Genomic DNA, 72,089 nt, shown 5'->3' on the forward strand with positions numbered 1-72,089 from the left:
ACAATACAAATAGGAAATTATACAATGCAAATGGAAAGTGTAGAACGCAAATAAAATATAAAAACAATTCGAATGATTTTTTTTACAATACAAATGGAAAATATAGAATACAAATAAAAAAAATGATACAATTCAGATAGAAAATGATAAAGTACAAAAGAAAAATTATAGAATAAAAGTAAATATTATAAAATACAAATAATAAATTATACAATACAAATGAAAATTATTTTGTAATGTTTAATTGACTTTTGAGCTCGAATACTGTTCGTTATCTCCACACATTGCATACAAAACAAATGGAAAATTATTGAATACAAATAAAGATTATACAATGCAAATGGAAAATTTTACAATGCAAATAAAAAAGATTGAATATTGCAGCGTCTGACAAGCCATAAATTTCTAATGAAAACTAGAAAAGAAAGAAATGAAAAAAATAATTTATTCACAGGAGTTATTACTAAGCATATATTCACATTATACAAAATAATGAAAAGAAAATGAAAAAGTGCAACAAACAACAAAACTGAATAAGTAAATAAAAAGTGCAAGAGACAAATTTGGATGGAAAGATACAAAAAATACAATTAGATAAATAAGAGAGTGGAGGAAACAACATACCTGAATAGGTAAATAAAGAAAGTGCAAAAAACAAATTTGCAAGGAAAATACAACATAAGTATAGTATCAAAATATTAAGAAATTTAATAACTCAAAAATGAAATACTCGTAAATCTCTTTGAAAACTTAATAAACAATTGGACTGCTTCAAATATTGAACGATTAGTTATATTTGGTAATTGCCTGTCACCAAACGGCAATATGTGCAAAATTTGGTCTTGAGAGAGGGTTTCTAATTCTATTATACTCTGAAGACTTTCAAAAAATACCATTCTCTGATTATTATAGGCAGGGCATCTTGAGAAAAAATGATAGTTATATCCTCGCTTTGATATCCGCACCTAGTACAAGATTCTATTTCACTTAAGTACTGATTAAACATGTCAGCATTTAAATTTCTAGATTCATTTCTTAGTTGACAATGTATAATGTTTTCCTTGCGATTTCCATAATTAAAGATCTTGACATTCTTTGTTCTATCTACAGTAGATCTCTGTGGGATATTCTTAAAACTTGAATAGAAATCAATACATTTTGTTTGTAAAGGTAAATTGTTCTATAACTATATAAAAGTAAAAGGCAGAATATTGTTGAAATATGAGACTGTTCTTGATTGAGGTACGACAGAATTAAAGTTACCAATATTTCTAAGATTGTAATCATGCTTTGGTCGTTGGTGGCATAAAAGGTTCAACAATTTCTTTCCAGTAGAGAGAAGCTACATGTATACCATAGAATTTTGTCCAATAACAAAAGTTTCTGTCTTTCCCTTCTCTTATTTAATGGTTCCCAACCTAAATCTAAATACAGAGTCATTTTGGATGAATTTTTCCTAAGTCCTGTTATTATTCGGGCTGCTTCTACTTGTATATTTTCTACATGTAAAAGGTTTGAAAGTTCTTGTGAGGAATAATCCCAGACATTACCATATTCTAAAATGGGTCGAATAAAAGCAAAATTAATGCACTCCTATCTAGCAAAAGTTTCAACATTCTTAAAAGATTAAACCGAGTACAAACTGTTTTACATAAACTTTTTATATGAGATGACCATTTGGCATCATTTTGGAAAAGATTCACTAATAATACTACCATTGAAACCAAAACGGACTTGGTGATGGTCATTTAAAATTCTTGAAAAATTTATATTACAGGTTTTGCTACGATTAAAATCCAAAGCCCATTTATTAATTTTGTCTATGTCAGATGTAGGTGATATTTCTGCTGTATTAAGGTATATATATATCGAGAACAGGGAAGTATCATCTGCAAATAGTCTTGTATTGTTTACTAGATGATTATCATTTATTTCATTTAATATACAGGAGGCATAGGAAAGGACCTGAAACAGAACCTAAGGAACACCTACAGATATAGGTTTAGAATTTGAATAGAAATCATTTAAAGCCACTCTTTGATCTTTATGATCTAAATAATTTTCAATCTATTTTAATTATGTACCTTGAATCCCATAAAATTCTAATTTTAGAAAAAGACCTTAAATATGCCAAACTTTATGAAAAGCCTTTGAAATATCACAGAAGATAAATCTGACATCTTTGCCTTTGTCTACATTAGGTTAGATAAAATCGTATTATAAATTTCCACTAACTGGTTGATATAGGTGAGTAATTTGGGTTGAAATCCTGACTGGTATTTTGTTAAGGTATCGTTTTTTAATATTAAATTGTATAAGTATTTAAAAAATTTTCCCCCAATCTTGCAAACTGTACTAGTTAGTGAAATTGGTCTATAGTTATTAACTAAGTCAGGACTACCTTTACCCTTGAAAACTGGGGTAATATTAGCTTGCTTCCATATATTTGGTAAACGTTTTAATTCAAGCGACTTATTAAAAAGTTTAATACTAGTAATTTACAAATGAGGAGGATAATTGTTAAAGTATCTTTTGGGTTATTCCATCTGGACCAGGGGGTTTTTTCCATCTGGACCAGGGGGTTTGCTTACATTTAAATTACTCAATTGATCTACCACATCTTGTTTAGTGACGGATATGTTTTCAATGGTTACTAGGGGAGGACGAGGACCATGGTCAGGCAAGGCTTTACTTTCATCAACACTAGAAATGCTTGAGTAAATTTATTTAATGCTTCTGCTTTTTCTAATGGATGAAGTAGAATTTGACCATTTGATTTTGAAGGAGACGTAGGCTTTTGTGTGTTTAAAAGTTTTGCAATCAATTTTGTTATTCGCCACCATTTCACTGTTTAAAAAGTCATAAATTAATATCTTATTATTCTAATGATCCATTTCTAATTATTCTAGATGGATTGATAAACAAAGTATATATCACAACAAGGAAAACTATATCATGTATTTTTAGACATATTATGTGACTATAAGTCAAACTACAATGACTTTATATATTGTTACATGTATGTTAATATTAATATGTTATATTTTAAACATTTCATCTTTGATTACAGTTATATTTTGTATTTTGAAAAAAAAAAAAAAAACATTGTATTTTGTCAAATAAACATTTATTTATATATTTATTGACCGGGTTCGAGGGCAACATGTGTTTTGTCCAAGAACACATTCAAGTGTTTTGTTATACTTTTTACTTTTTTAAAAATATCTTGCGTTGGGTTCCATGTTTTCGATCATTGCTACGATATAGCTGATCCCGCCTACAGAGTGACAGTAAAAAAACGTCACTTCAAAAATTATAATGAATCTTTGACCTTTTTTTTCCAAAGATTTAGATACTATACTTTCCGGTATATGATATTATATACTGTCCAGTAGAAAGCTCTCATTCTGTTCTCTGCAATGCAACAAAAAGACATTTAGTTTAGATGTAAAGGTAAAGTTTTGTTTGTTTGTTTGTTGTTTAATGTCCTTTTCGAGAATTTTTCACTCGTATGGAGACGCCATCACTTGCTGGTGGAGGGCTGAAAATTTATACCTCAGGACCATGGAGCAACGAGGGATCTTTTTCTTGCCAACATCTACTGCGACACAGGACCTCGGTTTATACGGTCTCATCCGAAGAACCGCGGTCTCCACGTCCCGTATTGGATTCAAACCCGCGACGTAAGGATCAGCTCCATACTCCACGACTCTAAAGCAGACGCTCTAACAAGTGCGCGAATGTAAAGGTAAAGAGTTACATTTATACAACATCATTTCATTGGTAACGGTCACTTGATCATGGCCAAACTGAAAATGTATACATAGGAAAAATCTTTAAAGAACAGCAAAGCATTGATTGGTCATATTTATGTGGTAGCATCCTCAAGTAGTGTAGCCCTGTGTAGGTTCAAATTTGTTCAAATCATGACCTCCGGGGGTAGGGTGGGGCCAAAATGAGCAATCAAAGTTTTACATATCTGTTCAATACATAGGAATTTTTTTAAAAGATTTTCTTCTCAAGAACAGCAAAGCCAATTTTGGTCAAATTTATACTGAAGCATCCTCAGGTAGTGTAGATTCAATTTTGTTCAAACCATGACACCCGGGGGTAGGGTGGGGCCAAAATGGGCAATCAAAGTTTTACATAGGAAAAATCTTTAAAGATCTTCTCAAAACCGCAAACTTAAGTTATAATTATATAGAAGCATCCTTAGGTAGGGAAGACTCAAGTTTGTTCAAATCATGACCCTCGATGGTAGGATATGGTCACAATGAGTGATCAAAGTTTTATACATAGCAATATATAGGAAATATCCTTAAGTGTCTTTTCTCAAGAACAGGAAAGTCATGATGACTCGTATTCATATAGGAGCATCATCGGGTAGTGTAGATTTAAGTTTGTTAAAATTATGACCTCCGGGGGTAGGGAGGGGCCACAACCGAGGATCAAATTTATACATAGGATTATATAGGAAAGATCATTAAAAATCGTTTTCTTAAGAACAGCAAAACCATGATTAGTCATATTAATACAGAAGCATCCTCAATTACTTTAGATTCAAGATTAATTGTTCAAATCATGCAATCAATGACCCTGGGGGTAGGGAGGGGCCACAATTGAAGATAAAGCTTGAAGGAAAATAATCATAAATAGTTTAAATTTAAAATATAAAGTCATGGGTTAATCAAAGAAATATGGTCCAAGCATTCTCAGTTAGTATAGATTCAAGTTTGAAAAATCATGCACCCCCCTTTTTTATAGGTTGGGACTTTTTATATATTTAAACTTTTCAATGCTAAACTGATTTCTGCTTTTTCCTAGTTAAAAGTGCTCAGGTGAGCGATATGGCCCATGGGCCTCTTGTTATAATACATAAGGGCCTATCAAAAATTTAAAAGCATTTTTGCTATAAATACCAAACAAGGCCTCTGTTATGATATGTAACTTTTTAGACAGTTGTAAAGCTTTTGACACATTTGGAGACGTCCATTATTATCCTTATAATGTTCTACTGTATCAGAATTTTATTAGTATAAAAATGTAAAAATGTTTATTGAAAGGGCGGTTAACACCCCCCCCCCCCAATTTTTTGTGAATAATAAGAATAATAAAGTCAACTTGTCCCTTGTTGATGTATGCCTTTTTTGTTTTGTTTTGTTTTTGGGGGGGGGGGTTTGGTTTGTTTGTTTGTTTTTTTTTTAATTTTTATTTTCTGTGTGTGTGTGTGTGTGTTTGGTGTTGTTTGTTTTTTGTTTGTTTGTTTGTTTTTGAAAAAGTTGGAATCTAGCTAGCTCATCGAAGTCTTATGACCCTGGAGCCTGATTTTCTGAGATTTTACGTGGAAAAAATAAATAAACCCATACCCCTTCCTAGAAGTAAACATAAAGAAGAAAAGAAAAATATACCCAAAAAGGTTTCTCGAAATGAAATAAAATAGTGCAGCCCCGGCCTTTTTTTTTTTGCATGTCAAAAAAACTTCTGAGTAAGGTAATGCGCGGATCCAGAATTTTTTCCCAGAGGATGGGTCAATACCAATCAAGAGAAATTTTTTTTAAAAAATTGAGTCATGAAAAAAAGGTAAACAACTTGCTCTAATCTGAAAAACATGTCGTAAGAGTTGGGGGGGGGGGGGTATTTAAGTCACTTTTCTTGTCTTTTATCTTCAGATATGTGACTTTCCTTACCATTTTACAAGGAGACATGGGGTCTGTTTTTTCTGGGGAGGTGGGGGTCCGAGGTCATTTTGCCGTTCTTTTACATAGAAATTTTATAACTGAAAATCCGGGGTCTGATCCCCCCCCCCCCCCCCCCCCGCCAAACTCGCTCCGCGCATGAAGATTTCGGACACCCTCGGAAAATTTCTTCGTTCCGCCCTTGACCCATATAATAACAAGTTTACAAGGAAAGTGTTCAAATATAATTTTCTCTTTTCAAAAACAAATCTAAATCGAGTCATATTATATCTCCGGGAAAAATCTAACAACACTTGAATGGTTCTGGCATTTACAAAAATCTCGGAATGCATCGGAAGTGTTCCAAATAGAGCTGTAAACAAAGTAATGGAGGGAAACATCTTCGCGTCTACGGAGACTGTTGAGTGTCCCTTGTGTTCGCAGAGTTTCCAGCCCTCAGTAATCAACAGACATGTGAACAATTGTTTAAACAGGAATGACAGCAATTCTTCAACAGGCAGCGCCAATCAGGCTAAAAAGCGAAAAAGCAGTGAAGGTCCAGGCACATCCCCTCAGAAATCTGCCTGGGGTAGCCTGAAACCACAGAAAGGAACAGCAGCAGGTCCTAGTTCGAAAAAGGCCAAAACAAGCTCGCCGAAGAAAGCTCAGTCGAAGAAAAACCAAAATCACAATTATGCTCAACGTGACGATCATAGTCAGGATACCGAAAATACCCCATTTGTTGAAAAGAAACAGTTGAAGTCTAACAACATTCCAGTTTTTGGCATGGTACCGAGAAACGAACATTCTGACAGTGTTAGTGGTTCCGTGCCTCTTGCAGAGAAGTTACGACCACTTGTTTTAGATGACTTTGTAGGTCAAGAAAAAGCAGTTGGCAAGAAAAGTATGCTTCGAAATTTAATGAAAAGTAATGATATTCCATCCATGATTTTATGGGGCCCTCCAGGTTGTGGAAAGGTAATTTATCTGTTGCACATACTTATAGACTAAATAAGACGTTGGGAATATTCTGTTAATGTTAAATGGGAACATTATATAAATTTTCTTCCAATTTTGTAAAAATTAAGAAAGCCCTCAGGCCTGAAACATGTATGATATACATGTATCAAACACATTAATAATAATTTCTGTATCCTGTACAGTTACCATCATTAGAACAGACAGAGACATCAACTTTCAGATTCACTTGCCCTTCGGACAAGTTATCTCAAACTTTGACTTGTCCGAACAGTCAGGGGTGAGACTGAAATCTGTCATTTTCAAAATGACGATTTCTACTTCTAGTCATAAAATAAAAGGATGATGTGACATAACTCCTATCTGGGGCTCCTTTTTCTACGACAAATTCTATTTAATCTACAACGATTTTGATAGTTCTCAAACATGAGTGAATAAATACAACGCCTTTTGAATAGTTTCAATAGTTCTAACACATTTTAATTATAAAGATTACTGCATTATCTATGATTTTTTAGACCCTATGACAGCAAAATTTGGCCTGGTTTGTGACAATATGTTCTTTTATGAAAGGAGAATAGGCGGGTTTTAGTACAATAGAGGGGTATGCATGTCCGAGGAATCTACCTTATATGGTTATTGTTATTATTTCGCACATAGTCGCTTACCGAGATTCCGAGAACAATTGTCCAATCCGATGACAGAACGACAAAACATGCTGGTTTACTACATGTTGACATTCTATCACGGGCACGTCAATTTACACGATATCTCTACTACATTTCAAACTTTTAATGGTCAGCCAAGGGTATTTATACATAATAATACGCATGGAACCTCAGTGTTTACCGTTTTGGGTCAAGAAATAAACAAGAAACTTTTATTCACTGATTCTCGAGAATACGTGTAGACCTTGAGGATTGCCCACAAAACGCTTTACAAAACTTTGAACTTTGTATATTTATAAATCAATTGCTTGTAAATGTGAGCTGGGAAATTGTATATCCATGTCTAATCTGTGACTCAAATGCATAAAAAATTATTTATCTGAAAGCAGGTAAAAAAACCCCTTTTTTTCCAAGCATAAAATGTCATTAGTATTTTTAAGGTACTCACTAGTAATGCAACTCATTTAGCTGATTGGTCAGTTAGAAAGTATCACCACTGTCTCGATTAGCATATGAATTTATTCTTACGTCAGAAATATAGTTTTGTCGATCTGTTCATAATGGGAAAGGCCAGGTAGATTTTACATTTTTTTAAAAACAACAGTTAGCGCAGTTAGGTACATTTTTCTCCTTTCACATATAGGTTGATTTCAATAAAATATAGTGACCAGCCAAAGGAGAAAAATGTACCTACTTGCGCTCGTATATTTGAAGGGCTTCAAAGAGTGGGGCGGGGCCAAAGTTCAATGAAAACTGGATGTAAACATGGTACCCCTACTCAAAATAAACACATATATCTTCCAAATTATGTTTCTATTTTCGATAAAAGTAGTATTTTATGAGGGTATACATATCAGTGATTAAGTGCATGCAAAAATTAGAGTAAAATTTAGATATTTAATTTTTTGTCAATTTACCGGGGGGTCGTATGTCACTTTATCCTTTTTATTATGACTAAAACTCATAATTTTTAAGAAAATGACAAAAAACAGTCATATAAATTTGAGCTACAAGAAAAAAAAATGATGCTATGTTTGTACATTAATGTTTACCACCTTCCTTGTCAATTTAAGCTGAAAACACACACTGTCATGCAGCATTAGCATCCTTATCAAGTTAACCTGTAAACGCTCACTGCCATGCAGCAGTACCCCCCTCCCCCCTTTCATTTATAAAAAAAGAAATTTAAAATTATTTTCTATAGGATCGTTAACAGAATTTTGATTTTCGAGATAAATGTGAAGCAATGCTATAGGAAGACAGCTGCTACAAAACATACAAATCTTGATCATGCAGGATATGTTGTGTTGCCTAAATTCTGTGAGTGAAGAAATAATTTAATTTCCTAATGAGTAGGTAACAAAGTTGTTAGACTTAAAAGGGTAAATTACCACAAAAAAAAAAAAACAAAACAGAATAACAAAACCAGTATTTTTGAATGAACAGTATAATCTCGAGAGATATTCCAAATGCAGAAGCAATATCAGTCATGTACCTGACAGAAATCAAGTGTTCAATTGATTGTTTTATTAATAATGTAATGTAAACTAGATATTAATATACACTTGCCCGAGCAAGTGTAATCATAGTGTTGTCATGATGATTGATTTATAATCGATCATCGATTGGAAAGCTCATCGATTTTAGACAATCAGAGATTTAGTAATCGATTATAATCAGTATAATACAACACTTATCTTTTTATTAGGTCAGGTAAAATTAATCTTGAGATTCTTCTGCCCGCCTGCCCCTCTCAAAGTGCCCCGTCCCGTTGTTTTTTATTTTGGTTTTGGGGTATCAAAAGTACCAGGTATTTTACATGTATTTTTACTCTGCACAAATCAGGGTCAAAAGTTAAGAGTTATCTCCAGTCTTTATTGAAGAATGAAGAAAAATTGGCAATTAAAGCAGCTTAAATATGTAGGAATAGGATAATTTGCCAGTATAGAGAAGGCAGAAAAGCAAAAAAATGACATAAATTCACTGGCATGAGCAAGTTTTTAAAGAAATTTTAACCAAGTATAAAAACAGACGAAGAAAATGACATCTGGTCAAGTTATAACGATTGTCAGTTGTATGTGATTTTGTATTTTAAAAAAAAAGATCGTTGGCAGACTTTAGAGGGTAATAGTGCTAAGGAAAGGTAAATCTTAAAACTGTTCAGCATAGGTTTTTCAGTAGAATATTTTACATCCTGTTTTGCAAAAATGACATATTTTAATGTCCAACATGTCAAGTCTCAAGAACGAAAGTATGAGGACAGTGGAAATCTGTGATATTTCACACAATTCAAAAGGAGTTGTTGGTAAAACTAAAAGGTATTTGGAGAAAGACCGATGAGAAGTCGTGAGTACCACATACAGCATATGCAATTTATTGGGATCTGCACCCCATTTTGAGTGGCGTGTGCCGTATCTGTGTACTTGAAAATTCATTCATAAAAACTATAAATATTTAATTTTCTATAAACAAGAATCTTCGGTAGATATTTAAAAGAATAAACAATAAAATCTATTCATATTGGCATTAACATAATGTGAAGAATTTGTGTAAGAAGAGTGTTATGTAGATATTTTCAATACTAAAAAATAAAATCCGCCCACCTGCCCCAAATTTTTAGCAAATTAGGATGAGAATCTAAATCTTAAATTTATGTTGCCTTATTTTCACACTTTCATTTCAAGTAAAAAAAAAGGTTTTGTTATGATTTCTATATAAATCTTCCATAAATATCATCCCAGTGTTGTTATTTACCATTTAAAGCCACTCACGGTTAGGGTTGGATACCGTTAAGGATGAAACGATACGAATCCATACCGGTATTTTTGAAATGATACGGTATTTTTAACGATCCGGTACTATGCATTGATGAATAAGAATGAGGGTTAATTTTATAACAAATGTGCTTTTACCATTCACTAACCTTTCAATGATATAATCTAAAATGAGCTTATAAACTTTGTTCCATGCTTTTAAGATATAAAAATAGATATTCCTAATATTCAAATTACAAACATTTCATTTCAACCTTTTAATAATGATCAACAAAACAAATCAATCGAATCCCAAACAAATTAATTTGCACAAATCGGCTGACTGCTACACCTGGTTGCCAGGACCCCGTTTGTTTGGTCGCACTAAATGACGAAACATTAGATAATGGATAGATCACATTTTTTACGACATTTTGCCTTTTTAATTTACATTTATTATCAGTTTTTATTTGTAAAATTAAAATAAGATTCATGTGAATGTATTTTGATTTTTAAAAAAAAAATATATACGTATTGATTTACCTCGAATATCGGCAGTCGAAAGTAAGTATCGTTCTAAGAATCCATTTTGTTACATATAGTTAGCTTACCCTTTCAGTGAGCGGAGAATTCAATTTAAGCAAGTTTGGAATGGTTTTTTTTTTTTTTTTTTTAATCAAATTGAATGTATTAAAATGTGTTAAAGATTAAGTACCGTTATTAGTACCGGTATTAAATGAATCGGTATTTTACCGGTATTTTTGAAGTAACTATTCGGTACGGTATTGGTACCGTGTACCGGTATCCAACCCTACTCACGGTAGTTCGGTCGTTAGAGCGCTCGCTCCTTGATTGGGAGGTCATGAGTTCGAATCTCAGCCTTGACTGACCTAAGTTGATAAAAAATGGGTAGCAACTGTTCCATCGCCAGGTGCTCGGCACTTTGAAGTGAAAGTTGAGGGTCCTTAAGATGAGACTTTAAAAACCGAGGCCCAGTGTCATGGCGGTGTTGGCACGATAAAGAACCCTCCCTGCCCAAATGGTCCTGAGTGCCGAGTGAAGGTCAAAATTTGAAGCCCTTCACCGGTATATGGTGATGTCTCTATATGAGTGAAAAATCCTTGAATGGGATGTAAAACAACATATTACAATTAATCAATCAATCATATTTACCATTTTAACATACTGAAAATCTCGTTTCATACAATAAGCTGGGTTTTTTTACATGAATAAGTACAACTGTAAAGTAATGCTTGAAATTCTAAAAATAGATTATAATGATATTTCTAAACCAAAGAAACTGAAATGCTTGTATATTGTGTAGATAAATAATATGGCTTATCAGGTTTTTGGGGAAAAATTGCTTTTCATTTAAATAGAATCACATGGATCATGTGGATAATGTGGATTTGCTATATTAATTGTCTGATAAACAGTAAAAAATTTAATTCCACATTCAAGGTGAACATGTTGATTCAATCTCTGTTAGTACTTGATTTTTTAAAGTAAATCTTAATCATGTGTATTACTGAAATAGTTAATCAAACTACATTCTGTATTTAGAGTTATAAGTTGTGTAATACACATATACTTAATACGTCTATGTTGTATATAAAATTTAGTGCCTATTTAATACGAATGGTTACTGATTTAATTATTGGCTGATTATCAGTTGATTAGTAAGAGTCAACCGATGCTGCCGATTAATTGACTCTCATTTTCAACCAATTTGACAACACTACTGATAGCTAGGAGAAGTACGTTGCCAGTTTTACATCCCGAACTGAAAATTTACTTGTCTCAGGCAATCGGACAACTCTTATTGTTGATCCCTGTAGAACTACATGTATCAATTAATTTACGTTTTTTAAATTAAAATATAGGGTGAATTCACCATGCATCGGACACCCTCGCACTTCAACAAGTTCTAGCGATATCGCTACCGACCGAATATTATCAAAATGGAACTTAACGTGTAGTATGTGGTTAAATTATAAATTTTTGACACAATCGTGCCCTATTTATTGAGAAAATACCATTAAAAACCGATTTTTTCGAAATAAGTCAGAATTCACCATGGATCGGACAATATTCACCATGCATTGGACATATATATTTAAACCAGAAAAATATCGTACCTTGATCTCGGTGCTTTAAAATTAGTGATATCGAAACATTTTTATCTTTCATTTAAAAATTAACCTTCTAATTAAATTTGAATGACTATTTCGATCCACAAATGTGAAGAGATTTTAGTTGCATCACATCGCCTTAGAAAAGATTTACAATGCTAGTAAAATGGCAACTCATTACTCGCGCCTTTGTCGCATGGGTTATCATCATCTACTTTAAAGAAGTAAATTGAGTCCACTTCTAGTCGTCATATATCGATAATTTGTATTTACACTGAAAATTTAGAGTTTCTATTTTCTATTTCTGTAAAAAACAGCTGTCATTTGGGTTTTATATGAAAATGGAAGTAATTACCCATGCATCGGAAAGTGTCCGTGATTAATTAGTGTCCGATGTACAGTGAAATAAACATACTAGTTAAAAACAACTCTAAAAAATATTATACATACATTTCAGTAAAATTTAAGTTTAAAAGTTAGCTAGCAATGGGCATGTCTCTATATATTGACTTACATCAGTTTTTAATTTGGCACCTAAGAAAAATTTGCCTGGCCACTAAAAATTTTCAATGGTGACTAAATATTTTTGATAAGGAGCCAGTTGGCGCCTATATTTTAGAAGGCACATATAGGCCTGCTGAACTTATTTTTGGTCTTAGTCATAAATTCTTTTGTAAAACAGGCCCCTGGTTTTCTTTTACCTTGATAGAAATTCCACTGATATTAATTTTCCATTTTCCCTGTCAGTGAGTGAAATTGCTAATAATTCAACTGTGATGATGAACAGACATGGGCCTTGAGGATATCCTTTTCTGCTACCCCTCTCCAGATTAAAAAGAATCTGATAGTTTACCATTATTTTTTTGTTTACAAGTAATATTTGAGGAATAAAATGTTAGAACCATGTAATCAATGAATCACCAACATTGAATGTCTATGTGCTTTGACAATGAAATTCCACTCTAACAAATAAAGTAGAGGTCCAAACTGGTTTTTCTCTCTCAAGTAGTCAAGAAGGTCATGGTTTGATATGGCACTTGAATCCTGGTTTTGCACTTATCCTCAAAAGAAAATCAAAAGCAGGGCTCTATGTTTTTAGATATTATAAAAAGGATCTGAAATAAATTCACATTGGTACCTTGTTTTCTTTGTTGTAGACAACTTTAGCCAAGATCATAGCCAACAGCTGTAAAACAAAGAGCAAATACAAATTTACCACAATGTCGGCCACTTCTGCAGGGGTCAGTGATGTCAAGGAAGCAGTTAAGGTTGCCAAAAATGACCAGAAAAATCTGGGCAGGAGAACAATTTTGTTTCTAGATGAAATTCATAGGTTTAATAAATTACAACAGGTAACTTCACTGCTGATTTTCAGCACTATAGCAGCTCTGTCAGATAAACTTTATACAGTTGAGCCTCGTTAATCTGGACACTTGTGTTCAAGCAAATCATCTGGATTAATAAAGCATCTAGTTTACTAAAATGTATCTTTGATGATAATTATTGGTAGATATAAAGGTTAATTTTATCCTCCACGAATTTCCTGATTACCAAGGTTTGACTGTATGTAGTATGTTTATAAATTGTGATTGTTCAGATATCAGAGACTCTCTTCTCTCTCTCTCTCTCTCTCTATATATATATATTATATATACAGTTAAACTTCAGTATCTCAAACATTGATATCTCGAATACCATGGATATGTCAAAGTGATCTGGAAGTCCCCACCCCTTATTCTTTAAGTATTTTACCCTGGATTATCTCGAATCCTCAAATTTTTAAAAGTTTTTTCTTGGTCCCATTGAATTTGAGGTATTGAGGTTTGACTGTGTATACAACAGGCACATGTATATTAATTAAGCTTAAAAACTTTCTTGAAAGCATGAATCATAATTAAGGAAGCTCTAAACACTGCACACTAAAGAGTTCTAATTGTAGGGTAATTTTATACAGTTAGAGTGATCTGCCTTTAGAAGTGAGATACAAAGAATGGTTATTTATAGTTAATTACACAATTTGTAATAGATTAAAATATTCGTAACATTATATTAGACCAAGAATAAGTAATTGAATTCATTATTTCCATTAATTTTCCCAATGTTGGTAAACAATAGTAATTTCTGTTCACGCATAGTCCATTGTCTTTGAACATTTTTCTTGCAGGAATAAGGCAGGTACCCTATGTTGAAAATGAATTAAATAGTCTCAATATGCACACCTTTATATGATATATTATTCTCCAAGTCCAAAAAGCACTTTTTGTTAACTAACTAGTGTTTAGAGCTTCCTTAATGTGCCAGTTCCTTTAGGAAAGTTTGCATAAAAGATTAAGCCTAAAAGTAAAGTGGATATAAAAAAAGTGGAATGAATAAGTATGTACTGGATTGTACATTAGATGAATAGTTTGATTACTGAAGGATTATTTTCTTATACATCTTTTTGAGATTCAGCAGTGAAATCATATTGTAATTTTACCTGTGAACATAATTTAGATAACACATCTGTTAATAGGATGCCTTGTTGCCCCATGTTGAGGATGGAACCATAGTCCTGATTGGAGCAACGACAGAAAATCCATCCTTTCAAGTAAACAGTGCTCTTTTAAGTAGATGTAAGCTGATTGTACTTGAGAAACTGGAGGTCAGCCATATTGAGAAGATCTTAAAAAGAGCATGTGAACATATCTCAGCTCAGATCTTTAGGAAGGATGAGGAAATTGAGGAAAATGATGAGTATGTTTACTTATGTTCTTGACAAATATTGTTCTTTCAAAGATAATCTTGTTATCTGGTTTTAAAATCAAAATATGGTTAAAAGTTGTCTTCAAGTGTTTTGAAGTGAGATGGGATTGAAAAAAATATTCAATGAAATTGGATATTGACTAAATTCCTTAATATATAAATCAATGTTTTATAAAGAGAAGAGGCTAAAATTTCTTGTAAAAAATAGAAGATTTATTGAACTTATATGATATTGGGAATTTATTTGTTTTAGGGTTGCTGCATGGATAGAGAAGGATGCCATCAAAAGTTTAGCAAACTTGTGTGATGGTGATGCCAGGTGTGCCTTAAACAGTCTACAAATGGCCATACAGTCACAGCAGACGGAGCAGGGTGGCATGGTGGTGGTTACTGTAGACGACATCAGGGAGGTCCTGCAAAGGGCCCATGTTCTTTATGATAGAGCAGGTAAATGCCTCCAGGGAGGTCCTACAAAAGGCCCATGTTCTCTTTCATACTTAGAATTGGACGCTAGCACGTGGTATCTGTATCTTACTGAGTTGTTGTTTCAAAAACCCAGTAAAATAATATTTCATTTAATACAGTATCCATATCAGTATTTAATCCTTTTTTTCTATATATATATATTTTATGCATTCAAGTAACTGCATCCAAGTAAATTAAACAAACCTGAATTGTTTAAAAAAAATGCATACAAGTACTTTGTAAGATTAGCTAATTAACAAAATGAGGCATCCTGGGCGTAGCTTTTTGGGTTGGTTATCTTTAGAATAAATAATTGACGGGTACACATTTCAATAATGTTTTTATTGACACTGCAGCTTATTCTGTTTTTTTCTTATAAATGATTACAGATTGCATAATCAAATTCCAGAATGCTAAACAATGAAACTGATCACTAGACTCTCTGTCGAGTCATGTTTTAGTGTCACCTTCAAAAGTATAGGTCTTAGGCTCTTAGCAAAGTCAAAAAGCAGTTTATATCAAACTCGTAAAAATTGTATAATTTATGTCATTCTATTATATTTACCAGTTTATTTCCTAAAATTTGTTTGTTGTTTTGTCTTAGACATTTCAAGGAAACCAGAAGTTATAAAGTCATTATATATATATAAAAATTATGTCCAAAAAACCATGTTCAATAAAATAAAATATAGAAAGATCATGGTATCCTTAAAAAATACCACATTATTTAAAAAATACCTGTATGGTATCATACTGTTTCATCCTTAACGGTATCCATCCCAGATCATAGGGTAGGCAAATGTCATCAGGGAGGTCCTACAAAGGGCCCATGTTCTCCATGATAGAGCAGGTAAATGTCTCCTGGGAGGTTCTGCAATGAGCCCACATTCTCTATTGAAGGGGAAGGTTCTATAAATGTCATTAGGGAGATCCTACAAAGGGCCCATGTTCTTTATGATAAAGCAGGTAAATGTCTTCAGGGAGGTCCAACAAAGGCCCCATGTTCTCTATGATAATGCAGGTAAATGTCTCCAGGAAGGTACAACAAAGGCCCCATGTTCTCTATCATAGGGTAGGGCAGGTAAATCTAATCAGGGAGGTCCTACAAAGGCCCCATGTTCTCTATCATAGGGTAGGGCAGGTAAATATAATCAGGGAGGTCCTACAAAGGCCCCATGTTCTCTATCATAGGGCAGGTAAATGTCATCAGGAGGTCCTACAAAGGCCCCATGTTCTGTATCATATGGCAGGTATTTTGTGGAAGGGAGGGGGTTCTTCTGAAGGGGTCAGCATTGTACTTTTATGAATGGTAAAAAAATTCGTCATGGAAGACCTAGGTAGGTTCATGGTAGGGCAGAAAAATGTGCTCAGGGAGGTTCTATATAGGGGATTATGTTATATATGGTAGGGAAAATATATGTACATGCAATTGTCTGTTTTTTTAAAAAAAAAAAAAAAGCTTGTCTAAAGGGAAATTATTTTATGTAAAGAATGTTTCAGTCATAAGATGAAATTTTATTTTTACATGTTTAGTAAACAGGCTTATTTTAGACATTAAAAGGCCTCCAATTTAAATTGGGCTTATAATATCCATCATGTATGTTATATCCAGTGGCCACTGTGGGTATATCACTGGGCATTAAAGTAAAATTGACTTAATACAGACTGTATATACGGAGTAATTTATTACTCCATGAGCACTATTCCATGTGAAATACATTTAACTGAATACAGTGTAGGTGCTTACACTAATTAACATTGCTCAAAAAGTAGGGTCATTGGATACAAGCAACAGTTTTTAATTAAGATGTATCAACAGAAGAAAATGTTTTGATTTTTTGGACAAGATATGATGTATTCATATACACAAAAACCTGAGTCTGTCAAGGCCATGTGTATATACGTAGTAAATGTGTTGGCAGTGATTTTTTTTGGGTCAAAATGCCACCGATATTCGGCTGTTTCCCCTCACAAAAATTAGCTATTTTTTCCCAATTATTAGTATATTTTTCCCAATTTCAAACATACGAAAATTGTGTTTTAATTTTGAACAAAAGTCGCTAAATTTGCTGACAGAGTAAATATGTTTTTATTCTTCAAATCCATGCAAATGCAGCCGATTTTTTTTAATGAATGTGTAAAACAATGCAGATATCTATATAAGCAGATAAGTAGCTTATAATATTCTCAATGAATTGGTAAATAGTTCCCAGATACAAGTCATGTTGCATGTTCATTTTGACATAATGATTTTGGTTTGACCACCATTATAACATAGAGGGTCAGGCTAATAACAGGAAATGGACAACACATAGGGTTTCGCTAAAATCAGGAAAAAAAACAGACAGTAAAGACTGTAAACTTGATTATCAATATAAGACAGTATACTAGATTATGAGTCTAAATGCTGGTTATTTTTTTTTTTATGAAATTAGACAAAGCAATTCCAAGAAAATAGAAGCTACAAGATGTGACTAATATAAGCCATGTTCACATTCAATAAAATATTGATGTTAATTTTTTTAAATGATTATTTTATGAATTTAAATCAAATTCAAAGTTAAAATCAAACAAAATCTGTTGTTGTTACTTAGTTTGATTATTTTATGTATTTTTTAGCATTCTTATTTACTATAAATGATTTTTCCCAATTTGAGGAAAATGTCGCTAATTTTTCCCAATTCAAAAGGAGGGGGTGGTGGTTTAAAAAACAAAAAAAATCACTGGTTGGTAACATGCAGGTAAAAGGGGTAGTGCTTTTGTCAGAGTAACACCAATATTGATGATAATTTTGTTTGACATTTCATTTTTACTGCTACTGTTACCTATTAAGATGATTCATTGTAGTTGAAGCATTTAGATGATTCAATGTGGCATCTAGATCTATTTAAAGGTAGTCCTAGAAGCCAATCAGTTTAAATGTCTTTGAAGTTCTGCTATTCTGCAAATTACAATAAAACTTGAAGTGCTGGGCTTTGAAAGGTTAGCTGTCATTATAAATCAGTTAATTCTCAGATGTCATAGCTACTTTTACATATAGACCTCAATGTAAAGATCATTGTTGCAAGACACAAGTAGACCTCATTGTAAAGGTCGTCGTATATAAACCAGTGTTGCATGTATTCTGATTTGTAGCTGTTTATCCAATGTATATATGTATTGTACATTTTTTTTAGGATTTTTGATCAAAAAGGACCAAAAAATGATAAAATTGTATTCCCTGCTAAACAGTTGCTAATAAATGCAATTTCTGGTTGTATCTAAGTGGTTAGATAGTGTATTTTAGATTTATTAGTTAATGTTTATAGCAGAATTAATTTTAAAAAAATACTCAAGGTCAAGCACACAAATATCAGTACTGATTATAATATGAAATATACTACATGTATCTAGAAATTGTATCATGGCTGTGGTGTTTTTCTTTTGAAGTAAAGTGTACAATAATGGGAGATACACCGATGGGCGGATCCATCAAAAACTGTAGGGTGTAAATATATTATTGAACACCAAGCCAATTTCAACATTTTAAATTACTTGTATATTGAATAGAAATTACAGAATTAAATGGGCTTTGTTATATACAAATACAAAATAAAGGTCTTTCACATAATTTCACATGTATCCCAAAATACGAAAATGTTTACAGAACTCTGCAAATATTCGATCCACCACAACGAGAATTCAAGTTCTTGACATGAACTCCACATATAAATATCTTGAAATATCACACCTATTGTAATAGAGCATTTTAGCAGGATATACCATCTTTGCTGCATTCTTTGCTTAACTTAAATAAAGTTCAGGTGCACTGCATCCATAGATGAAGGGTTATTGACCCTGACAGTATTTTTTTCATGCGACAGCTCTTGAATATGTCAAATGAACAACGTGTATCTTTTTTCTTGATTTTTGATTAACGCCTGAATTTCCCTTCTTCAACTTCGAATTTTTCATCCCTGATATCCAAAGGTTTTCTTATGAATTTCATTAACAATCTGTGTTTATATTAAGTTGGAAAGCTGCAATCCGACGTCCTTTCTCATGAACACATGCACACATAAAATGCAGGTGTGTAAAAAAAAAAATACTGGCAGGAAGAAGAGATTATCCATGCTGTCACCTGACAAAAACTATACATGTATTTTTAGCTCTTCTGAGCCAAAGGCTCAAAGAGCTAATGCTATGGTCATTTGTGCGGTGTGCGTAAACTTTTTAGAATATGGGCCATAACTCAAGAACCCCTTGGCCAATTATTGTCAAATTTGTCACAGGGTATCCTTGGCCCAAGGGCTCCCATTTATACTAAAACTAGGGTTGTGACCCTTAAACAAGGGGAGATAATTAGGAAAATAGAAACAAAAGTACTGGTTGCTAAAAAATCTTCTTCTCAAGAACCACTGGGCAGATTATCACCAAACTTACACAAGAGGATGAGGATATGTTGTAGATTAAAATTTGCACGGGGATTTACCCTGGGGCAAAGGGCGTGGTCTCAAGGTCACTTCAAAGTTGACCAAAAATTACATTTTATTAAAATGTTGATATTTTGGTTACTATAAGGACTAGGATCATCAAATCTTGTCAGTTGATGCATCTAAGGACCTCATATCATGTTGACTCAAAAGTAGGTCACGGTGACCTACTTTTTAAATTTTGCGGCCATTCTTTTTCAAAATGATTTAGAGGCATATTTTGAACAATATAAGGCCTATGATCATCAAACTTTGTCAGTTGATGTATATTGGGTCCTCAAAGTATGTCAACCAAAAAGTAGGTCACCTTGACCTACTTTTTGAATTTTATGGCTTATCTCTTTCAAAACAATTAAGGCCATTAATTCGAATACTGAGAGGTTTAGAATCATTAAATCTTGTAAGATGATGCATCTTATGGCCATAAAACATACTTATTAAAAAGTAGGTCACAGTGACCTACTTTTTGAACTTTGCAGGCATTTGATTTCAAAGCGTTTTAGAGGCATAATTTAGACATTTTGAGGCCAATGATCATAAAACTTTGTAAGTTGATGCATCTTGGGTCCTCAAAAAACATCAACTGAAAAGTAGGTCACCGTGACCTACTTTTCAATTTATACGACTATAATTGAATATTTCAGGTACTAATTGGCTTAGAATCATCAAACTTTGTCAGTTGATGCATCTTGGGTCTTTGGAGTAGGTCAACTGAAAAGTAGGTCACCGTGACCTACTTTTGAAAATTTATGGCTTTAATTAAATATTTCAGGTACTTATTGGCTTAGAATCATCAAACTTTGTCAGTTGATGCACTTTGGGTCTTCAGAGTAGGTCGACTGAAAGGTAGGTCACCTTGACCTACTTTTGAAAAATTATGACTTTAATTAAATATTTTGGGTACTAATTGGCTTAGAATCATCAAACTTTGTCAATTGATGCATCTTGGGTCTTTGGAGTAGGTCAACTGAAAAGTAGGTCACTGTGACCTACTTTTGAAAATTTATGGCTTTAATTAAATATTTCAGGTACTTATTGGCTTAGAATCATCAAACTTTGTCAGTTGATGCATTTAGGGTCTTAGGAGTAGGTCGACTGAAAAGTAGGTCACCTTGACCTAATTTTGAAAATTTATGACTTTAATTAAATATTTTGGGTACTAATTGGCTTAGAATCATCAAACTTTGTCAGTTGATGCATCTTGGGTCTTTGGAGTAAGTCAACTGAAAAGTAGGTCACCATGACCTACTTTTGAAAATTTTTGGCTTTTATTAAATGTTTCAGGTACTAATTGGCTTAGAATCATCAAACTTTGTCAGTTGGTGCATCTTGGGTCCTTGGAGTACAACAACTGAAAAGTAGGTCACTTTGACCTACTTATAGAATTTTATGGTTATAATTTAAAAAAAAAACATTTTAGGTACTAATTGGCTTAGAATCATCAAACTTAGTTGATGGGTCCTCAGAGAATGACAAGTGATAAGTAGGTCACCATGACCAACTCTCAGGTACTAATTGGCTTAGATTCATCTTGGGTTCTCAGAGTGTGAATTGGAATTTCAAGGGTTTATCTAAATATACAGGATACTTAGAGGCTTCAAATAGAAGTGATAGGTTGTACAGTTTATCAGAAGAGCGATTCAAGGCCCTTGGGCCTCTTGTTTATTGGTGTAATTAAAAATCATGCTTGAAAATTTGTGACATGACAATTATTGACGTTTTGACTGGCCATGATACAAGAAAGTTATTGAATATTTATTATGTTGTATCCTGATTTATTTGGACAAAGGGGCGGAGACTTTACACTCATCAACACCCTTCGTCCAAATAAATCAGGATACACCATAATAAATATACAATAACTATAACTTTATAGATATTATTGATTTCTTTGCCCTCATTTCTAGAAATATTTTGTGACATTTACAGTAGTTAAATCAGAAGCTCTTTCTTCCCTTTTGATGAAACTTACATTCCCTTGAGTGTATGTGATTTACTTCAAAAAAAGTCTGATAAATGGCAGATGATGTGTATGAGACATCGGTGATATCATTCAGAGGAGTTGTTTATTTTGTATCTGTTTGAGTTAAGACATAATTTTGTATAACAACCCCGAATACATGGGGTTTTTTCTTTAGCTCTTCTGACCCAAAGTCTCAAAGAGCTAATGCTATGGCCATTGTGTGGTGTGCATCAACTTTTTGGAATGTGGGCCACATCTCAAGAACTCATGGCCAATATTTGTCACATTGTATCCTTGGACCAAGGGCTCTCATTTATACTAAAAATAGGATGTGACCCTTAAACAATGGGAGATAATTATGGAAATAAAAAAAAGTAGTGGTTGCTTGGAATTTCATGGCTAGAAATGAATATTTAAGATTATAAGAGGCTAAGAATCATCAAACTTTGTCAGTTGATACATTTTGAGTTCTCAGAGTATGTTAACCAAAATGTAAGTCATGATGACCTACTTTTGGAATTTCAAGGCTTTATTAGGTCAATTGAGTCACTCAGGTGACCTATTGTTATCTGTTTTCGTCCGTCGTCGTCTGTCGTGTGTTAACATTTGAACATTTTCAGCTTCTTCTCTGAAACCGCTGAACCAATTTCAGCCAATTTTTGCATATGGCATCTATGTGTGAAGGGGAACAAAATTTGTGAATTTCATGGTCCCTGCCCCCCTGGGGCCTGAGGGGTGGGGCTAAAACCATCAAAATTAATGCAATCTTTAAAAATCTTCTTTTTTACTCCTGGACATCAAGCAGTCAAACTGTTGACATGATTGTAATAAGCATTGAGCCCTCTACCAAAATTGTGAAATTCATGGCCCCAGGGTCAGGGATTCTGGTGCTAGGGCGGGGCTATATAGATCATATAGTGAAAGTGCATTATTTCTTTGAAAATCTTCTTCTCTACTCCTGGGTATTATTGAAACAAATTGAATACATAGTTATGATAAGCAAGAGTGACTCTACCAAAATTGTGAAATTCATGGCCCCAGGGTCAGGGGTTTGGGTGCTAGGGTGAGGCTATATAGATCGTATGGTGAAAGTGCATTATTTCTTTGAAAATCTTCTTCTGTACTCCTGGGTATTATTTAAACAAATTAGATACAGAGTTATGATCAGCAAGGGTGACTCTACCAAAATTGTGAAATTCATGGCCCAAGGGTCAGGGGTTCTGGTGCTGAGGGGGGTATATAGATCATATAGTGAAAGTGCATTATTTCTTTAAAAAACAAATTAAAAACATAGTTATGATAAGCAAGAGTGACTCTACCAAAATTGTGAAATTCATAGCCCCAGGGTCAGGGGTTCTGGTGCTGGGGGGGGGGGGGGGTATATAGATCATATAGTGAAAGTGCATTATTTCTTTGAAAATCTTCTTCTCTACTCCTGGGTATTATTTAAACAAATTAAATACATAGTTATGATAAGCAAGAGTAACTCTACCAAAATTGTGAATTTCATGGCCCCTGGGTCAGGGGTTCTGATGTTAGGGCGGGGCTCTATTTATTATATAGTGAAAATGCATTAATGCTTTAAAAATCTTCTTCTCTGCTTCTGGGTATTATTTAACAAACTAAGTACATTGTTATGATAAGCAAGGACACCTCTTCCAAAATTGTGAAATTCATGGCCCCAGGGACAGGGGTTCTTGTGCTAGGGTGGGGCTATATAGCTCCTACAGTGAAGGTGAATTATTTCTTTGAAAATCTTCTCTGCCCCTGGGTACTATTTAAACAAACTAAGTGCATTGTTATGATATGCAAGGATGCCTCTTCTGAAATTGATAATTTCATGGCCCCAGGGTCAAGGGTTCTAGTCAAAAGGTGGGGGGGGGGGGGGGCTCTATTGATTATATAGTGAAAAATCAAAATTTCTTTGAAAATATTCTTTTCTGCTTCTGGTTAAAAAGCAAAGAAGCTAAGTATATATTTATGATGAGCAAGAGTACTTCTTCCAGAGTAGTGAATTGCATGACCCCTGGGTCAGATGTGCTGGTATAAGGGTGGGGCTGTTGATAATGTAGTGAAAATGCATTAATTCTATTAAATAATCCTGTCTGCTCCTTAATGTTAAGCAGTTAAACAAAGTGATTACTTATGATGAGCAAACTTGAAACTTCTGGTCCCAGGGTGAGAGGCTCTGGTGTTTTTCGGTGGTGAAGGGGATGGGTGGGGTGGGGAGGGGCTCTTGATAATATTGTGAATCTGTAGTGAAAATGCATTATTTCTTTAAAAATCTTCTCTGCACTTGGGCATATCAGAGACAAAAAGTGTAAAAGTTGTAATAAGGAAGGGTATTTTTACCAGATTTTTGAACATATGGACCATTTGGTCAAGTGTTCTGGTCCTAGCCAGGGCTCAATTAATTTGCATTCTACTGAGAGGAGTTATTCCCCTTTGCCGTTTACTTTTGATAATTAATCATTGTAAATAATGTACTTGAAAAATTAATAGAATAAGAGAATTATGCAAGAATTTTTATCGTATAATACAAAAAGTATTTTCATAGTTTTAATGATCATGTGGACTTGTAAGTAATAGATAAATAAAAATGAGACAAAAATAACTTGTCTTATTAAATGTTCATCAAAGACCAAGAGAGGCCAATGTAAGAGATTACAACAAGGAATTAAAATAGTTCAAAAGCACTGAAAGTTTGTTAATATACTGTATGGTGATAGTGATAAATGAGGAACAGATTAGAACCTAATTTATGAACTGTTAATGAATAGTAGACTAATTATTTTGTTGATCCTGATCACCCTATTTTTCTTGCTTTTGGGCAACAAAGCTTCACCTTTCATTTCATTTTAATACTCTATGGATCCTCTAAATTGTTGTATTGTACTCAGGTGACTGTTAAGGCCCTTGGGCCTCTTGTCTAAGTATATATACAATACTAAGAGGCTTAAAATAGAAGTGATAGGTTGTACAATTCATCAAAAGAGTGATTTAAGGCCTTTTGGCCTTAACTTATTTAAATGAATTAAAGGTATTTAAAAACACATTAAAATTCTACAATTCTTCATGACAATAAAGGACTATTTTCACATGTAATACCAATTCATTTTTATAGGTGATGAACATTATAATATCATATCTGCCTTGCACAAATCTATTCGGGGTTCAAGTGAAAGTGCTGCCCTCTATTGGCTGGCCAGGATGTTAGAGGGGGGAGAGGACCCACGATATATCGCCAGGCGGCTTATCAGGATCGCCAGTGAAGATATTGGTAGGATTTGCATTTTAATTTAAAAACCTTTTCTATCATAAAGGAATTTTTGAAAATTCATCAGTAGAATTGATAAACTTTTCAATATGTGTAAATAATTTTTTCAAGGAAATCACACGGTTTTTGCAAATTTAGTTTGCTTGTTCAGGGTATAATTATGTTCATGTTTGCAGGTTTGAGTGATCCTCAGGCTCTGAATCAAGCTGTGTCAGCATACCAAGCCTGCCATTTCGTAGGAATGCCAGAGTGTGATGTATGTGGTTCTTAATTTCCATTTAACACACATATGAGTTAAATATAATTGGAAAAAGTTGTCTAGGCACATGTAGATTAGTATGTATTTTTAGGTCACCTGAGTCACTCAGGTGACCTATTGCTATCCGGTTTTGTCCGTCGGCGATCATTGTTCGTTGTGCGTTAACATTTGAACATTTTTAGCTTCTTCTCTGAAACCACCAATTTTGGCATATAGCACCTATGGGTGAAGGGGAACAAAAATTGTGAATTTCATGGTCCCTGCCCCCCTGGGGCCTGAGGGGTGGGGCTAAAACCACCAAAATTAATGCAATCTTTAAAAATCTTCTTCTTTACTCCTGGACATCAAGCAGTCAAACTGTTGGCATGATTGTAATAAGCAATGAGCCCTCTACCAAAATTGTGAAATTCATGGCCCCAGGGTCAGGGGTTCTGGTGCTAGGGTGGGGCTATATACATCATATAGTGAAAATGCATTATTTCTTTGAAAATCTTCTTCTCTGCTCCTGGGTATTAAATAAACTAAGTAAGTACATAGTTATGTTGAGCAAGACTGCTTCTTCCAAAATTGTGAATTTCATGGCCCCTGGGTCAGGGGTTTGGGTGTTAGGGCGTGGCTCTATTGATTATATAGTGGAAATGCATTATTTCTTTGAAAATCTTCTTCTCTGCTCCTGGGTATTAAATAAACTAACTAAGTACAAAGTTATGATGAGCATAGCAGCCTCTTCCAAAATTGTGAATTTCATGGTCCCTGGGTCAGGGGTTCTGGTGTTAGGGGGTGGGGGGCTCTATTGATTATATAGTGAAAATGCATTAAATCTTTGAAAATCTTCTCTGCTCCTGGGTATGAAATATACTAAATGAGTACATAGTAATGATGAGCATGGCTGCCTCTTCCAAAATTGTGAATTTCATGGCCCTTGGGTCAGGGGTTCTGGTGAAGGGGGGGGGGGGGACTCTATTGATTATATAGTGAAAATTGAATTCATAATTTCTTTCAAAATATTTTTTTCTACTCCTGGTTATAAAGCAAAGAAACAAGTGTATAGTTATGATGAGCAAGGATGCTTTTACAACTTTTTTAAAACTTGTGGTCCCAGGGGTTCTGTTGTTTCGGGGGGGGGGGGGGGGGGGGGGCTCTTTTTGATTATATAGTGAAAATGCGTGAATTCTTTGAAAATCTTCAACTAATTGCATAGTTATGATGATGAGGGTACCTCTTCCAAATTTGTAAATTTTCATGACCCTAGGTCATGGGTTCTGGTGTTAGGGTAGGGCTGTGTTAAATAGTGAAAATGCATTATTTCTTTGAAAATCTTCTCTGCTCCAGGGCATATTAGAAGCAAACAGAGTAAAAGTTTTAATAAGCAAGGTATTTTTACCAGAATTTTGAACATCTGGACCATTTAGTCAAGTGTTCTGGTCCTTGCCAGGGCTCTATTAATTTGTATTCTATTTAGTGAAGTTCTTCACCTTTGCCATTCACCTTTGATAATTAATCACTGTAGATAATGTATTTGAAAGATTAATAGAATAGGAAAATTATGCAAGAACATTCATTGTATAATGCAAAAAGTACTTTGAAATTCATAGTTTTAATAATCAGGTAGACTTGGAAATAATAGATGAATAAAAATGAAACAAAAATAACTTATCTTTTTAAATGTTCTTCAAAGGCCAAGTGAGGCCAATGTGAGAGGTAATAATAGAGACATCTATTATGATCTTAATCGTACTATTTTCCTTGCTATTGGGCAACAAAGCTTCGTTTATGAGTTTATGGATCCTCTAAATTGTTGTACTCAGGTGACCGTTAAGGCCCTTGGGCCTCTTGTTATGATTGGGATCAAGATTACCTTTTTTTTCCCCAAGATTCTCTATCTAGAAAATGTTTGAAGACATTCCTAAAACTTTGTTAAGCGTCGCAATGACTGAGATTACGCAATGATATGCCAGTGACCAGCGTGCTGTACAGTCAACAGAACGGCTGTCAAAATGTTGTATTCTTTTTAAAACCGGTTTTGTTAATGGAGCATTTGGCCAATATTGCTGACATGTTTTTGGATATGGACAACAACCGTTTAATATGTTAGGTTCATAAAATAAACATAACCATCAGCTGACGAAGTCAGATCTCAATAGTTGAATTTTATGCACTCATCAGTCAAACTTGCTGCAACTTCATTTGAATTAATTTTAATTCTAGGATAAAACACTTGTGCAGGGGCAGACAAATCCCATTGCCTGACGCCCGGGACTAGTGAATTTTGGGGATGGGCAAGTGAATTTTTATTAACCACTTGCCCGAGGGCAAGTGACTTTTTCATGGGAAAAAAATAACAAGTCTTAGTTTTAAGTGGAAATGAGCACTTGTAATAATCATTTTTTGTCTTCCTATTTTCATAGTGTATGGTGGGGCAAGTAAAAATTCAGGTAGGACAAGTGAATTTTGACCATGTACTAGCCCATGGGCAAGTACTTAAAAAATCTATTTGTCAGCCCCTGTTGTGTTCTTCATTGTACAACCATACTGGTGATTCTATGAACTAATATATATTAATAAGTGGTTTCTTCAGCCTAGCAGATTGTTAAGTCACAGTAATAAGTAATGTTTGATAAATTTAAAACAAGACATGATATGTACATAAATGATTGTTGCTCCTTGCTTTTACTATATGCTACGTGTAAATGTGTTTTCACAAAATGTTTTCACCATGGCAAGTGAAATATTTGTTGATGGCGACCAGAAATTCTGAAATGGTGACAAAAAAAAATTTTAGGTCGCCATTTAGCGACCTGGTAGGAAGTGTGACTAGGAGCACTGGTTTGATATGACTGCATTTAGGATACCAGTTTTACAACACACGGACTTTTTGTCAATAATTGATTTGAAATGAAATATTCATGCTTGCTTTGTTCAATGATGTACAATTACAGGTTTATTTAGACAATATAGTATCATTGCAAAATGTCAAACTAGGGAAACATAAAGGATTAAGCCTTTACAGTCCCTGAAACGTTCTACTTTCCCACTTGAACGGTGAACGAACGCTGAACGAACGCTGAGCGAACGCAGAGCGAACGGTGAGTGAACGATGTGTGAAAGCTGAACGCAACTTGGTGAACGATGTGTGAACGGTGAGCGAACGCAGAACGCGAACGGAGCCAGGGATCGACATTAACGGTTGTCCGATTGCCCGGGACAAGTAAATTCTCAGTTCGGGCAAGCGAAATTGTTGACGTACTTGTCCGATCGGGCAAGTGAATTTTTCTCATACAAATATACATATTTATTTAGTTTACCTTAATTTATAAATAAAACAATAAATTGAACACTTGATTTCTGCCACGGACCTGACTGACAATGTTTTTGCATTCGGAATTCCTTGGTAGCGTTTCTGGATTATACCACTCATTTTAAAAATCGGGTTCATTATTTACTTTTGTAGTAAATACGCTCTACGTCTAACAAAATTTTGTTAACTTCTTATTAGGAATTTATTTATTCAAGCATAGCATATAAGTACAGTGTAACACGATGTATCCTGATCAAGATAAGATGTATGTTTTGTAGCAACTATCTTCCTTAAGCGTTGCTTCACAGTTATCTCTGAAAGCACAATCACAAAAGGATCCTACCGAAAATAATTTTAAAAATAGGAATTTTATGAAAAGGAAACTGAGGGTTATTGTTGCATGGCAGAGTGTGTTAGCAGGTTAAATTTACAAGCACAGTGGTATTCATTTATGTACAAATGCAGCATGTATCGACATTTTTCAGGTAGCTCAACTTGCCAAATTGACAGTAGTGTACTTGGTCACATTTTTTCTTACCATAACGTTTACAGTAATTAATAATTTTCTTTTTAACTTCTTTCCTTATTTTGGACAACCAAGTTTTGCATTCGGACAAGTCAAAGTTTGAGATCACTTGCCCGAAGGGCAAGTTAATCTGAAAGTTAATGTCTATCCCTGGGAGCGCAAACGCGAGCGCAAAGTGAACGGTGAACGAACGGTGAACGCAAGATGAACGATTTATTCGGAATGCCTCTGATCTTTTCCTTGCATTGAAACTATTCTATTGTGTTCTAATGCTTGGTGCTAAAAAAAAAAAATAAATAATAAATAAATAAACAAATCAATGAAAATTGTCCTAAGAAAGACGATACATGCACATTAAGTAAAATTATTAATTTAAGTTTCTTGCAATATTTTCTGCACGTATGTACGATGTTTAAATTCAACTTTTTAATAACACGATTTTTATCGCTGTAAAACATTGTAATTGTTAACGAACGCTGTAGTATAACAGATGAAATTAATCTAGTTGTAAAATAAATATGTTTATTTTTATTTGATATATAAAACCATTGCAAATAATGTGGATTTTAGAAGAGAAAATTACGGACTTATAGAATGAATTACAACGGCTGTAACAACCATACAAGGGATTCCGTGTAAAATAATGAGAAAAAAAATTTACAAAGGTATGTGGACCTATTGCATAAATACACTCGTATTTTAAAATCTTAATGCAATAATATATTTATGTGTTAGTTTTATTTTTTTATGATTATTTATTGAGCGGACTTCTACATGTATCTGTAGACATTTCCCGGCCGTGATTATACTCGGACAAGATGAAACAAAGAGGCAATCATATTATTTGTTATATATTAAATTTTCACAACTTGATATTTAAGTAATATGTTGGCATAGTTTTTATTAAACAGACAAATGAGAGAGAGAGAGAGAGAGATTCGGTTTTAGCCCCCCCCCCCCTCCTAAAATGTTTGCACCTATATCACACAAAAATTCTAATTCTTTTCTAAATATATCAGGCAGTGAAAGTATCCATTTTTTTATCAACAAATCCATTTGTTTTACAGTCATAATCGGTTTTTTTTTCCTGCTTCAAGTTCACACGAAGTCCACGTGCTTGACCTGTCAATCAAAATCATTCGACACTGTGCAGGTGTGAAAGTCTCGTCACACCGAAGGCAAAGTGTTAGTATTTCCAAGAAGTTTTAACATTTTTTCTTATCATTTCTATAGATCTGATTCCAACATTTCTAAAAAAATAAAATAAAATAAAATAAATAAATAAAATACATTGGGAAGAAACACTTGGAATGATTAAGCCGCTTGAATTTGAAACATACTCCCTGCCAATTTAAAATACATGTATCACCGCCGGCACATGTATATTTTGAACTACTATTGTTTAATGAATTTGTTTAGATGCATGTTTGTTTTGAGACCGAAATTTTTGTGCTACAAAACACATTAACTTCTTCTTAAATGTTAACTAAAATGTACTGGAAATACTAACTAAGTAACCGATTTAGGGGAAAAAGGGGGGGGGGGGCTCTTAATAATATCGAATGACAAACATAAAGTTACGGTGAAAAATATCATTACCGGAGAATCACCTTGGTTATATAAATGATAATCATGTTATAAAGGCATTTCTCTCTCTCTAATTAAAGACTTTATATATGTAAAGTAGAAAAAAATTCTTTAATGTATTGCATTTTAAACAAATATTTTTTTTTTAACCACACTATCAATTTAATTCGCTCTAAAGATATTTAATTAACTGGATATCCGCAGTACTGTTTATCATTCTCAGAACAAGTTCTAACATGTATTTCTGTATTATTTGAAAAAAATGTGATAGAAATAAATATTTTCGTATTTTTGTTGCAGGTGGTAAATTAATTGACTTCGATTACTATCTATCCATTTACGATTTGTCGTCTTTAACATAAAAGCAAAATGTTGCAGTACTTGAAGTATCAGTATTTTGACCGTATTTAGATTTAATTTTTCAGCATCGTTCTACATCGGTACATACATGTACATGTACATGTACTTATAACAACATTGATTTTCCACATAAATTTTATAAATAACCTAACAGATAAGTTACAATAATAAAAATAAATATTGTAGATAATTTTTTTCCCATGAAATAATGATTCTTTAAACACTGTATGTTATTTATTAAATTCAAAACCTGTAAATCCTTACTTAAAAAAAGATAAGTCCTTTCACTTCGGAGTTCCGAATGACACTGAAGACTGAACGATAAGTGAACGCTGAACGCAAGGTGAACGCAAAGTGAGTGAACGAAGAGCGAACGGTGAACGCTTTGTGAACGGTGAACGCAAGTGCACGGTGAACGCTGAACGCAAGACTGTGAACGGAGAGCGAACGGTGAACGCACGGTGAACGAACGGTGAACGCACGGTGAACGAACGGTGAACGCACGCTGAACGAAGGGTGAACGAACGGTGAGCGAACGGAAAAATGGGAAAGTAGAACGTTTCAGGGACTGTATCTCTGAAATTCCGTCAAAATGAGTATTGAAATTACACCCTCACAATAAAAAGGGTTGGCAGGTCTGTCCACTGAGCAGATTATCACCAAACTTACACAAAAGGATAAGGATATGTTGAAGAATCAAAAAATTTGTTCAAGGCATCATCCTGGTGCAAAGGGTGTGGTCTCAAGGTTACTTCAAATTTGACCAAAAATTATGTTTTATTAAAACGTTGATATTTTGCTTACTATAAGGACTAGGATCATCAAATCTTGTCAGTTGATGTATCTTAGGATGTTATATCATGTTGACTCAAAAGTAGGTCAGCGTGACCTACTTTTTGAATTTTGCATGCATTCTTTTTCAAATTGATTTACATGTAAAGGCATATTTTGGACACTTTAGGGCCTATGATTATCAAACTTTGTCAGTTGATGCATCTGAGGTCCCCAAAGTATGTCAACTGAGTAGTAGGTCACCTTGACCTACTTTCTGAATTTTATGGCTAATCTTTTTAAAAACTTTAAAGGTCATTATTTCAGATACTGAGAGGAAGTTGATGCATCTTGGGGTCTTAAAACGGATTTATCAAAAAGTAGGTCACAGTGATGTATTTTTTGAATTTTGCAGGCATTTGTTTTCAAATTCCGTTGGAGGCATATTTTGAACACTTCAAGGCCTGTGATAGTCAAACTTTGTCCTTTGATGCTTCCTTGGTCCCGTGAGGACGTCAACTGAAAAGTAGGTCACCATGACCTACTTTTGAAATTTAAGGCTATATTTAAATATTTCCACTACTAATTGGCTTAGAATCATCAAACTTTGTCAGTTGATGCATCTTGGGTCCTCAGAGAACATCGTCTTTAAAGTAGGTCATGGTGACCTACTTTTGAAATTTTATGGATTTTTAAAAATATTTCAGGTTTGTTTGTTTGTTTGTTTGTTTGTTGTTTAACATCCCTCTCAAGAATTTTTCACTCATATGGAGACGCCACCACTTGCCGGTGGAGAGCTGCAAATTTTGTCCTATACTAGGCACTTAAGGCCATTGAGCAGTGAGGGATCTTTTTCGTGCCAGCACCTACTACGCGACCTCGGTTTATACGGTCTCATCCGAAGGACTGGTCTCCACGTCCCACAGTGGGATTCAAATCTGCGACGTAAGGATCAGCTCCTTACTTCGCGACTCTAGAGCAGACGCTCTAACCACTGCGCCACGCGGGCGACAAAAATATTTCAGGTACTTATTGGCTTAGAATCCCCAAACTTTGTCAGTTGATGCAAATTGGAACTTCAATTGAAAAGTAGGTCACTGTGACCTACTTTTGAAATTTGATGACTTTATTGAAATATTTCTGGTACTTATTGTCTTAGAATCATCAAACTTTGTCATTTGATGCATCTTCAGTCCTTGGAGAACATCATCTGAAAAGTAGGTCACCATGACCTACTTTTGAAATTTTATGACTATATTTAAATATTTTCTTGTACTAATTGACTTAGAATCACCAAACTTTGTCAGTTGATGCATCTTGGGTCCTCAGGAGAATGTCACCTTAAAAAGGGTCAACAAGACTACTTATGAAATTTTATGGCTTTTCAAAAATATTTCAGGTACTAATTGGCATAGGATCATCAAACTATGTCAGTTGATGCATCTTCTGTCTACGGAGAAGGTCAACGGAAAAGTAGGTCATTGTGACTTACTTTTGAAATTTTATGGCTATATATAAAATATTTCAGGTATAATTGACTTACAATCATCACTTTTTGTCAGTTGATGTATTGGGTCCTCAGAGTATGTCAACTGAAAAGTAGGTCACTGTGACCTACTTTTGGAATTTTGTGATGATATTTTAATGTTTTGAGATTCTTATTGCCTAAGAATTATCAAACTTTGTCAGTTGATGCATCTTGGGTCCTCAGAGTGTGTCAACTGAAAAGTAGGTCACAATGACCTTGTTTTGAATTTTTACATATTTTAGGTAGTAAATGGCTTTGAATCATCAAATTTTGTCAGTTGATGTATTTTGAATACTGTAGAATATGCCAACTAGAAGTTGGACATAGTGAACTACTTTTGGAATTTCCAGGCAGCATCTAATATTTTAAAATATAAGCAAATCTTAAATCATTAAACCTTGTCAGTTGATGCATTTTGAGTGAGGGTCTTGGAGGATTTTTTCCCAAAAAGTAGGTCACTTTGACCTACTTTTTTGGAATCTCAAGGCTCTATCTCAATATTTAAGTTAGTAAGGGACTTAAAATCATCAATCTTTGTTAGTTGATGCATCTTGTGTTCTCAGAGTGTTTTAACCAAAATGTAGGTCATTATCACCTATTTTTTTTAATTTAAGGCATTATCCTAATATACAGGATACATTAAGGCTTTAAATAGAAGTGATAGGTTGTACAATCTATCAGAAGAGCAATTTAAGGCCTTTGGGCCTCTTGTATCAGCTTTTAAATGCCCATCTTAAGACAGGACACAATATCTTAGAATTTTGATAATAGAAAATTGCATTTCGAATTAGATAGAAATTAATGAGTTAAGTGTGAAGTGATAACTGGTAGAGCATCTCTGATCAAACAGGTGTTATCTGTATCGCTTGGGGATTGGGCAAAGAAATCAGCCTCTTAAACAGTTCTTAATGGCTAGCCTAACTTTCAAGCAAGATAAATTTGGTGTAAAGTAATTTGTTATTGTATAATATAATTAAAACTAATTTGATTTGTATATTAACATTTTTTTTAATTTTATTTTTTATATTTTATATCTTTACAACAAATTGCAGAGTGTCATATCTCATTATGAAGACAATTTTATAGTCTAAAGAATAAAAATAATTTGTTTTGATGTTTTATTAGGCTGTTAATAAATCATAAGATATATAATAAATAAAGCTGCAGATGGACATTTGTTAAGCTCTAACACAACCATTTGAGAAATTTATGATGTATTATTTCTTTTAATTAATACCTACATGTATACCGCAGGAGATGTATGTACATCAAACATTATAAGGAATGGAAAAAATCATTGAAACCTTGAAATCAAGGTTGACATGATTTTCTTGCACTTTTAACTGTTTATAAACAATATTTGACGGACATATCATGCTGTGGCGGGGCATATTATTGATTTTGATGAACTGTGTTGCCATTATTACTAAATATAGAAATTTCTTTGAAATACTTTCAAAACCTTACTCTTACAGTTTTGGTCTGACTTCAATATTCAATTACTATTCATACAAGTACGCTCAGATACACAATTCTGTATATCGGTTTTTGATTTCGATGAATGGTGTTGCCATGGTTCCTAAAACTAGAATTTTCTTTGAAATACATGTACATTCAAAACGCTACTCTTCCTACAGTTTTGGATGTATAGGCCACAATAGGGAATCCAAGTTTTACATTGAAATATGGAAGAAAAATCTTTAAAAATCTTTTTCTCAAGAACAACTGGGCCAGAAAAGCTGAAACTTATGTGGAAGCATCCTGGGGTAGTGTAGATTCTAAATTGTTCAAATCATGACCCCCAGGGGTAGGATGGGACCACAAAAGGGAATCCAAGTTTTACATTGAAATATATAGGAAAAATCTTTAAAAATCTTCTTCTCGAGAACCACTGGGCCAGAAAAACTAAAACTTATGTGGAAGCATCCTGGGGTAGTGTAGATTCTAAATTGTTCAAATCATGACCCCCAGGGGTAGGATGGGACCACAAAAGGGAATCCAAGTTTTACATTGAAATATATAGGAAAAATCTTTAAAAATCTTCTTCTCGAGAACCACTGGGCCAGAAAAACTAAAACTTATGTGGAAGCATCCTGGGGTAGTGTAGATTCTAAATTGTTCCAATCATGCCCCCCCCCCCCCCCCCCGGGTAGGGTGGGGCCACAATAAGGAATCCAAGTTTTACATTGAAATATGTAAGAAAAATCTTTAAAAATCTTTTCTCAAGAACCACTGTACCAGAATAGCTGAAACTTAAGTGGAAGCATCCTCGCGTAGTGTAGATTCTAAATTATACAAATCATGGCCCCCGGGGGAAGGGCGGGGCCACAGTAGGGAATCCAAGTTTTACATTGAAATATGTAAGAAAAATGTTTAAAAATCTTCTTCTCAAGAACCACTGGGCCAGAAAAGCTGAAACTTATATGGAAGCATCCTGGGATAGTGTAGATTTTAAATTGCTCAAATCTGGACCCCCGGGGTTAGGTTGGGGCCACAATAGGGAATCCAAGTTTTACATTGAAATATATGTTAGAAAAATCTTTAAAAATCTTCTTCTGAAGAACAACTTGGCCAGAAAAACTGAAGCTTATGTGGATGCATCCTGGGGAAATGTAGATTTTAAATTGTTCAAATCATGACACCTGGGGGTAGGGCGGGACCACAATAGGTATTACAAGGGGGGAAATCTGGTAAAGAACAGCATGGCCAAAATTACTCAGGTGAGCGATGTGGCCCATGGGCCTCTTGTTATACATATTCAGGTGAAAAAGGCAGTATCTGTTCATTGTGTGTTCTATTTCTAAACATAAAACAGGCATTATACCGTAGTTACTGCATGTACTAATGTAAACCTATAGGGTTTAGAATATAACCAAGTTTATTAGGTCACCTAAGTCACTCAGATGACAATTGCTATCTGTTTTGTCATTAGCAGTGTGTCATGCAATAACAATTGAATTTCAACCAATTTTGGCAAATATCTAGGGTGAAGTAGAACAAAATTTGTGAATTTCATGGTCCCTGTCCCCCCGGGGGGGGGGGGGGGGAGTGGGGATGAAACCATAAGATTAATGCAATCTTAAAAAAAATTCTTTTTCACTCCTGGACATCAAGCTCTCAAATTGTTGGCATGATTGTAATAAGCATTGAACCCTCTACAAAAATTTTGAAATTCATGGCTCCTCAGTACTCGAAGTACTCGAAGATGTGAATAAAATGGTGACATTTGCAACCAAAAAATGAATTTTGTGACTAGAAATTAAAACTAACTCTCATTTTAGCGCCTGAGAAAATTTATGCCAGGGATTGTCCATTTTTATGATAAGAATCAAGATTACTTTATTTCCAAAGTTCACTATCAAGAAAATGTTTGAAGATATTGAAGACTTTGATTTAAAAAAGACATTATGCATGTACATATATGCATGAGATTTTATAATATACTAAATATGTTTTTCACAAAATGTTTTCACCATAGCGAGTGAAATATATATTGATGGTGACCAGAAATTCTGAAATGGCAACTAAACAAATTTTGGGCCGCCACATAGGGAACTGATAGAAAGTGTGACTTGGAGCATTGCCCCTGGGTCAGGGGTTCGGGAGCTGGATGGGGTTCTGTGATCATATAGTGAAAATGCTTGATTTCTTTAAAAAAATTTCTTCTTTCCCTCTGTATATTGAGCAGACAAATTAAGGACATGAACAAGGGTGCCTCTTCCAATATTGTGAAATTGATTGCCCCTGGGTCAGGGTTCTGGAGCTGGAAGGACTCTTTTGATCATATAGTGTAAATCCATAAATTCTTTAAAAAGCCTCTTCTCTCCCCCTGTATATTATGCAGTCAAATTAAGTCCATGGTTATGATGAGCAAGGGTGCCTCTTCTTAAATTGTAAAATTCATGACCTCTGGGTCAGGGGTTCTGTTTTCAAGGCACTGCTCTATTCATTATTTTGTGAAATACTTTATTTTTTTGGAAAATTTCATTCTCTGCTCCTGGGTATTTAACAAACAAACTAAGTGCATGATTATGATGAGCAAGGGAATCTCTTACAGACTTTAAAATTCATAGCCCTTGTGTCAGGGGTTCTAGTGTTAGGATGGTGCGGTATTGATTATGTAATGAAAATGCATTATTTCATTGAATATCTTCTCTTCTTCTTGGTAAAGCAAAGTGTGTGATTATGATGAACAAGGGTCCCTCTTCCAAAGCTCTTAATTTCATGGCTCTTGGGTTAGGGGTTCTGATGTTAGGGCCGGGTTCTGTTGATTATATGGTGACAATGTATATACATTTTGAAAATCTTCTTTCTGCTCCTGGTTTATAAAGTAAGTTAACCAAGTCCATGGTTATGATGAGCAAGAGTACCTCTTCCAAAGTTATGAAATTCATAGCCCCTTACATGTAGTAGTTCTGGGCTCTATTGATCATAAGTGAAAATGCATAAAAATCTCTCCCCATGTATTAGCAAAAAACTAATTGTATGGTTATAATGAGCAAGGATGCCCCTTTTAAGAAAAAATGTGAAATTCATAGCCTCTGGGTCAGGGGTTCTTGTGTTAGTGTGGGGTTTTATTCATTATACATGTATAGTAAAAATAAATTATTTCTTTAAAAGTCTTCTCCTCTTTTGGGTATTAAGCAAACTAAGTGTATGGTAATTATGAGCAAGGGTGCCTCATCCAATATTGGGAAAATCATGGCCACTGGGTTTGGTTCTGGTGTTCCTTGCTCAGGGTTGGATAATACTCATTAAGTACTTTGGGCTTCTTGTTATACCAAGATGGATATTAATGGTATACAAAATACAGATACTTGATAAATAACAAATAGACTTTAATTTCATGATATATAATAATCTTGATAAAACAGATTGGGATTTGATGTTTGTACAATGAACTATTTTTTTTCTTTTGTAAAAGAATTAATCGGAATAGACCAATCCAACTCATTAATACTAAGTAATAAAATTTAAACAGAAATGCAAAGTTACTATTACGATTCTTGACTAAAAGCAATAAATATTGGAAACTTAGTAGTAAATAAGTAAAAGAGCTTAGGATTAAAAGTCCTTTTGTCCTGAGATGGGGACTGAACCAATAAATAATATGATCATGGATATATATGTACCTTGATTGGAGGTTGGTGCCATGTTTGGATTCATTGGTCAATGGACAGAACTGCAGACAAAGCAAAAGTGGCAACGCAATAAATGATGACAGCCAATAAAAAGTACTTTTATATCTGGGACAGTGAATACCCTTTGAGCATAAAATACACTGTCCCCCCCCCCCCCCCAAACTGACTTTTTTGGCTTCTTGGTTGAATTTCTTAAATTTTTTTTTACTCTTTTTGATTCTAACTCTCAGCTCTTGAATATTTTGACAATTTTGGATTTATCTTAAAAACTGTCATGTATATAAATTGTGTTGGTTTATTCTGATAACATTGCGGAAATTGCATTGAAAACTTATTAAGACGTCGAATAAATAATCTTATTAAAAAGATACAAAATCTTATAATCATATTTATTATTGGCTTACATTAGTCCTGAGTAGAAATTTGGTTTTGAAACAGTGTCTCATAATAATTTTGAAACTGTCCCATCTTTTAGGCAAATCTTGTTGCAGGTTGCTTGTTTGTTCACACTGAAAAATGAAGGAAATAAGTTTGGAAATAATGGACTGTTAAACTACTGTGAAATCACTATATTTTTTTTGGGGGGGGGGGGGGGATTTTCATTGTCTGTGTGGTTTGAAGGGACCCACAGATTCATGTCCTCCATGAAATGTTCTTAAAATTTTAAATGCATAACAACTCAGCACTTCACCCATGAAATAGAATCCCCACAAACCAATAATTTTCCTTGAACCACATGAAAATGTGTGATTTTACAGTATTTCCAGAGTTGCATGGAGCCGTTTAAGAATACAATGTGCAACTCAAGTTTCATTCTTAATAATTTCCCCCAAATGAAGTTTGGGAACGTATGTTTTTTATTTCATTTCTTATTTTTTCTCCAGTACTTTTTTGTCTGCAAGTTTTCTTGAAAACTACTCATCTGATTGAGGTGAAACCTTTTTGGGGTTAACATGTTAATACGCATGTTGTGTAGATGTCTGGAATGAAGGTCATTTTGCTTGCACCTTATATACATGATGCTAGCGCATGCAGCAAGTGAAGTTGAAAAAACTTAAACTGTAATGTTTTATTTGAAATGCCTTGAAACTCAGAACCTAAACAAATATTAGTACTCAAGACAAAATAATATGGTTGGGTTGGAATGGACACACGTTTGCTGAAATCTAATTGGCAAATATTGTAAACATAACTTTCTTAGTTTTTAGTGAAAGAAGACAAAATTCAAAGTATATATAAATAACACAAGTTGCATCATTATGGAATCATCAGAAATAAAAAGAGTACATGCTTGCACATTTGCTGAATTCCAATTAGTTAATGTGCAGCTGCTGTAATTTTCTGTGTTTTCAGTGAAGTTTTTCATTCTGTGTTTTCAGTGAAATCTATCAGTAAGTCGAATGCTGACTGATGTTTTTCATACTAATTGTTAGGCCATTATTTAAGCACTGAGTTGTATACAGATTTTTCTGTTCGCCCAATCATTACAATGAACACATGGTGGGTGTGACCAGTCCACAGGGAATGCTTACTTCTCCATGGCACCTGATCCCATCTCTTTTTTTAAAGGTCTGTGCTTGCTATACTCCCAATTTGAATGGTGTCAGTGGATTTTTGAGCTTGATTACTGTTCGTTATCTCCATATTTCATTTGAAATCTAAGATGTAGCTCTTTATTATGGCATACAATGAGATGCTGTATATGGAAATTTTTTAAATTACATGCATGCCCCTGTACTTAAATCTGATTGAGTTATGTTCATTTTACTATGTGTGCTCTGTTCTTTTCCAAAAAATAACTTAGGAAAATAATTTGGATAGTCTATTTGGTCTACAAAACAAAGATTTTGCCTAATTTAATGAAGTTTATACGGAGTGGGGCACCAAATGGGAGTATATAGGGGAGCATTTGGGGAACATCTGTAATGATACCAGTTACAATTGGAATTGGTTTTATTTATCATGCTTATGTTGTATAATGCTATTGCTTTTTGATTTTTTTCCCATGAGTTACCATATTCTGTATCATTTGGTGGAACTGTTGTAGTGTTGTATGAATTAACCAGCTTTGTTTGTTTTAGGTTAACCTGGCTCAGTGTGTGGTGTATTTGGCACGTGCTCCTAAGGAGGTGGAGGTGTACCAGGCCTACAGTAAAGCTAAGAATTCAGTTGTCAACCACAAGGGGCCTTTGCCATCTGTACCTCTTCACTTAAGGAATGCTTCAAACAAAGTTCTCAAATCATTAGGTGAGAAGAAAATAGAAGTGTTATTCTTTAATTATCCCTTTGTAGAATGCATGTAGGTGCTGAGGGATTATAATGTCTGATGTGTGTGTGCGTGTTTCCCCTGCATTTGAGCTGCTGTTTAGAACATTTAAAAAAAGTATTCTTTTTAACTCTTCAGTCATAAACTTTTGATTATACACAGTAAGGGGCCCAAATGGAAAAAAAAACACACTAAGAGCAAAATTGGTTGTTGTCATAAAATGATTTTTTTTTTCTATACAAAGAGAATCTTTAAATCTTTTGGTCTCATCTGTACTTTTCATATTTACAAGATATGCTTGACGTTTGCTGCTGAAGTTTGTAGAAATTTTTATGCCCAACCATGAACAATGCTGGGGCATATACTGTGTCATTTCCATCTTTTTTTTAGTTTGGTATTGGTACATGTATATTTCCTATGACACCTTTCAGAAAGATATATCATTTGCGACTCATGACCTTGACCTATCTAGTAGTTTGACCTTCTTATCAAAAATTTTCACTTTTTACTGCAAAAGAGACGAGGCTATCATTAAAATTTTTTGACGATCGTATATATAATTAACACATTCACATGAGTCAAGTAAATGTTAAATATGTACAGTGCTTATTATTTATAAATGACACAATCTTTCTATTGGGTGTCTTAATGAGTTAACACACAGGAGAGATTCCTTTTTCCATTTGTGAGATCCTTACTGTTTATTTTTTGCTAGAAAATGTGTATTTTTTACATTTAAGAAACACAGGTACTTGAAAAAATACAGGGGAGACCATGAACCATTTTTAAAATAACAAGTATTTTTAGTCAGTGGAATTTCCCTTTATTTTGTAAAAATACTTTTTTTCAAGAACAATTTTAAGATTTCAGTTGATATGTCTTTCAGTGTAGGATGAGGGCTGAAACAAAGGGTATGGTTAAAAAAGGTATTGTAGACAGCAGGACTGTTATTTTTAGCTCATCTCAACGAAGTTGGGGGAACTTATGTGATACCTTCAGCGTCGGTGTCTGCATCAAAGGTTAAAGTTTTCGGAGCCAGTTAATGGCTTATATTTTTTGTTGATTTTTGCTTAACAACTGCAGTAGTCGCCCCCATGGCGCAGTGGTTAGAGCATCTGCTTTAGAGTCACGAAGTAAGGAGTTGATCCTTACGTTGCAGGTTCGAATCCCACTGTGGGAAGTGGAGACCGGTCCTTCGGATGAGACCATATAAACTGAGGTCCCGTGTCACAGTGGGTGCTGGCACGAAAAAGACCCCTCACTGCTCAGTGGCCGTAAGTGCTGAGTATAGGACAAAATTTGCAGCTCTCCACCGGTAAGTGGTGGCGTCTCCATATGAGTGGAAAATTCTTGAGAGGGACGTTAAACAACATACAAACAAACAAACAAACAATTGCAATAAACCCCTTTTCCTTGACTACCCCTAATAGGTCTGTATATTGACCAATATCTAAGAAAAAAAATTGTGCATTGCCAACTAAATTTTAGAGGTCACTTAGAGACCTGTCCATGTTGACCAAACTTGCATGGATGATATATATCTGTTCAATTACAAAAATAGGGCTGGGGCATTAAAAAAATCTCCTTAATAACCACTGGACCGGCAAAGATGAAACTTATGGGGAAGCTTTTCTAAGGAAGTGTTGGTTCTAAAACTGTTCAAATAATGGCCCCCTGAGGTAGGGTGGTCCATAATAGAGAATTGAAGTTTTATATTGAAATTTATTAGGAAAATCTTTAAAAAGCTTCTTCTCAAGAACCATTGGACCAGAAAAGCTGAAACTTATAGGGAAGCTTTCTGAGGTAGTGTAGATTCTAAATTGTTCAAATTTTGTCCCCTGGAGGTAGGGTGGGGCCATAATAGGGAATCAAAGTTTTACATTAAAATATATAGGAAAAATCTCGAGAACCACTGGACCAGAAATGCTGAAACATATATGAAAGCTTCCTGAGAAAGTTTAGATTGTAAATTGTTGAAATCATGTCCCCTTGGGTTAGGGTTGGGCCACAATAGGGGATCAATGTTTTACTTTGAAGTATATAGGATTGATTAATTGGATGTTTTTGTTTACTTCCCGTTCGAGAATTTTTCACTCATATAGAGACGTCACCATATACCGGTGAAGGGTTTCAAATTTAGACCTTAACTCGGCACTCAGGGCCACCAAGCACTGAGAATTCTTTATCCTGCCAACGCCTACTGTGACACAGGGCCTCGGTTTTTTAGGTCTCAATTGAAGGACCCACAACTTTCACTTAAAAGTGCCGATTGCTAGGCGAAGGAACAGTTGCTTCCTATTTTTTATCGACTTAGGTCAGTAACGGCCGTGATTCTAACACTCAACCTTCCGATCACGGAGCAATCCCTCTACTGATTGAGCTACGGTGACGGCCGAAGTCTATAGGAAAAATCTTCTGAAGTAACACAGGACCAGAAAAGATGAAATTTAGGAGAAAGTTTCCTGAGTTACTGTAGATTGTAAATTGTTCAGATCATGGTCTCACAGGTTTGGATGGGGCCTCAGTAGGGAATGAGGGTTTTACATTGAAAAATAGGAAAAACCTTTAAAAAGATGAAACTTAGGTGAAAGGTTGTGTAGGTTGTAAGTTGTTCGGATCATGGTCCCCAGGGTAGGGTAGGGCCACAACAGGGATCATTTCAAGAACAGCAAAGCCATGGTGAATCATATTTTGAACATAACTTCTGTGGCAGGAATAAGTAAAGTGAATTCTTATTTGGACATTACTTTTAAACCAATAAATTTTTGTTTGTTTGTTGTTTAATGCCCCTCTCAAGAATTTTTCACTCATGTTGAGATGGCACCACTTGTTGGTGGAGGGCTGCAAATTTATACCTATACTTGGCACTCGGGGCCATTGAGCAGTGAGGGATCTTTTTCGTGCAAACACCTACTGCGACTTGGGACCTCGATTTATACAGTCTCATCCAAAGGATTGGTCTCCACGTCCCGCAGTGGATTCAAACCTGCAACATAAGGAAGTTACATACTCTGCTGCTCTAAAGCAGATGCTCTAACCACTGCTGCACTGCAACACCCAGGCAACCCAATAAATTTTAAAAACATACTCAGTACTAAATAGAGATAGCTTGTGATCATAGTATGTCTTGACCCTGTTTTAAAGTCATTTGGATGAGGTCAAGGTAACATTGTACCTAGCACTGAATTATTGTTCTGACAACTTTGAAATGGAGAAACGTTAGAAGCTTTCATGAGCATTTTAAACACGATATTGCTCAAAGGAATGGTATTTACTGTTGCTTAACCAGAGTAACTTTAACAAGGTTAAAATGTGAAAATTCTTATTTTGATCATGACTTTCACGTGGGAAAAAAATCAGACTATACTATGCAATGAGGTTGTGTTTGTGACCAAAAAGTGTATTTGAACTCTTCATTCACTTTCATCATTTGGTTAAGGTCAACTTCAGTGTGATTGAAGAGTTTGATACCATAATTGTGTATTTTAGTATTAGATACTTAATGATTTATTGCTGGGTGTGCTTATTGGCCTTTTGTTAATAAAGAGAACATGGAAAACAATTATAATATGAACTTCTTTATTTTCTAGGATATGGCAAAGGATACAAGTACAATCCGGATTATGAAGGCCCAGTAGAACAGGAGTATTTTCCACCTGAACTTAAGGGCACTGACTTTTTCTCATAAATTTAATTTGCTGGAATTATGTGCACTTACATATAATACAAACTAATATGTGTGGTCTGAGGGATTTAAATAAATATTTTGGGATATTGTAATGAAAATCATTGTTATTGATGGTTTGTTATAAATTTATCAAAATATCTTAGTTACATGTACTCAATAAAAGACGTGTGGTCTCGAACTCGGGGTTTTCCAGCTTTCTAAAAATTGATTTGTTTATGTAAAACAAGAAATTTGGAACATAATAACTGTACTTACCTGTACTTACAGGGCATTATTATCGTGCCATTCAACCCAGAAATTCTTTTTTTAAAAAGGTGGACTTTCCAGCTTTCTAGATCTTCAGATGTTGTGTTTTACAGATATCCGTTCCGCAGCCAGGAACAATAACTCTTAAAGGGACATAGATACAGATTTGAAGTTAATATTTTCTCAAATTTTCTGTATAAAATCATGACTTATATGTTGCTATAGCATTTCACACGGATTTAAAATTAAAAAAAAATTATTTTATCTAGAAATTATTGAAACTACGAATTTCGGGACGCGTTTGATTGACACATCCTTGCACTTTCACAAAGTAAACTTTATCCTTAATACTTAGGAAAAGTAAAAGTTTTGTTGTGTATTAATGAAAGAAATAAAAGATATAATTCAGAAAATTCAGAGTAGAAATGTGAGAAAGCAAAACCAACTCACTAGTATTGTGAGTTCGTGCTCAGTGATGTGTGCAAAGTTTAACAGAGAACACCCGATGGAACGTAAACATTGAAAATAACAGAGCTTGTGCCCCGTTTACAAAAAAGTTTACAATAACAATCTATCAGTATTACATTCGCTCACTCTGTTGTAACCAAGGGTTGTGGCATGTTGAATATTATAACTGTCGCCCGCGTGGCGCAGTGGTCAGAGCGTCTGCTCTAGAGTCGCAAAGTAAGGAGTTGATCCTTACGTCGCGGGTTCGAATCCCACTGTGGGACGTGGAGACCGGTCCTTCGGATGAGACCGTATAAACCGAGGTCCCGTGTCGCAGTAGGTGCTGGCACGAAAAAGATCCCTCACTGCTCAATGGCCTTAAGTGCCGAGTATAGGACAAAATTTGCAGCTCTCCACCGGTAAGTGGTGGCGTCTCCATATGAGTGAAAAATCCCGAGAGGCACGTTAAACAACATACAATCAATCAATCAGTATTATAATTCACCATGTACATGTAAGTAAAGAATATTTTGAATCGATGCCTACAACGTGTCCTAGATATATGGACGTGCTTATATTGTTAATTTCGTTATTGAAACCTTTTTAAATAGTGTACTTGTGCCATACACAATAAAGGGGGAGATGAGAAAGAGATCAGTCCAAATTCTCTATGTTTAGAAAGCGGTATGTAAAAAAAACAGAATTATTTTATTGTATCACAGTCTAAAATCGTTTTAACATTTAAATTTGGTGCCAATTTGACAGAATTCTTTAGTAAATGTACAAAAGTGAAATAAGGTAAAGATTAAAAAAAAAGCAATAGAAGCGACGGAAAACGACACAAAACCCAGTGTATGTGTTATCCTTATTTTTACTGAAAAAGTCTCCATGAAGTTTAAATCTGAAACCTTTTCGTGCAACAATTTTCATTTCACGCAACTCGATACGATTCAAGGCTCTTTGAATTCTTGGTAAACGCTGACATCTGTACCCCATTAAAGTGCAAAATAAAATTTAATATATTTTTAGGGAAATTGAATCTAGCATTCGAAAGCAGTGCATGATATGAAATCGGAATCGATCTGCGTCGTATTGAAATTGCAAGCTTTTTACACTAAGTATTTTATACAATTAATGTTAATTGATTTAAAATAAAGTATAAGTGTTAAAAATTAACTTTTCTCCAAAATGCCTTGCTAGATACGGCTATTGTACCTTATGAACAAGTTTTTCTTTGTCCGAAAATAAAGTTGTTGATCAATTTTCAATCAATAGAAAATTCTAATACAATACAGGGCTCTAATTGGCGACTAATTTAGTCGCCATGGCGCCAAAAATTTTTGATTGGCGCCTAAACCTTTTCCATAAGTCGCCAAATTGGCGAACATTTTAAATTGACTTGGCGACAGTCGAATTCAGGAAATTTTCACATTTTTAATAATTTTTTTCTAAAAAAGCGAAAGGAAATTTAAAAGAAGAGGAAATTATTTTTAGCAATGGACATGTCTTGTTTTCTTAGGTACATCATGGGGTCCCTATATTCTATTAACTTTTAATGTTGGCGCCTTAGAAAAATTGCCTGGCGACTAAAAATTTGAATTGGCGACTAAATTTTTTTGATAAGGCGCCTAAATTTTAGAGGCTTGCAATATGTTCGTAATTCATATACAAATATAAAATATTGTAGAATCAAAAATGTCCAGATTTCATTGATAAAACAAGTTTTGAGATTTTAAAAAAATGTTTTTTAAGGTTTGATAAATTATACATTTGTATATTTAATACACTACTGAGGGAGGGATTTAGAGGGGCGCACCCCACCCCCCTTAAAATTTCCAAAAATTAGGTTTATATATATATATATATATATATATATATATATATATATATATATATATATATATATATATATATATATATATATATATATTCCATTTCTATTTTTTTTTCTCTGTGATAACACTTTGAAAGTTAGTTGAGTTGATTTCTTGATCACTCTACCGGAATGTAAATTTCGCCAAGCAATAGGTCAGGAGCTAAGGTGGCCTAATATGCATGTAAATCTCGTGCGGCTGTCTTTGTACTCAATGTATTCAATTATGTATTCAATGTACAACTAAAATGATACTCATTATAATTTAAAGTTTATATGCGAAAGGTTCACAGTTTTATGAAATTTGAAGATACTTAAAATAGTCTAAATGACAGTTATTTTTTTCCTTGTTTTTTGTCATTTGCACAGGAAAGACCTTCCGACTCAGAAATTATGCATTATTTTTTGGCTAATATTTACTAAAATTACTTGCAAGTCTATATTTATTGATTGCTACAAAAATGAGGAAGGTGTGTCATGACGCACGATGAAAAAATTGGGGTGATGAAAGATTGTGACATGAAGAAAGACGGGGAGGAGGGTTGACCTAAATACAAGACTATAAGGTAGTATAGATGGGCTTAATGACGTCTTAATAAATATTGTACAAGAAAGCAATTCTTTGATAATTTTTGCATACAGGTAATTTGGAAACTGATACCTAAATGTGTTTTTGTTTGTAGGAAGGGATGTAACTAAACCTATGAAGGCAAATTATAAGCTTAAATTTTACTTTCAAAATCACTTGATTCAGGAGCTTCTGGGGGCTTCGCCCCAAAGGGCCCACTGGAGGCCTTAAGGCGACCCCAGACCCTCTGCCCGTGAAAGAAATTTCAGGTTCTCAACCCAAATTTCCGGAACCGGAAAAAGCATTTTTTTTTAGTAGTGGACTCCGTTAAGTATCATACTAAATATACATTTGAAAAAACACAAAAAAATCTTAACAGCAATGGACATCTTAATTGTAAGGAATTAAATATCGTATCTCCCATTCATTTAAAGTTAGATGAAAATCTGTGATTAAAACATCTAATTATCAGCTTATGTAAATCGCCTTCATCAAAAATGCGTATGAGGTAGATCGTTGATAATTTTAGAAAATAGACTAAAATACGAGTATTGCTACAGTGTTCTGACCTATAGTGGTATGACAATACTCACGGGAAATGATAATGTATGATATGATTTGTCACAACAGAAGTTGTGTTTGAAAAGATACACCAAATTGATATATTATAACAATACTTGTTATGAGTGATCTCGATAATAGTTACTTGGTCAGGATTTTGCGAATGCTATTGTGAAATCGAAAGATTAATTACGATGACCTCCATTCTCGACCATTATTTAAATGTTTTTTTGTTTTTGTTTTTTTTTCAATTATGGGCGTTGTTTCATATTAGTGGCAACGATGTATTGGGTTGAAATGATTTTCAGCTAGAATTACAGCATGATTTATAATACGTATACGCTATTCGATATTTCTTTTAAACAAACTATAGGAGGGAACAAAATCCTGCTTCAATGTAGTTTCTTTTTTAAAACTCCAAACTTTAATAATTATTACTAGGCCATCCTTAAACAAGAGGCCCAAGGGCCTTAACGGTCACCTTAGTATGATACAACAATTTAAAGGATGCATAGAGTATAAAATGAACTGAAAGGTGAAACTTTGTTGCCAAAAAGCAAGAAAAATAGGGTGATCATGATCAACAAAATAATTGGTCTTAATATTCATTAACAGTTTATAAATTATGTTCTATAAATCTGATCCCCATTTATCACTATCACCATACAGTATATTAACAAATTATCAATGCTTTTGTACTATTTTAATCCTTTGTTGAAATTTCTTACATTGGCCTCTCTTGGTCCTTGATGAACATTTAATAAGACAAGTTATTTTTGTCTCATTTTTATTTATCTACTACTTACAAGTCTATCTGATCATTAAAACTATGAAAGTACTTTTTGTATTATACAATAAAAGTTTTTGCATAATTATCTTATTCTATTTACCTTTCAAGTACATTATTTACAATGATAAATTATCAAAAGTAAATGGCAAAGGGGAATAACTCCTCTGAGTAGAATACAAAATAATAGAGCCCTGGCCAGGACCAGAACACTTGACCAAATGGTCCAGATGTTCAAAAATCTGGTAAAAATAATCTTCCTTATTAAAACTTTTACTCTTTTTGCCTCTGATATGCCCAGGTGCAGAGAAGATTTTTAAAGAAATAATGCATTTTTACTACAGATACACTATATTATCAATAGAGCCCCCCCCCCCCCCAACACCAGAGCTTCTGACCCTGGGACCATAAGTTTGCTCATCATAACTAATCACTTTGTTTATCTGCTTAACACCAAGGAGCAAACAGGATTATTTAATAGAATTAATGCATTTTTACTAGGGATGTCAATAGTCGACTATTCGACTATCAGTCGAATGGACCGACGATCGAATAATGAAACGACATTCGAATATTATTCTAACTAAATAAATGCAATAAATGAGTGATAGGTGAGATGGAATTCTCATAAAAAATTTGAGAAACAGTCTTTCCTCATAGACAGTGGATAATTTTCAAAAAAAAAAAAAAAACCCGCAGATTTTCCATGTATGTATAGAAAGTACGGCAATTATAAGTGCTTCGCTCTACAGCAGTAACTGCCTGTGTTCTTTTTCTAATAAATTACCAACCAATATATTGGGCTTTGTTTGTAAAATTATTAATTGGACTTGATCTTATACCATGAACCAGTTATCTTTTGTTATTTTAAGTTTGCTCAAATGCAAGGAATAAACCTGTTTGATACTTCGGTAATTATTAAAACAATGCGCTTACAATTTAGACTGTTTGATGGCAATTTTTTAATGCTTACTAAATAAAAAATGACTGCATGTACAAGCCGATTTATGGATTCTATTGACGAGGAAATAGTACATTTTGGAGAATTAGGTTTCTAAATTTATTTCATAGAATCATGCTATCCACGCGTTACGCTGCATTAATTTTGATGTTACTTTTAAATAGATTTAAGTAAAAAGATTTTTGAGTATGTACCGATGAAGTTTGAAATAAAATTTTATTTTCTGAAAATGTTCCGACTATTCGACTATCGTTCGAATAATGCAATCGAATGATCGACTAAGGAAAATAAATATTTTGACATCCCTAATTTTTACTATATTATCAAGAGCCTCACCCTCACACCAGCACATCTGACCCAGGGGTCATGAAATTCACTACTCTGGAAGAAGCACTCTTGCTCATCATAACTACACACTTAGCTTCATTGCTTTTTTAACCAGAAGCAGAAAGGAATATTTTCAAATAAATTTTGCTTTTTCACTTTATAATCAATAGAAGCCCCCCCCCCCCCCCCCTTCACCAGAACCCTTAAATCTGGGGTCATAAAATTCACAATTTTGGAAGAGGCATCCTTGCCTATCATAACAATGTACTTAGTTTGATTAACAATACCCAGAGGCAGAGAAGAAGATTTTCAAAGAAATAATTCACCTTCACTACAGGATCTATATAGCCCCGCCCTAGCACCAGAACTCCTGTCCCCGGGGCCATGAATTTCACAATTTTGGAAGACGCATCATTGCTTATCATAACAATGTACTTAGTTTGTTTGAATAATACCCAGGGCAGAGAAAAAGATTTTTAAAGAATTAAAACATTTTCACATTAAATCAATAGAGCCCCGCTCTAACACCAGAACCCCTGATCCAGGAGCCACGAATTTCACAATTTTGGAAGAGGCACATTTGCTCATCAAAACTATGTATTTAATTTGTTTCAATAAAACCCAGGAGCAGAGAAGTAGATTTTCAAAGAATTAAGGCATTTTCACTATATAATTAATAGAGCCCCGCCCTAACACCAGAACCCCTGCCCCTGGGCCATGAAATTCACAATTTTGGAAGAGGCACTCTTGCTCATCCTAACTATGTACTTACTAGTTACTTTATTTAATACCCAGGAGCAGAGAAGAAGACTTTCAATGAATTAATGCATTTTCACTATATAATCAATAGAGCCCCTCCCTTACACCAGAACCCCTGACCCTGGGGCTATGAAATTCACAATTTTGAAAGAGGCACCTTTGCTTATCATAACTATGTACTTAGTTACTGTAATTAATACCCAGGAGCAGAGAAGAAGATTTTCAAAGAACTAATGCATTTTCACTATATAATCAATAGAGCCCCGCCCTTACACCAGAACCCCTGACCCTGGGGCCATGAAATTCACAATTTTGAAAGAGGCACATTTGCTCATCATAACTATGTACTTCGTTACTTATTTAATATCCAGGAGCAGAGAAGAAGATTTTCAAAGAACTAATGCATTTTCACTATATAATCAATAAAGCCCCGCCCTAACACCAGAACCCCTGACCCTGGGGCCATGAATTTTACAATTTTGGAAGAGGCACTCTTACTCATCATAACTATATACTTAGTTTATTTAATACCCAGGAGCAGAGAAGAAGATTTTCAAAGAACTAAAGCATTTTCACTATATAATCAATAGAGCCCCGCCCTAACACCAGAACCCCTGACCCTGGGGCCATGAATTTCACAATTTTGGAAGAGGCACTCTTACTCATCATAACTATATACTTAGTTAGTTTATTTAATACCCAGGAGCAGAGAAGAAGATTTTCAAAGAAATAATGCACTTTCACTATATAATATATATATAACCCCTCCCTAGCACCAGAACCCCTGACCCTGGGGCCATGAATTTCACAATTTTGGTAGAGGGCTCAATGCTTATTACAATCATGCCAACAGTTTGACTGCTTGATGTCCAGGAGTAAAGAAGAAGATTTTTAAAGATTGCATTAATTTTGGTGGTTTTAGCCCCACCCCTCAAGCCCCAGGGGGGCAGGGATCATGAAATTCACAATTTTTGTTCCCCTTTACCCATTGATGCTATATGCCAAATTTGGTTGAAATTGGTTGAGTGGTTTCAGAGAAGAAGCTAAAAATGTTCAAATGTTAACGCACATCGCACGACGCACGCCGACGGACAAAAACGGATAGCAATAGGTCACCTGAGTGACTCAGGTGACCTAAAAATGTATCTTTAAATCAGAATTCCGCCTGGGGGGTTTCAGACCCAAGAGTGAGGGAGGTAACTTACTATTTTTTTTCCCAAAATTGATGTTAAATTAAAAACTGTTTATAAAGATTTCATTAAGCAGTGAATACATTTTTTATGACCTTTTGTAAAATTATCTCCCACCAACCAAGAACCCAGTTTTTGCCTGGATTCATCGTAATTTAGTGTTTGGGAGATGCATGTGATTACGGGCCAAGAACTGAGTGAAAAAAAATCTCTTACTTTTGTTCAATAAATTTTGTTCAGGAGGGTTTTTTTTCAATGAGGCGGGCGGCAATTCCAAACAAACAATGATTTTATTTTGGCCTTATTATTATTTTTATTGTTATTTTTCGGTCGCGAAAATCTCTAACATTTGATTTTAAACATTCTTTACAAAACATTTTGACAAAATTAATTAAATATTTCTTCTTTTGAAATGGCATCAACGGGATACCGTAGGGACAGGACAAGTAAAGGAAATTTTTGCTTTGTGGAAATCAAATGTAAGAGAACAAACCACAAACTAGTATTTTGTGACCCAGATAATTTTCCGTTAATCAGAGCGCTGAAATTAAATTTTTATAATTTTAAGTTCATTATCATTTTTTTATTAACTTCAACAAGATAAAGATCACTATAACGACCAACAAGGACATGTTCTTGGAGGTGTACTGGTATTTATAATTACGAAATCCATCTAGTCCATGACATACACTACATTTTAAGGTTGCTCTAAACACTCACGAAAAATGTTTTTTGAACTTTGAGAAAAGTAAGTCATATACATGTAAAGGTGTACATATTGAGTTTATCTAGTTCATTTTCAACATAAGGTATCTATCATATTTCCCCATGCAGGAAATATGCTAAAAATAATGTTAAATTTTTCTTTTAAAATCACTAGATTCAGGAGATTCCCAGGGCTTCGCCACAAAACGACCACTTGGGGCCTTTTGGCGGCTCCTCAGAACCTCTGCCCGTGAAAGAAATTTCAGGTTCCCAACCCAAATTTTTGGAACCGCCATCATATCATACTAAATATACATTTAAAAGAACGCAAAACATTTCTTTACAGCAATGGACATCTTAAGGAATTAAATATATCATATCTCCCATTCACCAAAGGCTAGATGAAAATCTGTGATTTAAACATCTAATTATCAGCTTAAGTAAATCGCCTTCATTAAAATGCGTATAAGATAGACCGTTGATAATTTCAGAAAATACACGAACATATTGCTAAGTGTTCTTACCTATAGTGGTATGGCAATACTCGTGGGAAATGGTAATGTATGATATGATTTGTTACAACAGAAGTTGTGTTTGAAAATATACACTATTGATATGTTATAACAGTACTGGTTATGAGTTATTTCTATAATGGTTACTTGTCAGGATTTTGCAAATGCTATTGTAAAATCAAATGATTAATTAGATTGACCTCCATTCTCGGCCATTATTTAAAAGCGTCTTTAGGTCACCTGAGTCACTTAAGTGACCTATTGCTGTCTGTTTTCGTCGTTCGTCGTCAATCAGTCGTAAACTTTTGAATATTTTTAGCTTTTCTCTGAAACCACTGAACAATTTCAACCAATTTTTGCAAAAAGCATAATTATATGATTTATAATACGATGATCGATATTAAATTTAAACAAGCTATAGGAGGGAACAAAATTCTGCTTCAATGTATTATATTTTTTAAAACTCCGAACTTTAATAATTATTGCTATATATGCCATCCTTAAAAAATTGGGGGTTTTTTTCAAAAGGAGTAAACACATTATTTTCTGACCTTTTGTAAAATTATCTCCCATCAACCAAAAAACCAGTTTTTCTTAGATTCAATTAAGTGTTTGGGTAAGGCATGAGATAACAGGCCAAGAATGATTTAAGAAAAAATATCTCTTACTCTTGTTCAATTTTTTTTTCAGGAAGGGGTTATTTCAATGAGGCGGGCTGCAATTCCAATCAAACAATAATTTTGTATTTGACTTATTATTATTATTCATTCTTTTGGTCACAGTCAGTTTCTAAAATTTGATTTTAAAATTTTAAACTAAACATTTTGACAATTTTTTTTTTGAAATGGCATCAATGGGTTACCGTAGATCTTTCACTAATTAATAAAATATTGAGATAACGAACACTTATTAAGCTCAAAAGTCCATAGAAAAATTACAAATCAGGAGCAGAACAAACAAGGACCTCTAAAAACATCAGAGGTGGGATCAGGTGACACGTAAACATCCCCTGCCGACTGGTCACACCTGCAGTATACATGTGCTCACATGTACACATATAAGGTATTTTGTCTCATTTTTAATCGTATCATTGAGAATTGATTTATAAATATAAGTGAATAAGAAAGTGGAATAACATCCCCTAAGAAGAGTACATATTCCCTTTATATGATCATAATAGAGGTCCACTTTACCACTAGAATCGTGACCAAATGCCGGTAATATCTCAATTTTGGAAGAAGCACTTTTTTTATTATAGTGCACTTAATTTCTCAACAAAATACTTTAAAAGAACAGAAAAGATTTAAAAGAATTAATGCATTTGTACTTAATGATAAATAGAGCCCCTCCCTAGGAACAAATCCCCGGTCCATGGGGCCATATGAATTTCACAATTTTGTAAAATGCACTCTTGCTTATTATAACCATACTTAGAATGTCTACTAAATACTCAGGAGCAGAGAATATTTTCAAGGAAAATGCATTTTAACTAAATGACCAATCTAGTCTTGCCCTAAAACCAAACCCTTGACCCTAGAGACGTATGAATTTCACAATTTCGGAAGAAACACATACTCTTGCTCATCATAACCATGCACTTAGTTTGTCTGCTTAATACCCAGGAGCAGAGAAAAACATTTTCAAAGAATTAATGCATTTTCACTATATATATTCAATAGAGCCAGACCCTTACACAAGAACCCTAGCCTGACCCAGGGGCCATGAAAGTCACAATTTTGGAAGAAACACTTGCTCGTCATATCTATGCACGTACATGTTGTCTGCAAAATACATTTGTATATACAGAGGAAGATATTTCAGAAGAATTTATGCATTTTTACAATATTATCAATAGATCCCCACCCTAAAATCAGAACCCCTGGCCCCAAGGCCATGAAATTCATAAATTTGGCAGAATAGTCATTGCTTAATACAATCATGTCAACAGTTTGAGTGCATGATGTCCAGAAGTAAAGATTATGTTTAAAGATTGCATATATTGTCAGACCCCAGGGGGTAGGAACCATTAACTTTTAAATATTTGTTCCCATTTACTCATATTTGCTATATGCCAAAACTGGTTGAAATTTCTTCAGCGGTTCCAGAGAAAAAGTGAAAAATGTTCAAATGTTAACGCAAGACGGACGGCGACAAACAAAACAGATAGTAATAGGTCACCTGAATGACTCGGGTGACCAAAAAGGACACAATCTGACACAATCTAAAAAATTCCATCTTCAACTACAAAATATTGAATTTTCTGTTTATCACACTTTCTTTGGTATTTCCTTTGCCACTGTCTTTCCGAAAACAGTGTCACAGGCTGTGGAGTCATACACGTAGTTGAGCGGTGGAGACGTCATATCATAACGATTGTGAGATGGAAAATATTGTTCTAGCGCTTCATGAAAAATATACCTACGTGCAAGTCTGTGTGATTTACATACCAATAATTCACACTAAACTTAAAACATTACTTATATTTACATTTTACATGTTTAAATGCACCAAAAATATCTATACTTATAAATTAATAAATTTTGCAAATAAACTCCGAAACGGGTGCACCAGAGTTCTTCCTTACGCCTCTAAGAATACACTAGATACAAGATGATGTCCGTAAACTATATTTAGATTTCACTCACATAGTAAGTATCGTACATTAAATTAAAAGTCTACTTTCATTTTCTATAAACAGCCATGAAATAGCAATAACGTGAGTACGGTGGCGTTTCCAGTCGGCGGATCTAAGTTACTGGATATTTTTAATGAAACTGACAACAAGCAATCGTTTATTTATTTCATAAAACGTCATCACTGAATTATTCAATCAAAACTTGATTTAAATGATATAAAAGAAATAAGTTGTGATAACCTATTTAAAAGGGCAATGTACAAATTATTTTCGTCATTCACCGATCTTAATATTGACGGAAGCTTCTAGAACATCATCTAGCATCGAGCCCGATGTTAAAAAGAAATAAAAAACGAGGCGATTACAGCTTCATGAACATAAAAAAAGCTTTTGTATAAATGGTCATTGAAATAATGGTAAATCATTGATAACACCATAAGTTGTGAATATATTTATATATCGAAAGACTATTACATATATGTAGTAGGTTTTTCTAAAAAAAAAAAATTATCGATAAAATTTGTTTAATACATAATCCTTACTGAGAGCATCGTGGCAACGAACACGAAATACAATTTGTACTTCGTAATAAACTTGCTTACATAAAGAGAGAAAATTAATGAGTATTGTTCAAATACAATTAAAGCTGTAAAATTTTGTGCTTTAATCAACATGTAAAAAAAAAAGTAAAGTACATTTTTTACATATCAATAAGGTACATACATATTTATAAACCAAGAAACAAGTACCTGTGAATTTTTAACCCCCCACCCCCACCCCCAAGCAATTTATCAGTAAAATGTGCATATTTGTGCTTTTATCCTAGACGGAAATGAATAAGAACAACTGAAGTACAGCATCCAAAACATAGTATAACAGGTTTCACAATAAACGTCAATTTATGAAATTATTTTTCATGTTTTTACAAAAAAAAAAAGGGGGGCGTACATCTACTTCATGCAGGATCTTGAACAAAGTATTTCTTCCACCTATAAGCCTGTAGGCTGTCAGTAGAAACTACAATATATTTTCTGTCGGTAGTGGTTTAAATTCCATTCCCCGCGCTTGCGCGGGATTTCATCTAGTACTCAATATTTGAATTTCTCGCTGCACTATATCGACATATTTTTATTAATCACTCTGTATCCTCATTGTGAGGTCACTTTAGCGCGAGTTTCTCCGTGTATATTTCTACGCGAGAGTATACACGAAAAAATGCTTTCAAATCAATTTCACAGTTGGCTTAGTAGAAAAGCACAGCCAACTGCCTCCTTTGCAAAAAAATCTCTCGAAGTATTCTACATGTATGCAGTATTGCAAATTTGTCAATGTGTATGGTTGTCTTTGATTGTGTAGTGGTCCTTGCCCAGTCGCATAAATATGAAGTTATTAAAAACATTTCTGAACCGCATTTTATATATATATATATATATATATATATATATATATATATATATATATATATATATATATATATATATATATATATTATTATTTAGTCAATCTTTAATAACATAAAAAATTTTTGTGCAATAAGCTATATTTCTGCTCATTATTTACTTTTTTCCCTTTGACTTAAGATTGCCTCCCTCTTCTTTCTACAAAAGGGAGGGAATTTCGGGTTATATATTACAAGGACTTACACCGTAAATGATGACAAGCTTGATAAAGTTTACAAAATATGCATTTAATCTCGTTGTTTTTCTTTAAAAAATTATTAATTTTAGTTTATTTAGTAAGTATTTAAAAAAATTAATTTATATCTTATTAATTCTTTAATAAATTTATTTTACTTTTTGTTCTTCTTTTGTGATTTATAATATAATTAATATAAATAAAATGTATTAAATAGCAATAACATTAAAAGAGAAAAAAAAATTGCACACATACTGGACGTGAAATATGCATTTCAATATCTAACGTCTGTGCTATATAATGGAATCGAAGGACAAATTTCAAGGCAATTTCAAGTACAGCTGAAGATGGAGGAACATTTTGAAAATAAATATTTTTTTTTTAAACGTAGTTGATGGCGCTTTTTTTCAAAAAGAGATTATGATCCCTTTTCCACAAATGATGATGCCGCCATGTCCGAAGAAACTGAGATATTAGTAGCTAAAATGACAAGAATCCTTGCTGGGGACAATTCAGAAAATATATTTATGTTATCTTAAAGATTTTAAAAAGCCACAGAATAGGAATTAAAAAAGCTTTGGGAAAGCCGATAGTCGGATTCAACAAAACGCAACACAAAAATGTGATGTCAAAATCATACAAGATAAATTCATATAAATTTAAATTACCTATAAATTTAAATTACAATGATCTTTTCAAGTTTTACTCAAAATATATAGTAAAAGTAAACTACCTGCATTTCATACAAAATTAGTTCCCTGAAAAATTATAATGAATATCAATGGTTTTTGGTGTAGCGTGTTTTAAAAAAGGGGGGAGGGTGTTACACATACTGTACGTTACTGTAACAACATTTATATGATTTACAGGTTGATTTATATTCTTACATTTTTTGTGGGAAAAATAAAAATAAAACAACATATAGTTATTTGACTATTTTTTGTAATACCGATTGTATTATTTGTTTTATATAATGGAGTTCAGAAACTTTTGGAGAGGAAATTAATATCTCAAGAATCAATCCTGTTGAGCTAAACAAAAAAACTTTGCAAAGTTAATGCAGAGGCACATCCTTAAAATTAAAAAAAAATGTCTCACAGTTAGATTAAATGAATATTACAAAAACACAAAAATATAAGAGCAGCAATTAACAGGCACCTTAATGATTTAGGAAGAGATATAAACACTGCAAAAGGCAAATAGATACGCAAATAATACTTCGGATGGAAACTTTCGAGACCAACCAAAGAATTCCTAAAGTGAATACTTGCACTCACATGATAACCCCATAATTCTGTTATCGTGTATGGTATCACATTGCAATTCATTACCGTAACGTTACTCGCGGACTTGAGTGTCGCAAACAACTCACATGTAAACCAAATTATTCTGAATTTCATAAAGCGTGCGATTTGTTTTTTAGATTCATTTCTCGATGAACAAAATAATTTATATATAGTCAGTCCTATATTAAATAATTGATAAAAAATATTCACGTAACTCTCAGATATGCGTAATGACCTGTTTTGCGGTTGTAGACAAGCATACTTGATTTAAACTTTCTGTCAAATTGTTTTGAAAGATATCAACTTTTTACAAGCTTTCTTTATAGTCTCTGTTCACTGATCACGTAGTTAAGACTTTTAATCCATAGTCTGGTATGTTAGGTTATGTGCTAAAACAAGAAGAAGGAGCTATATTTAGCATAATAGATATTATTATTCAAATCAATTTCTCGCAAGTATACAGTCATGGTATCAGGAACTAAATAACACGTTTCTTTTCTAGACATTCAATTTACCATCAACAATTAAATAAGGTCATTAGTGTAAGATAGGGTTCAGACGGGAAATGTTATACGCACGTATATTCTTTGGACTATTCAAAATTTGAACAATTAGAACAACAGTCTGTTAGGAGACTTTCGTGTGTTTTATCATAAGGTATTGACCGCCAGAGGTCGGTTGAAATTTGTCTTTGCAAGATTTTACAAAATCAACTGTACATATGGGAGGTTTTTATCTCGCCTTATTAAGCCTTATTGCTTGAGTTGAAGTATGATATTTCTAGTGTCATATGCTTCTTCCCTATACAAACGTTCTATCATGTACTTCTCAGAACAATTTTCTTGACATGGATTTAATTTTCAAATTATGAAGGAGAATTATAAATTGGTTTAATAGTGACAATAGTTATCACATTGAGTCTTCTGACAATAATAAACTAATGATAAAGACGGCTATAAATATAAGGTTGAAAACAAGATTAAATTGACGCTAACTTTTTAACCAATGATATTTTTCAAGCACAAATAATTGTTTATATAAGGAAAGAGAGATCATAACTGAATTAATAAGAATTTCAAAATCAATTCTTACAGGTATGTTCTTTTTCTCTCTCATCACATTATTCATTACTAATGTACATGTATACTGGTGAATATCACCAAGTGTTTTAATTTAACAACATAGTGTAAATATTGTGACAATATTGTGAAGAATAGACATTTTTTAATTGTAGATATTTCAACTTCCATACATCATGAAGAATGAGATGTTGCCATTCTGTTTGCCAGAGTTTGATAAGATGTCCTTTTTCCTCAACAAATTACAATCCTCTGGAACTAAGAATGTCAAATTAGCATCCCGCCAAAGAAGCAACAGCTGTACCCTACGCCAATGTAAAGGACCAAGAATGGGATGTGAAAAAGTCGAATCGCATTGGCATTCTTATCCAAACAGAAACAGTTCACTGACAAAATGGAAACAAGAAAATACGGTAAATGGATGCAATTTCAGTCATGGCTGTCAGAAGTACGAAAGATATCGACCGGGAAATGAAATGAAGAGTGTAAAAAATGACAAAATCTATAAGACTGGGAAAATGAACAGTCTTGAAAGTAAAACACCTGACACCTTCGCGAAAGAGTTTAAACCTCTTTGCTGTTCTGTTCAAAGAATTAATGTCGCAGCTGTCTCTGAAGAGGAGGGTCGTGTCAATAAGCAGCTTCAGTCGACTGTACATGTTAACAGCGACAGAAAAAGGCCGATTAATCAAACATGTTCGCTTGGTGAGGAGAAACAGTTACTTTCAACAATTTTGCAGATAAATCCTAATGCTAAACAGAATGTTTCTTTAGTGAGACATGGTTCTCTTCCTCCTTTGCAATTGTGAAAAGAGAAATACCAAAACTATCGTTATTAAATTTAAAACATGTACATTGAAATATATTTCATTGTATAATATTATTATAATATATTATGTTGTGGACTAGTTGAATTATGATTTTATGAAATAAAAGCATATTTATAAACGTCATTGACTTATACGTGAATGTTTGGATTGTTTTTCCACAAATCACTTAGGAAAAAGCCTGTTCATCAGTCAAAATATAATAACCTCATTATTCATATTGAATATAAGAGGTGTTTGGTGATGTCTTCAAACATACTCTGTTTAGATTTTTTGAACAATGCACGTATATGAAAGATCGAGTTACTATTACAAATTGGGGGCAGAGGACAGTTAGACCGCAATCTGGGCATAATAGGGGAGTTAAAATTTCACGTAAATATCAAAGATGCAAACTTTCCGATAAAGGTAGTGTATATATACCAGAAGCCACATTGGTTTGTTTTTGAGGTCGTGATTATGGATTTGCCTGGCTGGTCAATTAGTTTCCTTTAAATTAAGGTATGAATTTAAATTCAAGACCTAAATATATCTATTTAACAGGTCCGAAAAGGGAGGCAATGTATGACCTTTTAAGCTCACCTGAGCCGAAGGCTCAAGTGAGCCTTTCTGATCAAAGATCTTCTCCGTCGTCCATCTGTCGTCTGTAACTTTTTCACATTTTCAACTTCTTCTCAAGAACCACTGGGCCAGTTTCAACCAAACTTGCCACAAAGCATCCTTATGTAAAGGGAATTTAAGTATATTCACAAGAAGTGTCACGCTCTCTTTCAAGTTGAGATAATTAAGAATTCGTAAAAATTTGGTGACATCTTTTGAAAATCTTCAATCTCAAGAACCACTGTGCAAGAAAGATGAAACTTATGTGAAAGCTTCACCACATACTCTAGATTCAAGTTTGTTCATATCATAACCTCTGGGGTAGGGCGGGGCCACGAGAAGGGGTCAAAGTTTTACATAGGGATATATAGGAAATGTCTTTAAAATCTTCTCGAGAACAGTAAAGCCATTAGTCATAATATTTGGAAGTATCCTTAGGAAGTGTAGATTCAAGTTTGTTTCAAATATGACCCCTGGGGATAGGACACGGCCAAAACAGACGGTCAAAGTTTACCAAAGAATATTTAGGAAATATCTTTAAAAATCTTCCCAAGAACAGCTAGGCCATTATTAGTCATATTAATATAACGGTACCCTCAGGTAGTGTGATTCAAGTTTGCTGAAATCATGACCCCTAGGGGTAGGGCGGGGCCACGACAGTGGGTCAAAGTTTAACATAGAAATATTTAGGAAACTTTTAACACTAAGCCATTTATAGTCACATTAATACAGATGTATCCTCAGGTAGTGTAGATTCAAGTTTGTTCAAATCATGACCCCCGGGAGTAGAACGGGGCCACAACAGTGGGTCAAATTTTTACATAGGAATAAAAAGAAGATATATCTTCATAAGAACAACTAGTAAGCCATTATTAGTCATATTTATACAGAAGCAACCTTAGGTATAGAAGAATCAAATTTGTATAAATTATGACCCCCTCGGGGATACTGTTGGGGGGGGGGCACATCAGAGGGTCAAAGTATAGGAACCATTTTGAAAAAAATCTGTTCAAGAACAGCTAAGTCATGATTAGTTATATTATTTTAAAAGCATCTTCATCTAGAGTAGATTTAATTTGTTCAAATTTAGGGTGCGTAGGGTTGGGCCACAATGAGCGATAAGAGTTTTGCCTAGGAATACATAGATAAATTCTTTAAAATTAGTAATATTGATATGGAAGCATCTTGTAAATTCAAGTTTGCACCCCCCCCCCCCGTAAACTTTTCAATACTGAACTGATTTCTGTTTTTCCTAGCCAATGTGCTCAGGTGAGCAATGTTGCCCATGGGCCTCTTGTTTATTTTCTAGCACTTCAGATAAATTCTACTTATATTCTAATAGATACAAATTGGCCTATAAAGAATTATGACAAAAGAAAAAGGAGGAGTATTGACCAAGGTCAAATAATGAGTACAATCATATATAATTATAGTTACATGTAACTCTATCGTTTCTTTGTATTATGAATTAACATTAATTTTCTGTGATACTTTTTATTCAAAAGCACACAAAGTCTGTGTCTTTGTAATATAACTTTAATCAAACTTTACATGTATTTATGGACAAGCCTATAAAGGATTGCGCAAAAATATGAACCACAAAATAAGTATGCATATATGTTTACATATTAGCAGGATTCCTATTTTGACCTTTTGTAAATACTTTATATACAGTAACTAAACAAGATTGTAATAAAGGGGAAAAAAATAATGACTTATCTGAATACTAAATCGATTTTTCTTGTCTGTTGACACACCTGTTCAAAAAGGGGGAAAAAAAACTTTGAAATCTATGCAAAACACTTTGATATAATTTAAGTAAAACTATAATTCTTTGCCATTTTTGGAAGAATTAGTATCAAGGAATCCTTATCGCCTACATTTACAAAATCACGTAGTCATATTTTAAAACCCTTTGCATGATTTATGGTTTTCCTTTGTTATCGTTAATCACTCGCACATGTAGGTGGATAAAATGTTTGATAAAATGATAAAAAATCAATTCTATTCAACTTAGTTGTTTATATTTATGATTCACTGTTTCTAAGAATACACTGTACTGTTCACGTATTTTTAAAAATGACAGTTTTTCTAAACTCTTATGAAGTCATTGATATTATAAAATCGATCAGTGGGTACATGTTGTTTTAGAAAAACGAAAAGTTTTTTTTTGTATTTCAAAGTCTCTGATAAGATAACAATATTGTTTTCCGCATACTCGGAAAAATGTATACATGAACCTTTTATTTTTTTTTTACATAGCTTGTCTTAATAAATTATTTCGTGTTCAAAATTTGTTTGCCTACTCAGTTATACCTTTACTTTTCTCTGCAGTGATAATAAAGCTGTATTTATCGTAGAATAAAACCGCCACTTTAACACAGTAGGTGAACTAATTTAAAATACATATGTAATATTATAATAAAATGGACAGATAACAGAAAACATTTGTTTTCTATAGAAACGTGAAAATACCAGAAAATTTATTAATGGTTCAGACAATTATATCGATGTTGACCAACTTTGCATCTGCATGTCTATTATAAACCTGATTTAGGCCTTGTGTCAGAAGTATAAAAAAATATTTAAAAAATATAATAAATTATAATGCTTTACTACTTTTGATTATGCCCCACATTGAAGCAAAAACGATAAATATGAAACATTTTTAATTATTCCAAGCACATTCTCAGCAAACGCCCATCACTAATTTTATATCAGGTATTTTTGATACAGAAAACATGTATGAATAATTTTTGCTCAATATGTTCTGATTAATTCAGTTATATCTTAAATTTTAAAAAATATAAATATTTAAAATATGAAAATCTGAGTATGTCAGTATTTCATGCTCTATAGACAGAATAATGAGTAATTCCTAGAATTTGCCAGTGTTCGACCTTACAGCAACACAAAGTGGGGGAACCAGCATCGAAATGAAAATTTACATATTAAGACTACAGCAAAAATATCCTTAGAAAAGGGGAAGGGGAAGGAATTGACGCAGTAAATGTAAGTAATATAGTCTTGATCACAAAAAAGTCCAGTTTGTATTCCACCATATTTCAAGTTAAAGTCCAAACCTTCATTTCTTACAAACATTCATCAACTATTGCTGCCAAACTTTTTAGTTACAAAAAAAAAACCTCTTCAGTGCCTAGATATCGAACATCTTAAAAATAATCCTCACACGTATTCAAGTTGATCTTCACCCTACAACTATAGTCATGTTGGACACGTCCTTACTGGTGATGTGTAGGGCACCCCTATATTTCAACTGGCATCAAAATTTCATAAATATTATGAATTCTATGGAAAATTACACAAGGCAATGGGCCAAACATGAATAAGAAGACCTTGACACTTTGTCAACATGAATTAAAAGTATTAGATGGATGTTGAAATCTCGAATTAAGCGGATGAGAGGCAATATCAAAACCATCCATCCTTCTGTTTTCGATATTTCAGAAGTGAAAGAAAAAGAATCTGATACATGCACACGATCAATAGGTATTGGTCCCAGCTGACAAAGCAGGTAACAACATTGTTTTGTGAATGTAAGGCTCGTTATTTTAATTGTATTTTAGAGGAACTTAAATTTAATTCTGCAACTGGTAATCCAGCTTATCAACTAATCAAATTTTAGGGAAACTGTTCAACAATATATTTCGAGGAGTGGTGATAATCATGCAGGTTTGGATACTTGGATACTCCAATTAACTTTTAGAAAATGTGAAATCACAAAATTTTGCCAAAATCAATAACTTCAATACGTACGACAGTTCAACACTTTATAAAAGCACTCTCATGATAAATTAAAGTCCAGGCTTTTTGACAACATAAAACTCTGCATTTTCAATAAAAATGGAACTGGTCAATTCATTACCTTGACTGTCATTGGTCATTTACAAAATTATTTTGGTAAAAAGCATTCTGATTGTACACGCAAGTACTCCGAAGTTGATATTAAAAAGAGATTGAATTTCTGATTGACAATATCTAAAAAGGTGCCAATTGCAACCAGTTATCAAGAGATCTATTTTTGTATTCATATGAAGCAAAATTTATTCAAAAACTTCTACATGAAAAAAAAGAAGTCTTTTGCAGTGGCCATCAATTCAACATTTAGATCATATCAACTACGTTTTATCAATTAACAATATTTATTTTCATTCCTACGTTGATTTTATATATCCCTTTGAACTCGAAATAAAAGATACCATAGAGTCTGACACATCTGTTTCATATATGGATATTTTACTGAAAAAAAAAACGTTGATAGTAACCTAACAAGAAAGCTTTATGATAAATATCATGACTTCAGCTTTTCGATCGTCAATTTAACTTCCCTTATTTATGTAGCAATATACCATTATCATCTGCATATGGAGTTTATGTCTCACAGTTGATTCAATGCTCTACGTATAATTTCTAAAACGAGGCAAGCCATTGACAAACAAGTTGATGGTACAGGGATATCAATGAAATATGAAGATAACGAACAGTCCAATGAAACGATACAAATTTGGAGCAGAGCAAACACGGACACGGCAAAAAACTTATGCCACGGTCACTGAAAGTTGCTTGACTAATAAAGAATTATAAACAGTAATTAAACAGAGATCGTACATCATACTACATGTACCTGTATCATATGTGTAGATCTTTCACTTCACTTAATATGTGATGCCTAACTAGATGTTATCCACAATAGACCAATCATTGGTATTTCATGCACATTTTCATGTAATGCAAATGGTACGTGATCTTTGTGATTTCATGTACGTGTCTGGTAAACATAAACGTGTTGTGATACTTTTTTATTTATAAATTCAAGTTATTTTGAAACATATCTAAACCTGTACCTTCACAAGATTCTCGTTTATAATTAGAGTATTCTAGATGGTTACAAATCTTAACATTATTAGGATCAACATTGAAATCATTGTGCTTCTTAATTACTTGTTACGAATATTGAATAGCTATAACTTTGAATTTTTTGGAAAAATATACCTTGCCCTTCTTTTTGATGTGCAACAGAAAAATAAACAGATTATGTGTAAAATATCGAAAATTTTCTTTTGACAACTTATGAATGTGAGTGTCCGTTTTTGTTTTCCATTTGTCAGGAAAGAATATTAAATGCTATGTCTAAAAACATTTTTTCTTTGGAGAACATACTTTTCTCGTGTCTTGTAAATTAAGTTTTATAGAAAAACAATTAGATGTATTGTTTATATGAATTATGAAAGTCATCACTATGTTTAACAAATCATAAATAGTGTTAAATTTTTCTAAAGCTTTCACTGATGCATCAATTCTCTTTTTATTTTTCCCTACTAATACAATATTTCATAGGAACAAGTATTGTGGAGAAAATAAGAGAAATTGTAAACAACTACCCGATTGGATAATTTGGGAAAAATTTTTATTAGTTTCTTTTTTAATTTTTTATTGCAATTATCACCATGTATTTTTATTTAATCAGAATCTGATTAAAGCATACTTTATTTACATAAAACAAAGTATTAATTTATGATTTGTAGATAAAATGTAACTAAACTTTACATTTATCATGAAAAACGAGAGGTTGCCGATTTGTTTGCCAATTAAGGTTCGAGAAGATGTGTACTTTGTTTGTCAAGGTTCGATAAGATGTGTACTTTATAAAAACCTTGAATACCTGTGATTCTTTTGAAAATGACAAGGAAGCATACAAAGGAGTTGTTGTGTTGCTTTGACAAAAAAAACAAGAATAACTAATGCAATAAAAATCATATGGACTTACTGATTCAATGAGAAAATGTCATTTTTGTCGGAACGAAGTCATATGCATAAATGTATATTCAATAATAACCATAACATGTAGGTTCATATACATTCAATATAGAAAGGTAATGATACATTCATACATATACATGTATTTATGTAGTACTAGATGAAATCACGAAGTACAAATTGTTGCCACGATGCTCTCAGTGAGGAATATACAAATTTTACCGATAAATTTATAAGGAAAACCTACTATTAGTCTTTCGATATATAAATATATTCACAACTGATAGTGTTATCAATGATTTACCATTATTTCAATGACCATTCACACAAAAGCTTTTTTTTATGTTCATGCAGCTATAATCGCCTCGTTTTTTTCTTTTTTAATATCGGGCTCGATGCTATTTGATGTTCTAGAAGTTTCCGTCAATATTAAGATCGGTGAATGACGAAAATAGTTTGCACATTTCCCTTTTTAATCGGTTATCACAACTTATTTCTAACTTATTTCTTTTATATAATTTAAATCAAGTTTTAATTGAATAATTCAGTGATGACGTTTTATGAAATAAATAAACGATTGCTTGTTGTCAGTTTCATTAAAAATTGCCAGTAACTTAGATCCGCCAACCGGAACCGCCACCGTACTCACGTTTTTGCTATTTCATGGCTGTTTAAAGAAAATAAAAATAGACTTAATTTAATGTACGATACTTATTATGCGAGTGAAATCTAAATATAGTTTACGGACATCATCTTATATCTAGTGTATTGTTAGAGGAGTTAGTAAGAACTCTGGTGCACCCGTTTCGGAGTTTATTTGCAAAATTTATTAATTTATAAGTACAGCTGTACAGATCTTTACATTTCTATATTGAATGTATATGAACCTACATGTTATGGCTATAGATGAATACAGGTATATTATACACTTATCCACTGGCTGTGTGTGGGATAGCTCTTTTATCACACCCGCGACGGGTACTATTTCCCGAGGGCTTGCGTTTTATTATACTGATGTATATCATAATTTATGAGGGTTTGTACATGTATTACCTGATACTACAGTTTCATAGGCAAAACATGAAAATAATGATTATTAAAGTTTTGAACAAATATTTGGAACAACACTGCTAGAATGAGCTGAAATCATGATGACCTCACAATGCTACTGAAGTCAGGATGACATCATCAGTCTATATTTACATTTGCAAATGTTTTATATAACACTATTAAAATCAACGCGTATCTATATCCGTATAAACACGGGTTCCTCGCGTCATAAACGTTCGAAGTAATTTCTCAGTGACGTCATAAAGGATCGACGCGCAATCAATGGATCAAATACATTATTTGGGTCTGAAAAAATAAAACATTTTACGCGTTAAAGATTGTAATCAGGAAATAATAAAATAAGAATAGGTCATTAATGTAAATATAAGTAATAATGTATCATTTTTAAATATCTATCGGGATATAAATACGGGTTGCTATGAGATCAAATTTACCATAAAGCCCTTCGGGCTTTATGGAATTTGATCCCGTGACCAACCCGTATTTATATCTAGCAATAGTACATAAGTCCTCGAACCGCTTCATGCTTCACCGGATATGTACACGTGTGGGTTCTCCATGTGATCTCCCCTTAAAGATGTTTTTTCTGTACCCAAAAAAAAAAATGAATTCCAGTGCTGGTGCCTTTATATAATCTCTGAGGATTTGCGTCTTTACATCTTTATTGAGGTTCAGTTTTAACGACAAAGACATAAGAAAGCCAAGAGATGAATAGTGTTTAATAATTTTGGAGTGACACAACGTTCAATGCCTAAGAAAAATTGTCTTTCAATCAAGTGTTAAAGTGATATTTTTCAAACACATGTTCTTGCGAGTCTCTTATTTTACATACCTTACAAATGTTATTTTATTTTAAGGAGAGGAGTGGACTGAGATCGAGTAATTGCTTAACACGTCAAGTACATAACTCTTTAATTATTACGGCATGAAATTAATGTCAGCTAAGGCCAACTTTAAAATAATGTTTGCTTGCCCTCTCCCGACTCAGGATGAAAAAATTGGGTCGGTAGGTAAGTGAGAATTTTTTTTTTCAAGAAAGTTTTAAAATGAATGATGAATTCTCGAAATCTATTTCTGGAATGTATAAAAAATATAATTGCTTTCTGGAGGTTAAATAAAAGTTTTGAGTCGGGCCATTTTTAGCCAGTCGGTCGGGAGAGGGCAACCAAATAATTTTTAAAGATGGCCTAAGTTATTTCAACAAATCATGTTCTTTATTAGTTAGGAATAAGGAATAGATTTCGACCATTATTATAATGTACGTGCAATATATTTCATATTGACCATTTCTGGTTGTATTTTGGTGTACATAAATGTAGGATATAAAATTACTTTTAAAAAAAATCTAATTTGCGATCAGCAAATGTTCGAGATTTGAAATGAAATGTTGAAGAAACAATAAAGGTGTACAGTGCCTAATGGGCTACTTTTCTTTTAATAGACGATTTTGTGGGTTTTGTTTTGTTTTGTTTTTGGTACAGACAAATAAATACATGACAGATGAGAGGAAGAATCAGAAGCAAGAAGAACAACTCTACTGTTCGTTGTTTTTTTTTCTTACATGAAAACTTTAGATCAAACATTACAAAACAATAAAATATTAAAAGTGAGAAATCATACAAATAAAAATGTACGTGGAAACGATGTAATAATTATAACTAACAAAACTTAAGTTGTTTTTCTCCAATCCATGTAGACGAAGACAAAAGATACATACCTTTTTTTTGACCCTTGCAATATATTCAAATATTTATATAGTTGTTGTAACTGAAAGAGCCATAGCTGCCTTGTTGGTGACACGGCCGACTCAACAATTTAAAGGAAATCACCCGTTATTACTGGGCTGGACATTAACGTTCGTCCGCTTGTCCGTATACGACGCAGTGAAAAATTTTCCCGGACAAGTGAATATTTCTGGGCACTTGTTTAATTGTACAGGTGATTTTTCTGTGCAGAAGAACTATTTTGTTTAAAGTTGAAAATGAAAAATCTAAGTAACACCTGTTGACAACTTCTTATCCTAAGTTCATGCAGTTGCGAAAATAGTTAACTTCGATTGATCGTAATGAATTTCGATCCTGGTTGTCAAACTCAATCGAGATCGAAGTTCACTATGGGGGCATTAATTTCAATTTGAACATCGATTAGTTGCATGGATCTGACAAAGTTTGCATTTTCAGTATCGGTTAGGAACTACGTATAACAAATGAAGACGATAATAAAATAATAAAAAGGAAGAAAAGGCATGTTAAAGTTTGATTTTAACCTACATCTTTTGTTATTATTTTCTATTGTTTTAAAGCTAATTAACTACTTATATACAGGACAGGATGATACAACTGAATTTGCTATATGTAAAATTAATCATAAAGTAGACTCGGTGAATATAATACAGACTCTATATCAATTTACAATATTTTTTAATTGTCAAATAGTTTTTTTTAATTGAAAAAAATTCGGACAAGTAAAATATATGTTCGGACAAGTTAATTTCCTTTTCACTTGTCAAAATGGACACGTAAGAAAAAACATAAATGTAGAGCCCTGGATATACCTGTACCTTTCAATTCAAGATCAATCTATGCAATATCATTTGTGGACGAGTGTTATATTTTCATAGGTGCAGCTATGTCATTGAAAAATGATTTTACATGTCCATTACCCTTATTTTGGAGATAAAAGATTAAGAAAATCAGTAAAAATAAAACAAGTACATAATAATTTGCAAAATTTAATGAAATATTTAGCACTATCTTTTCCCAACTTATTTTTAAAGTGTAACGTGTATATTAGAACTTTTTGAAATTATGTTTATTAAAAAAAAATAAACAAAATGTAGAGAAAAAAAAATAAGGCATGAATGGAAAATGTTACGCTCGAACTCGAACCACCACATTTACGTTCCAGCAATTATACTACTGCGCAACGAGATCATTCATGTCGATAGGATAAATTTAAGACAGATTGCTAAATCTTGAAATAATATGAGAAGGAAAATTGGATATACATGTATATTTTTATCATTTACACATGTATAAACTAAGATTGCATGACAGACTTTGGTTAAAAAATGTGCTAAGAAATCACTACTAGAACAGGCGGAAAAGAAAACTATCAAAGGCGCTATGTCTCTTTTGGTTTTTTGTCTTACTTTGATTTACTTATTTACTTTGAATTCCGTCGTTACTCATTTAAACTCTTTAAAGTAAAGTGTTTATTAAGGCAGTTATGGCAACTACATGTAATATCAATTGCTAACAATAGACTAAGTGTAAGCAATCTTAAACTTTGAAAAGATATCGATTTTGAAGACCTATTCACATGTTATAAAGAGAATGTCGGTATTGTAAAACATATAAATGCACTTCATACATTGTTAGAAAAAATGTTTTTTTTTCAGTTTAAAAGTGAAAGGTTTTTTACATTCCTCGAATAACAAAAAACAAAAAAAACTTGTTTTATTACGAATTTTTTTTTATAAACATTGGACTTCTATCTCCATGTTCCCTTCAGCAATGGGACTATTTAAGTTGACGTCGTGCAGCAACAGACATCTCGCCTTATCGTGTATTTATTGCGTATACTAAAATGTTGTAATAGCCCTCTTTGCGTCATTCGCGCCTTTTTGGAGAGGAATCTACTTTCACCGTGCAAAGTTGAGCACAATCCCTATAGAAATAAACGACATACACA

General features: G+C 33.5%; 1 protein-coding gene across 1 annotated transcript; it reads left to right on the forward strand.

Moving 5' to 3' along the window:
• The first annotated feature begins 6,033 nt into the window (after window positions 1–6,033).
• LOC133188348 (ATPase WRNIP1-like) lies at window positions 6,034–44,727 on the forward strand. Its single transcript, XM_061323729.1, has 8 exons — window positions 6,034–6,653; window positions 13,364–13,558; window positions 14,719–14,939; window positions 15,202–15,395; window positions 24,973–25,128; window positions 25,302–25,381; window positions 40,677–40,842; window positions 44,452–44,727. Exons 1-8 carry the CDS (start codon window positions 6,063–6,065, stop codon window positions 44,547–44,549), a joined length of 1,701 nt encoding a protein of 566 aa, XP_061179713.1. The 5' UTR covers window positions 6,034–6,062; the 3' UTR covers window positions 44,550–44,727.
• The last annotated feature ends 27,362 nt before the right edge of the window (window positions 44,728–72,089 follow it).

Source organism: Saccostrea echinata, unplaced genomic scaffold (genome assembly GCF_033153115.1).
Source record: "Saccostrea echinata isolate AGI-Se365-2 ecotype Australia unplaced genomic scaffold, CSIRO_AGI_Sech_v1 ptg000016l, whole genome shotgun sequence".
Taxonomy (NCBI): domain Eukaryota; kingdom Metazoa; phylum Mollusca; class Bivalvia; order Ostreida; family Ostreidae; genus Saccostrea; species Saccostrea echinata.

Excerpts from the sequence above, each read along its gene's own strand:
- LOC133188348 (XM_061323729.1), top strand. The coding sequence starts at position 6,063 with ATGGAGGGAAACATCTTCGCGTCTACGGAGACTGTTGAGTGTCCCTTG. Across the intron at positions 13,559-14,718 it reads GGTTTAATAAATTACAACAG|GATGCCTTGTTGCCCCATGT; the intron begins GTAACTTCACTG and ends ATCTGTTAATAG. Across the intron at positions 25,382-40,676 it reads TAGGAATGCCAGAGTGTGAT|GTTAACCTGGCTCAGTGTGT; the intron begins GTATGTGGTTCT and ends TGTTTGTTTTAG.